Genomic DNA, 71206 nt, shown 5'->3' with positions numbered 1-71206 from the left:
TTTTTTGAGGCGCTTGTACTTTTTGTAAGCTGGTGGGGTAATGCGTTACATTTAATTCAATTTACCCCAGGAACCTGTTGTATTTTTGTACCGTATAATTATACGCAGCAATAGGTTTCGACATATAATTCATGTCTACATCATTTCGTACAAGTTATGCAGCAATATTCGGTGTCGATAATATTATATCAGTTTTATCACTGATGATTCATAAGTACATGTATAGAACTCATATTCAACAAAAACACCATATAATTAATTATCTTCCCGGTTGCACATTGGACCTTTATTTCCTAATCGCGGGAATTCCAAACCCGGTATTTCAAATGTAGGTATTTCCCAATTAACCCTGGATGCGTTGTAATCTCTCGGAAATGGACCCCATATCGTGCCAAACAAGACATCGATCAGTTGTGTCGAAATAATGGATGGAACTTTGCGCATAATAGGCTCTATATATAGCATCTTGTTATTTCTTTTATTCTGCCTGTAGTAATAAAACCACAAGGGAGGGGGGGGGGGGAGTGTGCAAACAGCATTTTCATTATCTCGCCTTTACACCTGCATTTCATAATGGCAGGTGAAGGTTACCCGGAAACACGTCGGTGAAAATTTAAAGATGTACTCTGTGCTCTTCAATAATTTCCGGTTTTTCCCCCTCAGTGGCATCCCTTTTCATTTCTTTGGTTCTCATTCCGACCGACCCTATTCGAGCTCCCGAACCGCCCCCCCCCCCCCCCCACTGTAACTGCCCATCCTGTTTGGATCCAAATAATAAATACGGGGGGGGGGCAATACCTCATTCAGGCAATCGGGACTTTGTTAGTTGGAAAACTATGGAAAATAATATCCGGTTTTACTCGAAGCACAGCGTATATAGCAACCAATGCCATCCCAGCAGATGCGAGGGTAATTCCTCTCGCATGTCAGGGGTCTATAGAGATTACGTAAGAGAACAAGGATTAAGAAAATAAATTTCTAAATGACGCGCACAAGAAAGGATTACCAGAAACAGTGGGCGAATGCATTTCCGGCAAAGTGAGGAAAACAAATAATTAAAAGTCGCATTAAAAACATTCGTTGAAACAAGTTCTCTGAAGATGTCAACTTTGAATTGCCTTTTAAAAAAGGAAATACTTAGATCTTAAATAACTGTCCATTTACCCATTCCTTAATTGGAAAACAAGTAAGATAATTGAATTTTTAAACCATATACAATTTGAATTATTGCAAAAAATGCAAGCAAGTAGTCGTATGTTTGAAAAATTTGAAAGATGCACTTGTCGGCAGCAAAGAGGAATATTGTCTTTTTTTCATAAACAAAACGGACAAATAAAGGACAAAATACAAATTAACAATCATTATGCAAATCACGTATGGTCTACTATTATACAAAACAGTGCTTTCTTTTCAAGTATCCGACAAAAGGTAATTCAATCCCAATTGAAATTAAAAGAACGTTTGAAAATATCCACTCGAAATGACTCTTGTCAGGGGTGACATTTCGGGGAAATAGAAAATCCAAAAATTATTTGACAGAGGGTTTAGGGGCCGCTGAGCGCCCTAGAGCAATATAAAATATTATGTTAAAGTCTGTATTTGTCTTAATGCATCTCTTTATTAAAGTACTATACAGGTACAAGTAGCAAGGCCTTAACAATCTCACAAATGCCATATTTCAAAAACTATTTTTGTATCCTGATTATAGGAAAATCTTTGCCATTTTCACCCCTATCTATAAGTCTATGATTGTGCAAACATTTCTTTTTTTATTTGCAGATAATATTAAACAAAGATTATACATGTTGTCCTTTCCTAAGAATGATCCCAGCTAGGCTATCCAAGGCAGGAAGCTCTGTCGTTTCGATTTCCTGGCCAATTCGAAGAAACCCTGGTTGGTTAGCGACACAATAAAATAATGGAAAAGATATCACTCGTATTCACCAAGAAATGCGAAAGAGGACTGATCCTTATGTCAATATTTACGACTGTTTGCATTTCCACTTACTAAACGGAAGCAGGAAAAAAATCATGCTAATTCAGAGTAATTTCTAAACATTTTCAGCTCCATTTCTTGCAATGCACAATACAAGGCCTGAAAGAAAGACCAAAAAACTCCCTATTATTAAACCCAAATCCATAATAATAATTGCACTTAAATTTGTTAAGAAAGAAGCAGATCCAAATTAATCTGCAGCTGACATACAATTGATATAACATTCAGGTCTTCACATCTTATTTTCTTTTTCCTTTGGAAACAAATTCGATGAAGTTTGTAAAGCTACTTTGCCAAAAAAAAAAAAAAAAATCGAACCACGCTTACTTAAGGAAAATTTCACAAGTTACGAATAGAGCCTGAAAGTTCATCCCTTCTAGAATTTGCAATTATTTTTGGTTCATTGAAGTCATAGTTTAATAAATAAATAATAAATTAAGAAGGACAAGTTGAACATTCATTGAGTAAATTAAAAAACAAGTTTGTTGAAAAGCATGAGCTATACAGTACATCTTTAAAACCTGATGAAATAACAGCAGAATGATGAAAGCAAGTTTTTCAAGTTCCTTAGGCATAAAATTAAGGGAAATTCCACTCGGACAATGAAATAACTTTTGGGGGGTTGAAATGCAAGTCAAAACTCCTGTCTCATTCATTCAATTTTTTCTCAGAGTTCCGCTTTCGCAAATATGTTAGACTTGCCAAATTAGGTCACAAATATTAACCCTGGGTAGTTGTTGGACAGTATTCAGCGTTGAGAATTGTAGAATATATGAAAATAGTTAGATCACGGATATATTTCTGAAAAATTCTGCCTGAAATATCAAATGAAAGATGAATGGATTGAGTGAGAACGAACGTTTTATAGCACCTACGTAATACTGTACAAAAAAAACCCCACAGAACTTTTATAATATTACAGCTGAAAAGTCGTTTATGAAGAGATGTTTAAAAGAAACACACAAAAACGGACGTGAAGTTTGTTTATTCCGGACAACAAATATTTTAAATGCGTAGGCTGTTTATGTCAAGTTTATATGTTTAGAAGGTTGGTCCTGAGGTTATCGCAAATAGCTTTGGTATGTCACCTCAAATTCCTGACATAGACACTAAACTAGTCAATGATTAAACAAAAGTAAATCTGGGTTATGGTGGGTTTTCCCAATTGACTTAAATTTCATGAATTTAGATGAAGGGTGGCCTAGCAAACGTCTTCTCAGAAATGTCGAAAAGTAATTTTAAAGTATGTTTTGTAAAAGGCTGATGTAAATTTGCATCGATTAGTTTTGACTTTGGGCGTTTTTCTTACAAACTTGATCACGTACATTTTCCTCACGTATCCAAACATTTTGGATACGAAAATGATCTAATACCAGGTTGATCGAGAGAAGGAAGTGGTGGGAGTCTACTTGCTTGACACCATGGGAACGAGGTTGAATGTGTTTATTATACATTACACCCGGCGCGGTTCTATAGAAAAATAGCTGGTTAAAATTTGGTTGGTTAAAATTGTAACCAACGTTGAGTAAAATTGTCAAATTTTGCCCAACGTTCGTCCAACGTTGGGCACATTTTGCCCAATGTTGGTAAAAAAAATTTAACCAACCGTTGGGCTGTTCACCTGTTAAGCAACATTTGGTTAAAAGTAGTCCTTTTACCCAACGATGGTCAAAATCGGGTAATTTAACCAGGATTGGGTAAAAAGACTACTTTTAACCAAATGTTGCTTAACATGTGAGCAGCCCAACGGTTGGTTAAAAAAAATAACCCTCGTTGGGCAAAATGTTCCCAACGTTGGGCAAACGTTGGGCAAAATTGGACAATTTCACACAACGTTGGTTAAAATTTTAACCAACCTTTTTAACCAACAAAGTTTTAACCAGCGTTTTGAGAGTATACAGCCTATATATTTTAGGGGGCTAGCAGGGGTTCATCCAGACATTTCTACGGGAGGCACAGTGCTGAATATCAATGGGGGTGGGGGCTCGTTCCATATTTCTATGGGGAGCGCTGATAAAATCCTACAATCATGCACACTATATTACCTGATAATGCACAAATGTCCAATTTCACGGCTATTCTTCGGGGGGGGGGGGGGGGGACGTTCACATGTTTCGTCAACTTCTAACATTTGCTTATTATTTTATGGATTTTTTTTGTCTGGGGGGCATGACAAAAGTTTGGGGGCTACCCCCCAGCCCCCTCCCTCTCTCTCTCTCTTAGAACCACGCCTGCATTACATCAGTGAAGAGAAAACCCAAATATTTAAGTTTGTTTTGTTACTGTCTGAGGCAATTCCTGCTTTTAAACCAAATAGGATATTAAATTGAGATTCAATCTCATTCTGAATTGTTATTGCTCTTTACAAAACCACTCCCTGTTATGAGAAGAATGCATGAGTCATTCACGGAAACCTCCAGGCATGGCGTAACTTGCACATGTATATAAGTAGAACATATTTAATTGCCAGACTGACTGGAAATGACGCACTGGGAATTTTTCAGATTAAATGTTTCACTGTTCAATTGTTTGAGCTGAAGCGTATGAAGTTGACAGATTAATTGGAAGTAGTTCGATGTTACCTAAAGAGTTCATAATTGAAGTGTGTATAATGGTGACTGTTTTTCTGTTTTGTAGTACACAGACTGTAGGGAATCCCCAACCACTTCATTTTTCTTCTCAGAAGGTTATTTTGCCCATTTGTAGTGAGCCAACTCAAGGCTAACTTAAATGAGCAGTGTCCAGCACATTTTTTCTTGCTAATTAAACAATAAATTTACAGTTCTATGCACAAATGCTATACCTTTGAATGACGGAGTTAATATATAATACGGGAAGTAACCCTAATGCCTGTAAATTGTGTTTTCAAAATGAAAAAAAATTGAGTGTTAGTTTGAAAGAGCTTCTTACTCCTAACATTGTGGAGAAAACTACACGAAGGCATTGCTTTTTCAAAATTTCATGCATTTTTCTTTCACTTTAATTCGGAGTATATTGGGTCAATTAGTTGTTCATTAATCCTCCTACTGGGAAGTCAATATTCAATACAATATATAAAACCCTGTTAAAACTATTCAGGTGAAGGATTATGAAGGATTATGAAGTGTTAAAGTATCTGTGCCATATTAAAAAAAATGACTGCACAAAGCACGTACAGCACTGTGGTACAGTAGGTATGACCGATTCCACCTGCTTGCACCTGGCTAATAACCACACAACAACGAGAATGGTATGTGGAGATTCTAAGTTATCCATGCGGTCAAAATGACCCCCCCCCCCCCAAAAAAAAAAATTATTGAGCTGTCACATGCAGATCGTCAAATCATTCACTTTATTGAAGTACATTATGTTACTGATCGTACATGTATATATTGTCATATGACCAAACATGGTAAATGGCTGCAGAATGTTTGATGTCCGACCATTTTGTTCCACCTTTAAAGCCATAAACAAAGGAACGGTGGTAAGGAGGTACACAGACTGAAACCCACGTTTTCGTGGACTGAGTACAATGGTCAGGGTTTTAATCAAAGTTGGTATGAGTTTGTCTTGGAGGCAGGGGACTCATCCTGGCTGGCTCTGACCTGAAGGGAGATATTTTGTCCTCCTTCAGGAGGCTGAACAACTGGGATCCCTTCTTTTGGATTCGATGAACAGCTTTTTGGAGTTTGTCCAGAGGTAGGGGAATTATCGGGGCAGGCTTCAAGTATAGGGCAAGGGATACTGTTCAGCTGCTGCAAGACGACAACCCCTCCGTGGGTGAAAAGGAATGATTTTTGCAGTTTGTCGAGGAGGTAAAGGGACTCACCAGGGCAAGACTTAAAGGTAAGGATGGGGGGAAGGTCATGTTGCAGGAAGCTGATCAACTGAGATTCCACTTAGAATTAAAAGGAAGGTATGTGGGAGTTCACCAGGATAATACATGAACAGGGACTCTGGGCAAGCTCTGAACCCAGAGGCGAGGAATGGACGAAGTTCCCTGTGGCAGGCGTTGTCGTTTGTTGTGCAGGAGTGTTTTCTTAGGGGACTCACCTGGGCAGCGTCAGGGCAAGGTCTTGGTATAGTCTTGGCAAAGACGTAAGGAAAAGAAATAGTTTTGTTGCAGGAATATTATCAACGGAAATCTCTCCTTGGGATTAAAAAAGGACAGTTTGCCAGAATTCGTTTATATTGGAGGTTGAGGATTCACACGGGCATACTCTAGGAGCGGATGTGAGGAAGACAAGGGTTAGGGTTAGGGTTAGTGCTGAAGGACGCTAAATATCTGAGTTTTCTCATTTAGATGTATTTTTGGGAGGTACATACAGGACTCACCTAAGCAAGCTGAGGGTTTAAATGTGAGTCCTGATGCTGGAAGCTGATCTACTTAGATCGGTTCCTTTCTTTGAATCAAAAGGACATTTTGTTGTTGTTTTTTGGGGAGGTTTGGGATTCGGTTTGCTAGGCTCTGGGCCAACCGTTGGAAATGGCAATATAGAGTTCTGTTGTTTTTCCAAGATCATCTAGGAGGTTGGGGACCCATCAATGCCCAGGCTCTGGCTTTTGGCTGTGCCGCAGGAAGCAGCTCAAATGAGAAGCCTCCTTCGATTTAAAGCTTGAGCTGGTTTAGAGGGGAACATGGGATCTCTGGGAATACAAGGTACATCTATTTTGCCAGAACGTTATATCTACTGAGATTCTTCTTTGAATCAAAAGGAAGATTGGGCAAGTTTAATTGGGAGGTAAGGTACTCACCCGAGCAGGCTATGCGCCACGACGTAATGAAACGAAGCAATCCAAATGCTGGAAGCTGATCAACTGAAATCCCCCCTCTGGGTAAAGGAGGGAAGAATCCTGCTTTAAAAAACCTTTCAACCAAAATCCTTTATTTGGGATATAAGGGAAAGTTTGTTGCAATATGGGTGGTACAGATCTCACCTAGGCAGTCTCTGGGTCTATAGTTACAGGAAAAGATAATAAATTCAGCTGTAGGCAATTTCGTTCAACTCGGATAGCTCCTAGGATTTAAGGGAAAGATTGTTGCAATTTGTGTGGTGCAGGATACACATGGGCAGGTAAAGGGCCTAGAGGTAAGGAAGGGAAGTAAATCTGCTGCAGGAAGCTGTTAAACTGAGATCCTTCGTTGGCTAAGGGTGGGTATTTGGGTATTACAGTACTGACCTTAGCAGGCTCAGGGCCTAGAGTGAAGGAAGGACAATAATCCTGCTGCGGGAACCTGATTAAAGGTAGAGTCCATCATTTGCAGCCATCCGAAAAGTAACTGGCGTAATTATTGTTGAAAAACTAACTTGGTTGAAAGATAGTAAGGAGACTAAACTCCCTGTGAAATTATTCTTTCTGGGAAGCTGTCATTTTGAAGTAATCAACGAAAGAAGGCATTTCCAACAGTGATTCTTAAGAAGCACCGTAGGAAAATTTAAATTAGTAGTTCGTTTTGTTATTCAGCGAAGCGCGCACGAGTATTCGAACGACGCACACGCGCGCGCGGTTGTTATAATTCGTCGGATCAGTGCGCGACGTCGCGTATAGTTGCAATTCAAAACAATTCAAAACATGATTCAGCAACTTTTGATTTGAAATTGAGATCTTAGAATGCTGTTTTTCTCGGAATGTACAGCTGAAGCTTAGCTGAAAGTTCATCAGGTTAGTTGCTCAGTATCCTTCATTAGATTTTGAACTCTTTCGTTGCTTCAAACGAACAAAATGCACAAATTACAAATGATGGACTCTACCTTTAATTAGGAGCCGTGCATATGGGATTAAAATGACAGTTTCTTTTACATGTAGTTTCAGACTGATCGGAGTAGATTTTGTACATGTCTTCAGACCTCTGTAGGCACAGGCCTGAATACTAGGCCTAAAATTAAGGAAGGGAATACAGGAGCTGATCGACTGGGAACCTTCCATGAGATTAAAAGGAAAGTTTGTTTGAGTTTGGTCCATAGTTACAGGACTAACCTGAGCAGGCTATGAGCATAACAGTAAGGAATGGAAGTAGTCCTATTACAGTTAAGCTATTCAACTGAGATGCCTCCTTTGGGAAGGGTTGTTGTAATTTGGTTGATAACGGACTGACTGAGCATGCTCTGGGCCTAGGGGTAAGGAAGGGAGGTAATCCTGCTATACACAAGGCTGATAAAATAGGAGCCTTTCATGGGATGAAAAGTTTGTCGGACTTCCGTACATATAGGTACAGGATTCACCTGAGAAGATGATGGGCCTAAAGGTAAAAATGAAAAGTAATACTGCAGCAGGAAGCTCTTTAACTGAGATCCTTTATTGAGAGGGAACGTTTGCTGTTATTTGCCCAGTAGAGGACTGACCTGAGCAGGCTTTAGGCCGAGAGGTATTAAGGAAGGAGAGTAATCCTGCTGCAGGAAGCTGATACACTGAGATCCCTCCTTTGCTAGTCTTGACTTCAGCCCTTCTCCATTTTCATTTAGTGCCTGTGGTTTTGGGGCATTGTTCATCTAAGCACTCTTTATCAGGGAAGTGTGACTGTGGCTTTTCAAGAGAAACAGGACTGCATTTTTACACATACAATAATCTTCATCACTGCCTTCACAATAACAATATGTCTCTCTGTATCCTTCAGGGTTATTATATCCTGAAATTGACATGTACTATGTGTGTATATCCTATATTTTTTATGTATGACAAATACACCCCAAAACAAACTTGTTTTTAAAGTAATTGCTAAATAACATTTTAACATAAGGTAGGTTTACGATCTTTCCAAATGACGCATCGCACACAAAAAACGAAATCTTCCTCCTAATTCATACAGGAAGGGTGTATCAAGCTTCACTGAAAAATAGCCAGCCGTCCACGGCACGCTCGGTCTAATGGTAAGACGTCTGCACTAGTAAGCAGAAGTCAAGTGATTTTTCTCTCACAATCGCTCGAGACAACATTGAGTATAAGTGTTTACAAAAAAAATAATACGTTTGGGAAGGGCAGTTGAAATTATGTGGAAATACACAGATAATAATGCACTTTTGTTTCCCTTTCGTTTGGAATGCAATTTCTCAACAGGGCAAAGCTAGAACTTAAAACCATTAACTCAGGGTAATTACCTGTCGTCAATAGCTCCCATGCCCACAACTGGGAGTCGACTATTCTTATTGCATCCCTGGATACACAGAATGAATCTATCGAAAATCCATACGGACGCAAAGAAACTAGAAACCAACACAATACATTACCTCAGAAAAATCCCCCTTGATATTGCGCAATACATGCTGGGAAAGCACCGACATTAATGAAAGCATGAGTCACTTTCACACAAATATCGGAACACTAGTGTACGCCTTTCAAATTGAAATAAGGTAACGTGGGAATCATGCATGTCAATTTCAAGGCTTTAAGGGGCATACATGTATAGTATGATCACAATCAAGTGAGAATAAATGCAAATTGCTATGTAGGTCGTGTTAGGGAAGGTTGGTGAAACATCCTTCTTCCTTTCTCATAAAGAAACCCTGCTAAACGCAGCAACAGGTAACATCCGTCAAAGTGACAAGCCTGCTCAGTGTAGCAAGATCCATCATGTCAAATACCAAATGCCTCAGAGTCTGTAGTCACCGAATGCAGCAGGATACAAACGTTTGGCAGGGCTATACGACTAGCAAGTGGCTGCACTGTTTTCAACTTCTCAAAGAACCAACATTTTTTAGTAGAAACAAGAAATAAAAGCAAAACAATACAAAATAAAATCAAAACAAAAAGTTAAAATGGCCAAGGAGCTTAGGATTATGCTTAATAGCCTTAAGAAGGGCTAAATGCTCAATGCCCATTGTTTATTAAACGCAGTCTGGAAATCAAATTCGAGGATTTTTCGGATGTTGAGAAGTTAAAATCCACGATTTTCAAAAGGGGTGTGGGGTTGGGGGCTTAGTTGTTTCAATCAACATCAAAGATGATGTGAGCAATGAATTGAGCTTTGCAATCATGTTTGAAGTTGCACAATTGGACATTGGGGATTTGTTTTCAGTTATGCATAAACAACACTGTTTCCCCATGTGTCCATAACAGATGGTTTGGTGAGCATGGCTTTGGATATTCCCACAGGAAACACTGAGCATTTCCTTATTGGCACACAGTCTCTATAGGCTAGCTGGCACACACAATTCCCATTTGGTTTTCATTTGTAGCAGCAAAAGTGCTCAGTTTCTCAATCAGGGTGCATAACATCTAACCTGCAGAACCTTTAGTTCAGTGGTTACTACATATTTTGAGAAAACAGAGAAAACAGTGACAACTTTTTTTGGCCTCGTATTGGATTCTGTTGCTAATGTATGTTATAAGGGCGAGCCCACATGCACCCTATTTGTAAAACAACAGTCAGTGTTTGTTTTGTTTACAAGGATCGCATTTCAGTGTATCTTGTGAAGAATTTCACAAGGTATTTGATACCAGTCTATCTACAGTTAATAATAATAATAATAATAATAATAATAATAATTTGGGAGGCTAATCATCCTTACTCGCAGCTGGGATGCTGAATTGCGAAGGACGAGGCTACAACGTGGTCTCGTTGCAGAAAGGTTTCTGTCATTAAATCAGCCAGTACCTTACATGAACTTGGAACGCTACGTGGCTTTAGTGCAAAGTGATCCGAAGACATGTAGGCTTATGTTAACAGCATCAGGCTACAACTGTGAGGTTGCACATCTGTGATATTCACTTTCAAAGCATGCATGTATGTTTACACATATAGATCTTTCAGATATCAGCAATTACAGTGAATGCACAAGTAAAACAAGACGAGCAATATTTCTGAGAAAAAAGTAATATTTTTCAGAACAAATTAAATGAAAATTTAGATTCATGCAGGAACAGGAAGTTTATTGCCAACCAGTATTAAAGGATCCAATATCATTTTGCTTTATCAATTCAAAAGCAAACTTTGGTCCAGTAATTTTCCACACATGATAAACTGTGAGAAACCTACAATGTTCACAAGAGCTAAAAAAAGACTTGGACAGCTCCCAGGTAAGCTTTTACCTCGGATACCCTTCCTTTCTAGTAACCTCTATGGAATTACAATACAGTACTTACTTGGTATTGCACAATACAGGGGAATCCCTGATGATGAAAATACTAGCAAACAATGAAGGTCATGTATACATTGATAACCCAGGGACTATACATAAATTAAATACAGGCAGCCAATGGGTATATTTTGACATGACTAGAACCCAGTGAGACATAAGGTGAACAAGTTTCCGATGCTCGCTGCATAACATTGGTTGTATTTTTTTGTGCAATTACTGGTACGCGATTTCTACATTATCCAAAATGGTTACACTGCAAAAAGTGAACCTTTCTACTGATGAAACACGTCTGTTTTTCATTGCAGGAATAATGTTTTTTTTTTTTTAGAGGGGTGGTGTACATTTTTGTAAGTTGAAGGAAACAAAAAATGTCAAGTACCATCTTGAGAAAACTGTAATTACTGTACTATAGTTGTGGTACATGTACAAAAAAATCTAAGAAACACTTGTACATGTAAGCAATGAGGCCACGGGTGTAGAATATGTGCGAAAGGGTATATATTCTCAAGAAAATCTTTGTAACGTTGAGCCATGTACAGGAGGGTAATTGGCAGGTGTTTCCTGCCAAAAAAAATGTCATGTGTGGTCTTTTGTAATAGCGCCCTCATGTAGTTACTGAATTGTAAATGATGTAGGCCTAATCGATTATCAATAAAAAAAAAATCTTTCCATCCATGAATCGAATGATATGAATTCTGGCTTGGGTGCAGGTAATGACCAGGAAGAGAACCTACACCCTGAGCAAAGTCAAACTATGCCTGAACCCACACATGTAACCACAAGAAGTTGAAGACAAGTTAAACCACCCACTAGGTACCTAGAAAACAGTTGAAAAACAAAAGAAAGACAAACAAGGCAGTTAATTTGAAATGCCACTTTATTGAACTAATCAAACATAACTAGCAGTTAAAAGTTAAACGTTTTAATTATTCCTTTATCGCACATTTGTTAAAGCAACATTGATTTAAACAAAACTACTTTGTTCAGTATAAATTATTTTATACTGAATGTAACCTCACTAGAAAAAAACTCTGTTCAATAGAGTCCTTGTGACAATCCCCCAAATTACTGAAAATTTAATTTCTCAAACGAAGAATTCCCTTTCAAGAGTAATACGATATTGAACACTGTAGTTGGGATCTCCAACAAGTCTTTGTAGACAACAATATAACAGGGGAAATCCAAGGTTGGGGAAACCCAAGGTTGATGACACATCTTTAAGATGTGATTTACAATTACTCATTTAATAAATAATCGTTTATTGAACCTTAACTAAACCTGAACCATGACAAAAGAAAGAAGAGTTAAATTGGTAAACAATGGTTGTACAATCTTGCAGGGTAGCATAGCAAGCAAAGCTGTGGTTTCTTATATGGTGTGAGGTTCAATGGTCACTGCCTATAATGTACCGGTGTAGCATGAATTTAGGTTTTATGAAATACGGACTCATTGTTTGTAATGCGCATGCTCATTCATAGATAATTAGGAGAGGGACTGGTCACGTGATAGGGTTTAACTAATCAAAGAGAAAAAGAGTCCGATTTTCATATGACACCGGCCCCACACATTCTTCTGAAAGTATCCCCGCATAAAATCACAACCAGCTGATATTTCAATTGATGGAACACCACATTGATTTGCATTTTATCTCGGACATGATCTAGAATCCAAGAAGTCATGTAGTCTTCTTTGCTGTTAAGTCTTCGTTGAAATGATAAGAGAATGAAGTAAGAAGCAATCAGGGTCGTCAAAAATTAAGCAGGGTGGTCAAACCTGAAAAAGTTTCAATTTGGAATGGTTTTCTAAGTAATTGATACGTTTCAGTTTTGATATTACAACAAAATATTAAAATTACGGTAGCAACATGTGACAAAGATTGCTTTTGAGTTTGTGAGGTTCTGAAAAGAGACCTGGGGAAACTCGACGTTTCGGACAGTATGCTCTGCCTGTAGAATCTGACTCTTTCAGATAGAGAGGGCGCCCTTCAATGTTTATGGTATTGTTCCAGAAAGTTCTTTCGCCACTTGATGGCGGCGCTCTTTATCCTGACCATCATGGCTGTTTCTGCCAGTTTTACGGAAAATTCTTCCCAGATTACATCAGATCTAATCATTTTCTATAATCAACGACTGGGAGAGTTTGATTATTATTGTTTTAGATGATAATGTAAAGATTCTTTTGAGATATGGTTTAAGTAATCTGTGCTGCCATGTAGTAGACATTTCGGGGATTTTTTTCAATGGCATATTTGTGTGACATTGGCAATTAATGTACTCTCTCTTCACATACCCATACAATTGGTAATGATTACATTTAGTGATTCATGTTATTGTTAATTACTTTTTGATTGTAAATGCATGTATAATGTATTGTATTCTTGCAGCATAAAGAAAAGATCGAAAGAAAAGACAGAGAGAAAAAAAATAAACGCCCGAATCACATGCAAGACAAACCAAGAACTCGGCCTGAGAGTAGAAATTCTTTTTCGGCAAGGATTGATGATTATTGATCAACGTTTACAAGAGGTTTCCCGCCAACCAGTAGCTCCACCACAGTCCCTACACTGCCCTTCAGGATTTGTTTGTTTCTTTAGTTGCATCATGCACACACACTGCACCTGACGGAATATTACCGCTTTCAAAAGTTCATAATCTGCTTTGCAAATCTGGTCATGATAATTGTTTCCCCAATTAATCGATTATGTTTAAGAACGTTGTTTGGCAATTTACATTGAGGTCTCTCGATCAAGTAAGATCCAGGCCAAAAAATTTCACAAGATATTTGAAACCAAAAATTCCCCTTTCAGGAAAATGACAGCACACGTGGTGCCACGATAGTTCACAGTGGTGCCTCGGATAGTTCACAGGATGCTTGAGACTATATGTAGGCCTATTAATCACCTACGGTCAAGTAAGTTATTTTATAATAATTTGGTAGTTTGGTTTTTTGATGTTTGCAAAGGTTGTATGTTACCTTTAAAGCCACGTAGCATTTCCCAGTAACTGGAATTAGTATAGCTGCTCAAATTAGGAAGAAGCGCCTTCCTACACTGTGGATACTCAGTATAGACGTCTAGGTTATCACCATTATGGCACACACGACCTGTTTTGGACGTGTAGGAGGGCTAATGAAGATCCTCCCTTTGAAATTCCCGATATGAAAACACATTATGTGAGTGATCGAAATGGCAAAATGTGCTCAGTAAACTGATGATTCGATGGAAGTCGTCTAGAACTTAGAAGTCACTCCATCAGTCGCATTCAGCATATGTTCCATAGGTCACCGGTAAATATTGAAAGCCATCCAAATCAGAAGAAGTTGCTCCAAAGTACACGTAGCCATGGTAGTTTATTCTCTCCCGGGGATGCCAAGGTGTGCCATGATCCGTCGATTTCAGACAAATCCACCAAATTTCGCAGCTGGCACTGATTTTGGTATTCGCTACCACACGAAATCAGCACAAGGGGAAGGTTACTTATCAATATTCAGAGTTGTGTTGTAGTTGGTATCCGTATCCGGGCTATCATTGTTGTAAATGGTGACGTTCGTCATGCGAGGGATTACATTGTTGTTCAGTCTGAAGAGCCTATTGGCAGCCCGACATAAACATTCCTCGATTCCTGATCGATGGTGTACAGTGGTTGAATATGGCGTTGGGGTTGGAGTGAGGATCCTCGTACGAGAAAGAAGCTATTTTGTACTTAGCTAATTCACCCTGCGACACAGCAACCGCGATCATGATGATGTAGCAGAGTGATGAGAACAACACTGAGGTTCAGCTCAACGATACAACCAAGCGAGCAGCCATATTTACATGCACCATTCGGAATACAATGTAGTCGGTTAAAGGTTCACGGTTTGTGTGTGGTTCATTACGGACGAACGAACATATACCAGCTAACACACCACGTACGTTGCACAACATTGTACGGTGGCCCTGGAACGACATTTTAATATTGACCTTTTTAATGTGAACCTTGTAACCTCTTAATATTGACGTTGTACCTTCGCAATATGCACGTTGCACGCGGCTTAATATCGCATTTTGGAAGTTGTTCCTTCTTAATGTGAATGTTCCAACTTGTTAATATTCACGTTCGATCTTTTCAATGTACACCATTGATCATGCTTGATGTCAACGTTGCACCTGGCTTCGCAATATGAACCATGTACCTTCGCATTGTGAACGTTTGACCTTGCATCTTGTTAATATCATTGTTGAACCATCCTCCTTCGCAATGTGAATCATGCATTCTAAAAAGTACGAAGTCTTTGCCAAGCCACTTAACCTGGGCTTCTACCTTTTAGTGATTTATCATGACTCAAGGCTCTCTGTTTTATTTCACTCATCTTTTATAATTCATGTTCAGGCTAACCATAACCCAAGGTTGGGCATACATGTAAAAACATGCATCCTGAAGCAAATATGTCATTGTTTCAAATAATTCAATTCTAATCATTTCAACTGTTTACTATACACAAATTTATACCGGTTTGCTTTCTGAATGTAATGATTTCTTTCTTCCTGTACTTTCATCTTTGCTATATCCCAATAATTGTTGACTCGCCAACAGGGCTCCTTACCAAATAGTATGCGGATCCCCGCTGTTTTGACGAGCATTTGGTTTTCGGACTACTGCTAAGTCGAACCCTACATACCCCCCCCCACATCTCTCGTAACTATGATTAAAAAAAACACAAAAAAAATCTGAATAGGGCTTGAAGGATGTAAAGTATTATGACTAAAGCCTTCTTAACGTGATCACAGAACACTGTTTAGCATTATTGTAATTGACGGAGAGTATACCGTCAAGAAATAATTCTTTTCTAGTGAAACAGCGCTCATTAGCCTGAACATGAATTATAAAAGATATGTGAAATAAATCACAGAGCCTTCATTCATGATAAAAATAACTACAAGCAGGCGCGGTTCTACGGGGGGGCTGGGGGGGGGGGGGCTGGGGGGGGGGGGCTAGGGGGGGGGGCTGTTGTCTAGCCCCCCTCCCAAAAAAATAAATGCCGTAAAAAAAATAATTGCATTAGCAAAAAGAAGGATTGTGATGTACATGCGAACTGTCTCCCCAAAAGAAGAAATAGCCGTGACAAGGGTGCATGAGTTAATATAGTGTGAATGATTTTAGCATTTTATTGGCGCTCCCCATTAAAAATATGGCATGAGCCCCCCCCCCCCCCCCCCCCCCAACCACCAACACCTATTGATTTTCGGAGGCCTAAGTGTCTGAAAAAAATAACCGGGCTACATTTCGGCACGCCTCCCTGAAAAAATTCTGGATCCACCGTGATAGCACCTCCCCCCCCAAAAAAAATATTGGTTCTAGAACCGCGCCTGACTACAAGGTAGACCCAGGTTAAGTGACATTAAACAGCTGTCAGATTGAAACGCCATCATAACTGGTTGTTTAACTATAGGGCTTGACAAGGACTTCGTACTTTTTAGAATGCATGATTCACATTGCGAAGGAGGACGGTTCAACAATGAACATTAACAAGTCGGAACATTCACATTTAAGAAGGAACAACTTCCACAATGCAATATTAAGCTACGTGCAACGTGCATATTGCGAAGGTACAACGTCAATATTAAGAAGTTACAAGCCTTTATTTTAAAAAGGTCAATATTAAAATGTCGTTCCAGGGCCACCGTAACATTGTGCAATGTTGTGAAAAGGTTGTCATTTGTCATATTGAAAGGACCATGGTTCAGTTGTTTGCACTATAGCAGCCAGATTCAACTTCTCGGTGTGCGAGTGCGACTGTATTTTTTTGAACTTGTTTCCGGGTGGAAAAGGTAAACTTATACCGCACACTTTTTAAATGTACAAAATTAAATGCTTTGAGGGTGGCTAGGCGTATTCGCGCTAGCTTCCTAAGATGCTGCGAGTTGGCAAATTAGTTCGTGATGCGACCATGCTCTCAATTGCACCTAACTCGGCAGTGGCTGGTTCGAAATACCGAGATTTCCCGACTACGTTTCCACAAACTAAGTTTTAGCTTTTGAATTTAATTTGGATCCTATTAGTTGATATCCAAAGGTACCTCAACTGAAGGTCAATTTTTAAACTTGCCGGCAGAAATACACCCGGCTCAAAGAATAATGTCACGATCAATCGCCGAAGCTTTGGAACTCAGTTCGTAATATTGTTCTCCTAAAGAAATTTGTTGGATACAATTTTGGATTGTGTTGTTTACTCGCAGACATTTGTGAATGTTCTAATTGAGGTTTATAAATTGATTTTGTGGACTTAAGTGCTGGAGCAGAATGTGTAGGCCTAACTCCTAAAAAGGATTCATTATGAGAAGTTTGATCTAAGATTCCGGAATATTTAATGCAATACCTAGTCGCACGTTATGAATGATAATTGATTGGTGAATTATTTCCTCGTTTCTCGTCATCAGTTTCTTTTACACCCGGGTCATCACTTTAAAAATTGGGTTTATAGGAGCGGTGACAATTTTGACGAATAAGTCTTAGTGAAATGGCGATTTGCTGCTATGCTCGATAAGTCAGATTTTCGTTCCTTAATATAGATCATGATACAAACAGAAATATGAGACAGAAAACAAAATCGGTTTTATTCCCGCTTTATTTATTACAACAAATCCACACTCTATCAAAATAAATAAAGACAAAACAAGCAGGTAATTAAATAAAAGACAATGAGATTTAAGACAAGATAACTTTGCGGTAGCACCATGTGATTAAATCTCTTTTGTGAGTATGTGGGGTTCTAAAAAAAGAACCACACATACTCACAAAAGAGATTTATTCACGTGGTGCTACCGCAAACTGATCTTGTCGTAGTATCCACCACGCAAACCTTCAAATCTCATCACAATTTCTATAAAATATTAAAATTCTTTTGTCTTGACGTTCTATACTGTTATTGTATTTACAATTTCTGCCATATATTGTGGTATCTTCGCTTCTATAATTGTGAGTCTGAGTATTGTGTTACATCTATAATGAGTTGTCCGATATGATTGTTTATTGTTTGAGTTTATTTTTTTATGTCTATATGTTTTGAAAATGTCTCTATCGAATTCAGTTCACTGTTTTGGTCAAATAGTCTTATCGCAATTGAATGTTGTGCCATACTGTTTTGTTTTTGTCATTCACATTCTTTCTTGTTCATAATTTAGTGATGCGTTGCGTCTAGTGTATTTTCTGCTAAACAAACAAGCCATTATTTCAGTAAAATTGACTTGCTACTTGATATTTTAGCTGTATATTTTCAGTTTCTATTGCAAACAAGTTACTTATACATTTCCGTGTGTACTTTTTTTACGTACTTGAACTATACTTGGCTGAATATAATAACTGTAGTCCATAGACTCATAGCTATTACATTAAGACACTAAACCAGCTACAAACATTGAGAACAGTCTTTGCACACCAGACAGATACGAGAGAGCGGAATTCTGAAAGGTAACAAAATAGCGTTTATCAATAGCGTTTACAAACTTTTACATTTTGAGCATTCCGACCGACGCACTAAATTGACGAAGAAATTACAAGAGGAGGACATTGATATGAAGTTTAGAAGTGAAAAAGTAGCTACTTTGCTCCTTGGTCCCAAATTTAAAATAAAAAAGTGATACATAATCGTAAGAAGCTATAATATATAACTAGGAAATCGAAAATATTACCGTTTTGTAAATTGTTTTTGCTTGATTACCCTACAAGTGTTATGGGCCTTTTTGGGTTTAAATTTCCATACATTTTGATGGCTGATTATTCTCATATTTGGCAGGAATGTTAGTTTGTTGGTTAATGACAATATGACGTCATTTGGTAAAAAAAAAAAAACAGTATTTTGGAATTTTTTTTTTGGGGGGGGGGTGGGCTTGAGTACCCATCAATTAAACAACTTTACCGCTAAAGAGCACTTTACCCACTTTTTGGGGGCACAATCATAATTTTAGTGAGTTTATCCCTGAACGTAAGAGGTTTCAATCATATAAATGCTAATACTGATAATAATTTATTAATTTCCAAAGCGATTTCCATAAACTTTGTTCAAAATAATGAGCTTCACAATTCTAAAAAAAAAACATGCATTGTATTTAAAGAAATACAGGAAATACAGGGGAAAAGTTGTATATTTATAAACCAAAACTAGGCACAAAAAGACGATTTATAAACCAAATTGAGCATACAAAGATCTAAAAGATCAAAAACGATTACCGATACCACAATACACTATCAATACGTAATATAATAAATATATATAACGGAATATCAGCAAAAGAAACGAGAACAAAATAGAAATAATAGATCAACAATAGTAAATGTGATAAAATATACAATTAACCTTGGAAGTAGCACCAACAAATGAACGACACACAACTTCAATACACTGAAAAACATGGACTAAAACCCAACACATTGATGAAGGATTTGCACACCCAATATTGACGTGTTTGACCCGTTCTTTTATCACGTTTTGCAAACCAAATAGAATGTAGTCACGTGTTTTATTGGTCCGTTTTTCATTACTTTTTGCACTAACAGAAACGTAGTTGTAGTTATTGTCCCTTTCATTTGTCATGATTTCAAGATCTCATAGACACGTTTGGCCCGTTCAATAGTGAATTGATGGTAACTGTACAACCAAAACTATTGGTGTTTTAAAAACGAAATATTAAGCTGATCTATACAACAAATAATCACCGTATGTGGACCAGTAGGTTGCCTATTGGTGACTGACCAGTGACAAGTGGTCTTCAGCAGTGCATTGATGGTAACTGTACAACCAAACAATTGGTGTTTTAACAAAATATTACCTGTTATATGCACCAAACAATCACGTTATGTAAAGCAGTTTTGCTTAGGTGAATGACCAGTGACTAAGTGATCTTCAATAGTGAATTGATGGTAACTGCACAACCAAAACTATTGGTGTTTCAAAAAACGAAATAATATCCTGTTTTATAACACTTATCTTGCTTGTTTTATTTTTATCCTGGTTAACTTTGTTTCATGTTCACTGGATAACACGTTTAGCATTTAAACGATTTTCGAATAACGTTGGTTGTACGTTACAAATTTCCAGAAAGTAGCTGCATATTTACAGAATCATTTTACAGAAGTGCATGGAACCAGACTGTAATGTATTTAACTCATTTCACACTACTTTAAATACAATGTACCAATGCTACAATAGGCCTAATCTACTATACACTACATACTAGAGCTTGTCGTGATTAAGCTTTAGGCCTATATCCAGCTATTCCCGCCATGACGAAGTCACGGTTTAGGGATAAATAATTGTAATATTTACATACGAAAAGAGATCTAAGGCGAGTTTTTACTTATGTTTGCAGAAATTAAAATTTTTATCAAGGATTCGTTTGAACAATAACACATTATTTTTGGTGAAAAAAACCCGCCACAATTCAACGTGAGTTTTGTGAACACACATTTTGTGAGATCGGATTGGTCAGTTGCTGCGTAATGAGATTCTTTGTAAATAAACATGTCTCCTAAAGTTAACCATGTTTGGCTTGTGGCGTTTTTAGTGGATACGCGTTTAGCATTTCAGCACTTTTCTAAACGCGATCAATGCAAATATGTTTAACATCGTGTCGAAAATGCTAAGCACGTTTAGTATCGTGAAGTTAAAAGGATAATGTTTAGCAATTTTTTTTACACTTTCCTAAACGCGTTCAATGGAAATATGTAAACATTGTGTCAAAAAGCTAAGCACATTTAGTATCTTGACGTTAAAAGATTAAGCGTTTAGCATACACTAGCTTTCCTAAACGCGTTCATTGCAAATATGTTTACATTGTGTCGAAAAACTAAGCACGTTTAATAACGTACGTGACGTTAAAAATGGATATGCGTTTAGCATTTTAAACTCATTGCTTAACGCCTTTAACTGTAAACTTGTTTTAAACGTGTTTAAAACCTATTAATTTCACGTTTACAGTGTAAACATAGTTTTTACACTGTAGGACTATAATATATACCAAATAATCACGTCATATACAGAGGTAATAGGTCTAGATAATAGTGACAGTAACTTAATCTACAGTGATTTCATGGTTATTTTGAAACCAGAAATATTGGTGTTTTAAAAACGAAATAATCTCCTAGTTTCAGTACCCCCTTTCGGTCAACTGAATAAGTGGTCATGATCACGTTGATTTACACGAGTTATTTTAACCTCGGAAATCACGTTATTTTATTCTCGTGATTAATAGGGGATTTTGAAGTATGACTAGAACGTGAAAACAAACGGAAATAACATTCACAAGCAATTCACCCCAAAATGGTTATTTTTTTATGTTTTGTTGACTGCGATCCACTGAGCTTAAATTGCAAAAGGTGAGTTGTTATTCACACTTCTCAAGATTGAGAAATTCCGTGCTATCAAAGTAGAAAAATCAAATGTTCCTGTGTAGCTTGGCAAGATTGGATAGATAAATACATATAGTATACATGTAGAGAGGCTCTGTTAAATGATAATGTGTTACCAATGTAACCTGTTCAACAACGATTTATTAATATGAATAGTTAAAAAAAAAAACCAGTTGTTTAACTGGATAATAAAGAAGTATGGACATATTAAAAAAATATAATTTTTAGTCAAAAAATTATGAAGTTCGTCAAAACTATACACAATTTACATGTACATGTATTTTCGAAAAAGGTACATTCATCTGTCCTTTCCGTGTAAATATGCACGTTCTATTCATCTGTGTAGATCCAGAAGATGTCTTGTTTTAGCCTGTTTATAGTTTGTTAAAATATATTTCAGATATGGCACTCATTTTGTTACTACTAGTTGATCCCACTTTACTTCCGACGGACAATGAGATAAAATATGAATTACAAATGGAATTGCAAAGTTATTGGCGTGGGAAACATTATAATTATAACGGAAACATTACGAAAAAAAAAAAAACTGTACGTAAAAAGACGCACTTAAAAACGACGGAAACATCAACAGTATAAACATTTAATGATACAAATATATTAAAACATTCAAATTATATCTGAACTAGGTAACATGTATAAGTTTCGAGTTAAATCAAGGTATTGGCACATGCAGTACAGTAGTATACGTTTCAGTTGATATTTGGAGTTGGACTATAGGTCTTTATAATTAATTTTATCGACTGAACGATCAAATAATTTACACGCAGTACGAATTGGTTTCCAGCTTAAGGGATGGCCCAGTTAGGGCTTATGAATATGTATTAATGAGTTTGATTGGCCAGTCCAGTAACGGGTTTGGACAGAGACAATGCGTGGGCTGTTGCCATGTGGCGAGGCCCACTTCGTTGCAGCGCCTGGTCAATATAGTGTCTGAGTGTAACTTCTATGATGTCATTATGCGCGTTGAAGCCTACTACAAAAATGCATTTTGAAAGAAATTACTGCTTCAATACACTGTAATTCATTTCTGGTAACCCATTAGTATTTATTAGCTTTCCACAACTAAATAACCAGTCATTGGAAAAGTCTGTTTGTAACTATTTTTTTTCAACACTAATACGTTTATCTCCTTTTTGGCTACACTCCTTAATTTTCATTTGAGTCGTTTCTTCACATTGAAACTTATTGATATTTAACGTGGTAACATCCAGTAAAGTTATATACTAAACCTCCTTTATTTTATCATTTTCACACCATTCCGTGGCACGAGTTTCACACTAGATTATGTTCTAGTCACCTGCATACATCAATCCAAAAAACAACCGATTTTTTCTGACTCTGTGTGACAGACTTAGTCTATGTCAAACCTCTCTATGCTGACTGAAAGAAAGCCATAAAGGCCTCTTTTGTGCCAGTATTTAGCAAGAGTATCTTTCCATTTTCTCCGTCGTGGCTACTTGCTCCTTCCAAATAGTTATTTCCACGGTAGTTACCATTTGGTATAAATAACTACTGTGTCATTAATCCCCGGTCTATGTGATAGTGTTTGTGTGGCTCTTTTTTCTCTATAAATTCCTACATTTCGTAAGTTTAATTGTCATCTCTTACTTATGCATTTAAGTCAGGCATGCCCCTTTAAGCCACAAAGGGACGTTTGAAGCGCGCTCTCAACCCAAAGTGTTGCTTTGAATTTAGTGTAATTTATTTTACTGTAGAAACTGCTTGTGAAGGGAATAAAACGCGACGGCTTTGTTGAGGTCCTATCCCCCCCGTTTCTTTGAATACTTGCAATGACCGGTCGGAAAATGCTGCATTCCAAAAATATCCCAAATCAGATTTGGGAACCCGGTTTCTATTTGAACTGGTAATTTTATTTTCTGGGTCAAAATGACACGCTTCTGGATCGATTGCTGGGTCATCAGGTTCAGCTTAGCTGATGGCAAAAGTGTCATTTGACACGCCTCTGGATCATTTGCTGGGCCGTCAGATTCAGCTAAAGCTGATGGCAAAAGTGTCATCTGACACGCTTCTGGATCAATTGCTGGGTCATCAGGTTCAGCTAAAGCTGATGGCAAAAGTGACACTTGACACGCTTCTGGATCAATTGGTGGGCAATCAGGTTTAGCTAAAGCTGATGGCAAGAGTGTCATTTTGACCCAGAAATATATTTGTTTGACCCTGAATAGTATCAGGTCAAATACGACCCAGATTCTGTGTTTAATTTGATTTGGGACTTGTTAGTATGTGGTCAACCCTCCCCTACGAAAAAAAAATGTTTGGTACGCCACTGTCCTGTGTTTAAGGTTTTGCCTTGGATGAACAATAAATGTTATCGGATTGAAATAGAAAGTATTCCGAAGGATTAAAAGGACGTGGAAGGAGACGAAGCCATGGTCCTCTCGGCCCGTGGGTCCTGTCTGTGTGTCGCCGCCGGGCCGGGCTGCAGCTCGGCAGGGCGTCCTTCCCAACTTTGCATGATCTTTATGCTCAGCAGCCGTACAAGTCGAGGCTAGGGTCGGAGAGGTCTAGCGATATATTCTGCATTTCCTCGGTCAGATCTTGACTCTTCTTCACTATGGCTTGGGTTTCCGGTCTCCGAATTTGCCAGTCCTGCAACCTGCACATTCAGATATAAACAATTGGACAGGAAAGATGTCAGCGAAATCATACTCTATTGTTGCAATATTCGTTAGCTTTAACACGAACACTTCCAGATCAGAGCCGTATTTCCATAGGAGGGGTACCTATTTTGGACGCCATTTCTGTTCCAAGAATGGGGGAACAATTCTTTCATGAGACTTCGATGGAATTGTCATGGTTTTGTTTATAGCATTGGTGACAGAATTATTAGAGAAACTAGTGACAGTTTACAACAGTCCCGTAGAGTTGGACATAAAAATGGTGTCCAAATTGATAGTTGTGGCAACTCTCTTCTGTTTCCGGCCCTTAGCGTTTCACAATCACTGAGCCACCAGGCGATTGTCTAGAAGATGCCGTGTTTTCACTTGCATTGAAATCTTGCATATTCAGCAGTTATTGATAAGAATAATGATATTTTGGAGGGCTAATCATCCATACTCGCCGCTGAGATGCTAAACTGCGAAGTACGCAGCTACAGCGTGGTCGGGCAGAAATCTCATTCTAAAAATACATTTGTCAGATTTTACTAGAAACCAGTTAAATTTGACTAGCCACTCAGGGTCAGCTGGGTGCAATTGAAAATCAGTCAATCTGACTAGAAATTTTTGGTCAGTATTTAATAGTTATGCAGATAACTAGGATTTGAGTCAAATCCAACTACTTTTGCTAGTCATAGTATGAAACTTTGCATGCTTATGTTTCACTAAATTCCTAGTCAATTTCAATAACTAGGAAAACCAGTCAATAAGGTTAATTGACCGACTGTTGTTTTTAGAGTTAAGGCATGTAAAGCGACCCATGTCTGACCACGGAGCACAGCCAGATCAAAAGTGTTGATTCTATCCTTTTTTTTTGGTCCCCTTCTTGTTTTTGTTTCCCAAAATAACTCTGTATTCATTATATATGGTCGGTGTCTTTTCTTAGTTGCAGAAAATATAACCGTGTTCGGAAAACTGCCTGTAATCAAACTTTTACCAAAACAGGCACCAACACAGACCGCTGTTGAGAACGGCCACAATGAAACGGTTTCTCGTGACTTACTCTCGTTTCAAGTCTCGAGGCATCGGCACCCGCAGGTCTGCAAATCCAGAGTCTGCCAGATGATGGACATGATTTTCCCCAGAAGCCAGTCTACCTCCCTCGCGTGGTCCGATGACGACGTAAACACTCCACGGTGTCTGGTTGTTTGCCTCACGGAATTGCTTTGGTTCCCCCTGCTGGACGACAGAGGTTTGCGTACTCGCTGAAGTGGACACCAGGCGAATAGTTTCATCCTGACAGACGAAAAAGGGTCGGAAAGGTATATCAAAAGCTATATGACACAAAGTAATGTAAGTATTAGCCTGGTAAACCTTCCCTGACTCGTGTCATGGATTCTTGTCTAGTCGATACTTTCACTACTAAAGTCACACCAAAGGAAGGTCGGTTCATTCTCGAATGAGGGAATTTTTGTGACGGCACCATACGACTTTGCAAAAGTTGAACTCATTTCTGAGACCCGGCGAATTTTGCTCTGAACGTCTCGTGACGTCAAATTCGCCAGGTATAGGAATTCACATATAAAAATGTGGTATTCTTCAACAAGACGGTTGCCCACTACACACGAACGCGAACTCGAAGCAAATTCTACGTCGCAAATAACGTTTGCTGGGAAATTCGCGGAAACTATACCGCTAAGTCAATTTCGTAACATGAACTCGGGGCGTACGTATAATGTCACAAATGTAAATTTTGTTACCAACGTCTTTTATTATCAATGCGAAGTACTTATCTGAGCGATATCAAATTGTTTTTCTACAAATTTTAGAACAACATGCTTTAAATTCCACGTGAATAAGTTAGGAGCTGGAGGCGCCACTCACCGTGAACGGGGCCTTGTAATGAAAACTGTTTGCAGCTTGTGGATGAGAAATATCACTTTCAATACTGTTTAGTTCCTCTTGACATCTTTCTCCCAACTGCAACAAAAAAATACTAACACATATTAATATCCTGTCTTTTGAAATTCTTTACCGTTGTCCTTTTCAGTATATATGTACAACTATCTAGATCTAGTTTCTGTTCTTCGGCACAGAAGTAAAATACTAGTTACAAGTATTGTAACCGCAAAATTTGTTGAACAGTATGTTGGTGTACTATAGGATTTTTGGTTACTTTAATACTTGTATATCATTCAAATCGCATGAAAAGATGCTTCAATTTCGTTCCAAGACGTCGTTGGGCTCCGATGTCAATTTCAATTTCAAATTTACACTAACAGAGTTCAAATGGGGTGCAGTTAAATTCACGAATGTAACATTGTAATTCTTCCTAATATAGTTTGTGAAAATTCATCTCATATGGAGATTTTTGGCGTTGAATTAAAAAAAACCAACTAAATCTTGTTTTGTCATTCATTTAGCGCTTCGGTCATTCAAATTCAAGGCATTTCCTGAATTGCAAGGGAGGAGAATGCAGGACGAAAATAATGACACCTTAAAATGATATCTGTGATGTTCAGTCGAGTTTGACTGCACCTTGTAATGAAATAAAAACCTACGTTACCTTAGTTATAGCTAGTTCTTCAGTAGAAAAGTCAGACACCAGTGGGGTCAGGCTTTGATCCACTTCGGCGATTCGCTGCCTGAAGGAATAGGCTGTGCTGTATTTTGATATAACGGTAATATTGCATTAGACGATATGGCACGGAGCATAATTGTGTCCAATAGTGTCAAATGGTTATCTCAAATAGTGCAAGTGTCATAATATAATTTCAACGAGGCATCACTCACCCAAACCATTTCATCATCTCGGAATGTGTCTCCAGCCAATTACTTTCACAGTGATCATAAACCAGCGAAAGCATCTTGTGTAACGTGTCGTTAAACCTGATTCTGTAACAGATCAGAAATAATGAATTTAAAGTACCTGACGGAAACATTTGTCTCATTTACCGATTCGAACTCTTTAGGCTAGTCTTTGTTTTCTTACTATCAAAAAAGAAGCGGTATTGAGGATAAAACGAAAAATGAAATCCACAAGCCCTACTCTTTTTAATTTTTTTTAAATCATAACACACGAACTAAAGTTCCAAGTCATCTCAACGCAAAATGTGGTGCAAATTTACGCCAAGCGTGCTTTCTGTAGTCTGTTACTTTATAAAGAGGGAAGTTTTACTCTTTTTTTTTTTACTATATCAATTAATTAATTTCCTTAATTTTAACGTTCGATTTTTGCATTCAAAGGACTGCCGCAGTGTCACTGCAGGTTATCAAGATATGTCCCAAAGTCCAAAACAAATATAAATAACATGATTTATGCAAAGGTATACCGTTAGGGGTTACGTTATCTTCAAGAGTAACACCTAAAAAGTTTGAATGTCCACTTCATGCTTAAATTCCAATTTACCGTCACTTATAGCCTAAATTGATTCTTTGTGGTGCAGGAGGAAAGGATAAGGTTAGATTAAGGTTAGGGGTCAATACGGTTATGACCTTTGTGCACAAGTGTATATGGAAATGTGTCACTAAGGTGCAGTGTCCCGTTAATATTATAGCTATGTTTGTGATCGAGTTGTGAAGACACTAGTCGATCTGTGACATTGCCAAGCTTACTTCTCCATCTTGTGTATTTGCTCCGCATTGAACGTGAGGGAGGTCTCCTTGCTGTCCCGGCAGAAATTTGAATAGATTTCCAGAAGCGAGATCAACATGACATCAAGACGGTCCACGCTGTATTACGGAGAAGATAATTACAATAAACCAGTTTTAACACAACATTTTCTGAACAATTTCTTAGATACAAAACGGCGTACATACATCTTTTTGTGTTTGTTTTGTTGGAAAATTGTCCAAAATATTGATTAGTGTGCATAACAACCAAACCACATCATACAATATAATGACTATATACAGGTACAGTGATTCCTGTCAATGAACCCTTCCTTATGGGCAAAGGAGATTTGTGTCGTCATAAGTTATACCTTAGGGAGACACCAGACATTAAGGAGACATTTCAATGTCTCCCTAATGGCACAACTAACGTCACAAATAAGCTAGATCGATGCTCATGGTCCAAAACCTAATTAGACCAGAATGCGTTGGGGTAGGACAAGGGAAATTGGGGTTAGGGGTCATTAAGATTGGGAAAATTTTGTGCACAACCCTATGGGAATCACATCCTAAGTTACCATTCCCCGTATAATGACAATGTATTAAAAATGTGACTGACGTATTGCCTTCGAACTCACTTTTAGTTTTTGAAATGGTGATTCGTCTTACCATTTGTCCCTTGGATGACAACGAAGCAGTTTATTCCATTCCTTCGTCAGAACATCTTGATCCACTATTTGATGGTGGAGCAACCTCAATGTCGCAGCCGTTTCTTCTAATCGTAACGAGAGCTGAACAGGTAAACAAAAAGTCAAGTCCCATGCAAGGTAACGGGGGCTTGACATTATAGTCTACGACTAAAGTTATGCCTTTTTCAAAAAAATTCTTTTTTAAAATTAATTAACAGTCCTTATTCTTCACTTCTCCGTCAACATGTTTGTCCATGACTCGTCTTTCATGATTCTCTTGGCATATCGTAAAAACACAAAACACATTTGAAAACCTCGAAAACGAACCTCGCTCTTCGTGAACCACACTTTCCACCTTCAGAAAACAGCACTTTGAAAATGGTTTTGCCTTTTATGCTAACAAATCAAATAGTGCGGCAACCGATTGCGGACCTCCCACTTTCAATTATCCATATACTGAGAAATTAGTATATTTGGTAAAACTCGTTCGGCACATGTACATAAATAGCCAAACTGGCCAACTCGACACAACTCTGCATCAGTTCAAACGTGGAAAACATCTGGATCAAAATGAAGATTTTTTGTTAAAAAAATTAGACCTTTCTTTGTCAAAAATGTATATGTCAATAGGACACATTTTTCAGTCAAATGCTCCCAAAAAATGAGGTATAACAATAAACAATACAAACAAGGATAGACAAGGAACAAGACTTTTAAGAGTGTATTATATGCTTAGAATGCAGAACATTACCTGCCGTATATTCCCAATTTCCAATGCAACCTCGTTGCCGGAGATTTCAAGGGCGGCTTGCTTTCTGCCAAGCTCGATCTTTTTCCCGTTGGCAATATCTCGGAAAGCGCCCACAAGCGTCTGAGTCGCATCGATTCTTGAGCGCATGCTCTGTAGTTCCGACGGCAACGTCTTGTTTTGGCTTTCCAGTTTATTCAAGTAGTATTCCAGGTGCTTCACTTCTTCTTTTATTACCAGGCTGTTAGGGGATGGTGAAAAGAAATGGTTATGACGGCAATAGATAAATTGTACATTTTTCCAAAAAAAAAACCTTCCGCTTCTCCACAAGATCGTAAGCGAACTATCAAATGTTTTGAAGTAGTGCTAATGTTACCAGATGAAAAACGCTCAATCAAAACTTAACGACTATGTTGCAACACTGATCCGGTAAAAACAATGTGTGAAACGTGGTAAAAATGTTGCTAAACAAGTTATGATGAAAGGAGCTTTAAGTTTAAAAGATACCAAAGAAACTCACGTGAAGGCCTTCACGGCTGCGTTCATTAATTTCTGTATCAGAAGTAGCAGTTCTTGTTTTCGTTTGAGACAAAACACGGCAGCGATGCTTTTCTGAAAGAAACCAATAAATATATATAACATATATAATAAATATATCTAAATTCCGTGGGTTTAGCCCAAATATTATTCTTCTGGGCTTTTCCTTCCACCTCTAAAACTGTAATTTCCTCTCATTGTCTTCTCTCTACAGCTTTCTTTAGGCTTCCGAGTTTACGTGCCCAGGGCACTATTTGGGAAATCCTTGGCTTGGTACCAGAAGTGTTAAAATAGAAAAGATGTAGAATAACTGTTTTGCAAGCACACGATACTGACGCGATAACAAGTTTCGATGCTCTACCGATCTAAATAAACTGAAAAAATGTGAAGAAATCCTGAAATTAGGAACTATCCAACGGCACCCTGTTAGCATCCTGTAAACAGTTTATCATAGTGATCACGACATTCATTTTTGAAACTCACCTTTGTCGCAGGTGCATCTGTGCTCAATGAATACCTAGATGGAACATCCGGTACGGTTGCTGTATAACGAAAAAAACACAAAAAATCACGGTTTAGGTTTTATTTAGAGCTAACGGAGCATCCTACCTTGATGGTTGACCATGTCTGTCGTCGTTCCAACAATCAAAGGAAAGTTGTAACTTTAACGGAAGTAACAAGTTGGGCTGGAATATCAATTTAAAAAGCCTTCCTGGTATAAAAGTACATGAGAGAATTTTACAAAAATGGCAGTTGTCGTTACTAGAGAACTATACTTGTCTAGGGCGATCACGTTTTAGTTACTCAAAAACAGTCTGGCAAATCAATGCGTCATAAAATGCCTCGAATAATGATGCCCTAAACATTCCAACAATGAGCGGGTGCACATTTTTGGTAAACAATGTAACAGATTTCAAACTATTAATCCAAAAATAGCTTCGCATTTGACAATATCGATTCCTTTATATCTGATATTCGTTTCAATATTGACCTATTGACACAAGTTGTACGAGAGATCTTCGAGCACCGAACTACTTATGAGTCAAGTATCTTGATTAAAAAACCCCAGATATTGATGGCCTTACGGATGACAGGGGCGACTGGCGAGACAGAGCCACCAAACGTCGATTTGAAGAGAAATATGGGATTGGCCGGCGTCGTCTCAGGGAAGTCTCGGCACGGCACGTTGGATTCTGGGTAAAATACGGCATCTCCGAAGACGTACATCTGATGGACAGATTGCAATGACGTCTGTATGGCAACGCTCTCCTGAAACTCAGCAAACCTGCAGAAACATTGAGCGGAAAATCACTATTTTGGATGTCATGTTTTTAGAGAAACAATGGTACGGATTGATTTAATGTTCAGAACATTAGGCTCCTTGCAAATAACCTTATAAACAAATGGCTACTCTATATCGTTGAAGCTGTAAACTTAAATTATACTTCCAATATCTAAAGAGGAAATTTATGTAGGTTTTTCTTCCAGAAGTATTGGGTGTCACAAATACATTAAAACTATTGCTGCAATATTTCTAATAATGAATATCCTCGGTAGTGTGTTATAAGATGCAAACATATTTCAATGTTAATGTTAAAGTTCTTTAAAAATATAGATATATATATTTCATAATTTGTACTGGCTGACGTGGCAGAGGAAACGAATCGGAGATGCGAATGAGTTAATGTAGGCCTACATATCCTCAGAGTTCAAGCGTTCACCTTTCTTATAACCAGGTCAAGTTTCATTGAAAAGCCTATTAAGTCGAATCGTGGCGGTATATCTGCCGAATCCGCCAAAGCAGTGCCACAAACTCCGGTTGCTCACAACATCATTTGTAAGTTCCAGCCTGGGTCGAATCAGGTGGGCAATCTTAACATTTCGTGATGGAAGATCGAAAAACGTTACACAGTTTGGTCAGAAAACGTCTGGTGGCTCTAAACAACTACGAAAGTTATGCAGGGCTGAAGGCCACCGTGAACAACAAGTCCAGCAAATTGTAAATGTGTGCTGTATTGTGCTATAAACCTAGATCACGTATACCGAAACGTTTCTGCTGCACGAGTTGTAACCAATCAATGTCTTGCTCTCAGTTTACTTTATTAAAGGACATATTGTTCTTACGAATGTCTTGGATCAATGTATATTTTGAGAGGCTGTGACGTCACGGTGTAGAACACATCCAGGACAGTCATATTAACGATGGCCTGACCGGTGTCAAAAAATGTCCTGAAGGACCATATTCTGGTCACGTCACTTTCGAGGAGACCAGCCAGCATTTCTTCCAAATGAAAGCGCAGACCTCTGAATAAAAAACAACAACAACGACAAAACAAGGTAAGCAACGAGAAAACGTCGTCTATAGGACAAACAACAGAGTCCTGGAAGTAGTAAAAACTTACCCAGCTCTTCAAGTACTCAAAACGAGTGCAGAGAAACTGGTCCCCGACCAATTTGGTCTGACGGGGTCTGGTATGTCATTTTTTTTTTGGGGGGGGGGCAAATGTGAGACTTAACATGTCTAATTCGCAGGTGGTATTGATAGTCATGATTTCAGTCAGTGTGGGATAGGCGAAGCACACGAAAATGAGGCTGAAGCAAGTCAAAATCACAAGTGAAAGTCAGTCAGTCAGTCAGTCAGTTACTATCGGGGAGTCAGTCAGTCAGTAAATCAGTCAAATACAAAGGCAGGACTACACTCTGACCCTGACTTGGTGACCTGCAAAAACTATCACAATAACCACATGTAACTGAAATAGGAATATACTCACTGTGAGAGTTGAGTCGTCTTGGGTAACTCTCTACTCCACTCGATCGGTGCATTTTCCGAGTTTCTTTGAACTCCCGAAATAATTCCTGACGCTTTCAGGGTCGTCATCTGGTGCCTACGAAAAATGTTGTACATTTAATGTTGAGTTGTGTCCTAAATCGAAACAATCACATCTTTACTACAAAGCCTGAAGTCGTGGGTTCATGTCCCAGCCGAGTAACTAAGCATGTGAGTGTTTTCTCGCGAGCCTTCGGCTTAGTGGACTACAGTGACATAAAATACATCGGTTAAGAGCAAAACGCAAGCATTCATTAATTAAAACACAAGGTGCAAATCAAAATTCCATAATAATGAACAAAATTCCGTTACATGAGTTCTTTAATTGATGTCCTTCGTTTCTCAAATTATGCCATTCAATGTATTGTAAAAATAACATAAATTCCAGGAACTATATGATTCTTTTACTTTCAGTAACTTGTAAATTTATATTTGTTTGGCTTTTTTGTTTTGGCAAATGACTTACATTGTGGACCGGTTCTTTCTGCCCCCGTATGGTCTGAAGGGGAGCACCCCCGTAGCGGCGTGATAAAGCGTTACACCTATGCTCCAAAGGTCTACGGAAGCCGTGAACGGCCTTACAAGTGGTTTCCGAAGAACGGCGCGCTCGTACACATCTGGGTGCTGCAAGAAACAAAAAAAGGGGAATGGGTTGATTATTGGGCATCGCACCAACCTCACATGATGTCGAGCACCTCTTAACTGCTCTCTCACCCTTGTATTGGATCATTTACATATCGATATTTTTGTATACCTATGCAACTAGAAATAACCTGGTGCCTGCCTGTGCTGTACCTCAGCAGGTTTTTTTTCCGTATGTATCTGGGGTAAAGACAGAATCAATTCGTCGTGGCTTGAGTTAGGAAAACACGATTTTTTGTTTCAAAGTTTAAATGTCGGCAATCTTATCCAACCAATATGAAGATCACATTCATATTAATACGAGCAAATAGAAAAGGAACTGATTAGTTTTGAGGTTTGGACGTGATAAAATTAACGTGAAAACACGTAAAACACGTTGGAAATAACAACACCAAATACACGATACAAATCCATTACGTGCTAATTGCGGTATCCAATCTAGCCTTTAGTCAAGTCCCACGCGCTTATCCGGACACGTGACGCACCCCGGATGCTGGCACGAAAAAAGACTAGCCCCTCGTGTCTTCGCCACTCGACTGGTCTTTTTTCGTGCCAGAATCTGGGGCGCCACGCGTCCGGGTCATAGACACGCGCGCCTTGACTAAAGGCTCACTACAGTACTGGATACAAGGGTTGAACATAAAGTATGTTATGGGGACGACGTTGGCGTCGTACGCTACCGGATTTCCTCTTGTAATCACCACCTCATTGCCGTATAGGATATCCTAACGACACGGATCCTGAGATCCTGGAGCCGGTGTACTATGAAATTTGGATTATATGAAATACGCACTCAATGGTTGCATGCCTATCTATATGTTAGGATAATAAGGACTGTGGCAGCCATAATGTGAGGGCTAAAAGGTGAAAGAGGACAGACTTCTTAGAAGTCAAAATTTCATATGACACCGGGATATGGCGGATCTGTTGACTGGTACCGACCGCTTTATTCCACCAAATGCACTGGATCCGGCTAAATTGATCTGAGCTCTCATTGGATAGAATTTTGTTCAACCGATGACCTTGGGGCCAACATGTGCACGTGTGCACAGAATGTTCACGGAACACATGGTTTTGAACTTGGCGAAAGCAGCCAAGAATTGAGTTTTCTTCGAACTAGGCCTTGACGGCGATTGGTGGTCACCAATTCCCTATATGGGCTAACGATTTGAGGAAACCGGATTTAAAACTGAGATGTGCACCCATTTTTTTTATCACGATTGCTGCATGATCCCGGAAAGCTCTGCCTAATGACTTCCATATTGTGTCTGTATGTGTCTATGAACTCTCAACTTCGGTGAAAAAAAATCATCAAACAAAGTAATCTCGGACCAAAGTATAACAAAGATTTACGAGGAGACAATAAAGGAAGCAATTAACAAGGTAACAATAAAGGAAGTATGTGTATGCGTTATTATTTAAACGTTATTTATTAGAATTTCAAGGAAACCGGGATAACATATATAGTAATCAGTAAAGGGAAGACAGGGATGATTACCTAACTCAAAATGGATTTTTTTTTATACTCACCAAGTATTCCTCAGTCCCATATATGCTGACAAAGTTCTCGCCCTCTGCGAGTTCACGAGCCGCTCCAAAGTCAGCCAATTTGTACACGGAACAGCCGTCGGGTTCGTAACAGCACATGATGTTGCCCGGCTTGAGGTCACGGTGCACTATTCCTTTGTCTTGAAGATGTTTCATGCCATGACCTATGTTAAAATGTAATTTTTTTTTTTCCAAAATGGTTTGTGGTTTATTATTCATGCTGACAATAATATATTATAATATAAGTAGTATAATTAATGAGCAAAGGAAAACAAAACTCATCAATTTAATTTGGATGAACTTAATGTAAGAAGTTATCCCTTAGAAGACTACAAAATGTACAAATGGCAGTGCTGGTGGTTTTCAAGCAAACCAAAATCCACGAAATACGTCTTCAGCTTTCAAATTTCTCAAATCACTCAATAATAATGGCCGGTTAAAGGCCTCATGCAATGCTACTTTTGTTTATGCAATCCTTGAAAATGTACCTTTGTATCCCATTTAATCTTATTTTCACATTTCGTTTTGCCATTTTCAAGGTTGTTTTTGTCCTTTTTTGGTTTTCATGCTAAAGCAAATATACATATTCATGGCTAAAGTGTTATGTCATTTCAGACAGAAACCTAAATGTTAGTTATTTCAGCACAAAACGTTGCCAGAATGGTGGATATTTTATCTGTCCTATATTCTCTTTTATTTGGTGATTCGTTGTTTTGTCAGGCCAATGAGCAATCATTTCTCACAAATGTCTTTAATAAGCATTTTGTTAGGTTCACAATTTGAACAGAAAACCCCTTAACAGAACAGTGTCTTCCTGAAATGACATCACAACAACATAATTAGAGAAGTGGACCTTCCAATAGAATTAACCAAAAAGGGATGTCAAATAGTTTTTGTACATTTTAAGAGGAGTAGAGAGTTGCAAACAAATATGTTCCTCAGAAAACTTCATTTCACAGACCCTTTAATACTTATGCGAATTGCTTTCACAATACATTTGCTGTGAAATGCGCCAGATTTAAAATGATTATGTTCAACTGCGATTTCGCAGGCAAAAACCGTGACAATGCTCACTCAGTGTTGTCCCAAGTGATTGTGAGACAAACATTGGGACTCGATCCCACGACCTCCCGTTTACTAGTACAGACGTCTTGCTGGGGTTGGCTGGCTGGTTCGAATCTGATATAACAGCGGGTATACCGCACACCAAACTAGTATTTTATTGAATGGAGTGGGGTTTGAAACCCGTATCATCTCTGAGTGGTCCCCGTTTGCTTTCCCCCAGATTTGCACATTACTATGCTGCTGGCTTTGGGCTTTACGGGTAGTGGCTTTTGACTAGCACCCTAGCTTGAACAAAGACATCTCACAAGCTCGGGAACCGTCAACAATAGCTCAGTCGGTACAGAGCACCGGTTCAGGAGGTCGTTTCTTTGTTCAACTTTTCAACGCTTACACTATAGTAACAGCGCAACTGATTTTTTTCACAAATCGTGTTAGAAGAAAATCCTTAGTTACTGTATTGGATAAATTAAATTGATAACCGTTGACACTGAAGGTTTCTGATAGGGGGATTTTTCGCTTGAAAGCTAACCCATATCACGCCATTTCGGCTGACTCTCTTATCACTCAGCAAAACTTCCTCTTTTCAGGTCAATGCACAACGGGCATTGTCATCATTGAGTCGTTCGACAAAAACCAGGCAGGAAACTAAAATTCCCTTCAAAACACCTGTATAGCCCGACCTCTCATGTGACAAGTCAGTTTTAAAAAGGGTGACAATCTATTTTAAAAAGATCATCCGACAGCCAGCATTGTTCAGTCATAGATCTCCATGGTCTGATGTTCGCTGATCCAAAATCTCGTGATGATGATCACAATCACCCACCAACAAAAACAAACTAACTGACAGGTCATTTCTATTTTGATTGGGATGTTTCAAACAGTGTTTGAGCTCAACAATTCCTGTTTGCTCTCCATCACAACTAAACATCTGATATTTACCCATGATAAGCATGACGTTTCAGTTGTTTCGAAATTAGGCCAGTAGGAAAAAAACATGTTTAGCGACCTGCCTTTTTGAAAAAAAAGGAGGAGGCCCCCCTTTTTCCCTCCAAAATAATGGCGCCCAAACGGGCTTTTTTTTTTCAAGATGGCCGCCAATTTTTTTTATTTTTTTTTTGGCCACCACCTTGACTCAGGAAATGACATACCGTGCATCTATATATGGGCTAGTTGCAACAGACAAAGAGGCCAAAATGATGTCACTGTTTAAACTCTATCATTTTGGGGCTTTTACACAAAATAGGAGGCGGCCACGCTCCATGAAACTTCCAGCCAATCAGGGATAAAGGGAGGGTCGAACAATCCAATCACAATTAAGTGGGTTGGGTTAAGGACAACTGATTGTAAAAGTGAGATAGTTAAAGTAAGAGTTGAATTCAATAGAAGGAGAAATGGCTTGGAATTGAAACATTACAGGCGGGTTGTACGTGTGTCTCTCTCATACTCTCTCTCCCTTGTATAATAAGTGTCAGGGATAATCTGCACCATTAAGAAGGGAGATTGGAATCAGCACTGTTGCCACGCTACCCAATGACAGACCGGTGCTGATTCCCAGGGGATATGACTACAACTACGTGTAAATGATAAACCGCTCGGAAGGTCTTTTACAGAATATACGACCTTCCCTGCAACTGATGAGGTCTACTTACTGACGTCCCGGAGAAGGATCTTGAACTCCGTCTCGGCCAAACCAAAGGAGTTCTCGGGTCTGTCCAAGACATTGAAGAGGCTACCGCCCTCACACAGCTCCATGATGATAACCCGGTCATGGGAACTAGACTGCAAAATCACAACAGGATAGATGGGTTTTTTTTCATATTAGATACAATCATGTCGCTGAAACATAATCGAAAACACTCATGCCTCATATAGCTCGGACATATACAATCGTGTATATCTGAATGAAACTATGAATCAAACAATTCATACCAAAAATTTTTTAAATGTAACTTTGTTTTTGAAAGTTAATAAGACTGCTGCAAAGTGCTTACTGCACTGACTGGATTGGCCTGAAAGATTAATGCGGCCTGACGCTGCGAACTTAACAAGTTCCTTTTTTCAGAGGCAAAATGACAGCGGTACAAGAAACAAAAATGTAGGGACTCACAAACATGCAGGGTTGCATGTTGTTATTAATTCAACATTCTTACTAAGATAAGGACATCATTCAGGTCCTATAACTGAATTTTTGGGAGTGGATTTCTCCCATGTCGCAAGTGGATTCCGTGCATAGTTTCTGCTTTTTTTGTGGCGAGTACGCACTTCGTGAATATCGATGCCTACAATGATTGAACATCAGAAGTTTATAGAGAAGTCTTTATCACAACTTCACAAGTCATATCAAAAGCAAATCACAAGCAAATCACATGTCAAATCGTGAGTTAGGTTTAGTGTTACACGAAATAGGGAGTACACAATTTAGTCACAGTTTATATATAGCGTACCGCTTGTAATTGTGGCTCAATTCGTCGCATATCTGACGAAGTGACGAATCGGTCATTTTGGAGTTTTTTTTATTAATTGAGTTTTATGGTTAAAAATATTCGAATTTTCAGATTTTTAGGTTTTTATTTCATGAAAACACTTCATTTTTGTTGTTCCGAAACCCACTAAGTGACGAATCGGCACATATCGGAAAAACTTTGTCTTGCGAACTGACGAATAAATTATTCGACGCTTGGTCATATCAGAACAGCGCGCATCCAGTATCTGACGAAGTGACGAATAACCAGTTATTCATTGGTTACGCACACACCCGTCTTAATAATTGAATGGCGTATGAGGGAACCAGGGATCTTCTGTTTCGCGCGCTTTCCGTCAGCTTTCAAAACAAACTAACGGCGCTGCAACATTATAATGATGACTAAAAAGAGATAACCGTTACTACTTCACCTTTATGTAATTTTGTGTATGTAGAGTTGTAATCCTAAAATGAACGGAGTACAAAATGTACTAGGCTAGGACTGCACGACGGACAGGCTTATACAGACTGAGATTCATTTAAAACGTGCGATATACTTTCCTTCAAAACCGGCGTTGTATAGGAATTCCACAAAAGGTCTACTGCATTTCAAGAAAATCTCGAAAACGGTCCCCTTTAAGTGGCTAATATGAGCTGAAAACCTCATTTTAATCAGCCCATACTGAAATGAAGTGCCTCCTAGGGGTTGAAAATTAGGATATTTTTTTTTTAAAACGTGCCGTCCACTTTCTTTCATAAACGGCGTTTCATAGGAAAGCATTATTACTGCATTTCGACGGAGTCCATTTAAGCGGCTACTTAAAGCAAAATACATTATTGGAATAAACCAATACTGAAATGAAGTGCACCCTAGAAGGTGAAAATAGGATTATTAAATAAAAATATTATTTATTCAAAACATATGCGGTACACTTTCTTTAAAAACTGCGTTCAATGGGAGACCCGAAATACTGCATTTCGAGATATTCTCGAAAATGGAACCCCTTTAAGTGGCTAATTTGAGCATAAGACCTCATGGGAAAAAGCCCACAATGAAAATAAAGAGTGCCCAGGAAGGTGATACTTAGGATGATGACATAAAACTATGTTTTATTTGTAGATTTTCTTTCAAAGACGGCATTTTTAAGGAAACCCAAAACACTGCATTTCGAGATATTCTCGAAAACGGAGCCTCTTTAAGTGGCTAATTAGAACAGAAAAACCTCATTGAATGAGCCTATACTGAAATAACGTGTGCCCTAGCTGGTGAGTGATGATTAGGATAATGAAATAAAAATATAAATTATTTCAACGTGTGCGGTACACTTTCTTTCAAAGACGACGTTTTATAGGATACCCAAAATTCATTTCGAGATACAGGTTTTGTATTCTCGAAAACGGAGCCCTTTAAGCGGCTAATGAAAGCAGAATGCCTAAGGATAACAAGCCGTTACTGAGATTATTGTACCCTAGAAGACAATAATTATGGGATTTTGAGACAAAACTGATTGTTTTTAAAACAATTGCTGTCTTATATGAATGAATGAATGAATGAATAAATAGTGTTGTTCGTTGTTAGTTCGCCTTCACAGTTTTGTGTTCCTACTATTTTGTTGCGTCCATTCGAGATATTTTCCTTTTGAATAACTTTTTTATTAGGCTACTGTATATTATTAAAACATTATAGCAAGTACTTGGATTTGAACGTGGGGTTTAAGTGTTACCATATTTTTTCCTAAAAAGAAAATAGAAAATGTTTGTAAAACAAACACATTTCTTTGAAAATGCGCGTAGTGTTGTAAAGAAGTGACGAATATGCAATGGATTTGTGATGCAAAAACGCGCGCACAGTCAAAATGTTATCCTACAAAGTGACGAATAAGATATTTTTACGTGGCGAATAAGCACAATGACGTTTAAATTTATCTCGCGAAGTGACGAATAAGTTTCACAGCAAAAATTAGACAAACCTTTAGTCTTACGAGTAAAAAACAAATGAATAGATATATTTTAACAATCAAATAACTACCTTGAATAAATTAAGAATGTACAAAAGGGGAAAGTAGCATCGAAAAGGGACACGTAAAATGTGTTCAACTTTAAACGCGTTTTTCTCAGAATTGCGTTTACGCGTAATCGCGCGTATTCGTCGGTTCGTCAGATATGCGACGAATTGACTCATACATGAGAACCTGTAAGGACTTGACTAAACAGAGTGATACTTTTATGAACTTACATCCTCCTCGATGGCCAGCAGTTTCACTATGTTCGGGTGTTTGAGCTTAAGCAGAACGTCGAACTCCCTGTGCTGCACGCTGCCGGGTCTCCGAAAACTCACATTGTTGAAAACCTTCACAGCTACCCTCTCGCCAGATTTCTAGAGAAAACAAGAAAACCCAGACAAACGGTTCACATTATTGCTCGGCACTATTATAGGTAATATACAACATTTTGCAAACACCAAAAATACCAAAATACTATGAAATACCTTACTTGACTGTATAAGAGAATAATGGGTGCAATCAAGTAAATAGGCCAATACTCAGTGCGCTGAGCTAATGAATTAAAAGAATTACACTCAATTCTTCTATATTACAGGGTTCTGAGAGCCATGGAATTGGGGAATTGAAGAGATATGGCAATGAACCTCTGGCCTGGACGACTTGGGACTTCCAATCCTGAGCATTTTGGATGCAACTGGGTCCAAAAGTGGCGCTATCTAGCCATGTTGTGAAGGAATCTGTTTTTTCAAAATGGCAACTTTCCAGTTTGGGAAATATCGTTCGATTTACTAGGGGTGGTCTTCTTTGGGTGAGAATTTCTCCAAAATGTCATCAACTCACCAAAAATTGAAAAGAAAATGAAAGATGACATATTGATCATCATTTTTCTGTGCAGCCTGAATACCCGTGAGAGTTTTGAGTATTTTAAATAGTATGGGGATGTATAACTGCATTGTGTCTATGGGAATTTATTTGCTTGGTTGCATCCTAATAGTCTCTAGCATCCTGTGAAATCATGGCACCTGCTGTGCTGTCATTTTCAAGAACAAGTGGAATTTTTGTTTCTATTTCCAACGAGGTCGGACTTTTGTCCAAATACTGCATGCCCCTAATTCGCCAAATTTAGTAGTCCACATTTTGTTTACAACATCCGTGAACGGGTGCCTGACCTGACAAATCCCCGACGTATATCGTTTATATTTTGATTTATATTTTGATTTGCGAATAAACGACAATGCCAGTACACGTTTCAAGAATTTGGAGGGACAAATTGAAAGCTTTCCCCGCGCTAATTTTGTCCTTCACTCCGAATAATAGATTTATTTTTACAATGCTATTTTTTTCTAGGAATAAAAAGGTATTCACTTTTGAATGCAACATCCCAAAAAAAAAACCAACCCGTCAATGTTTAAAGAAATTATTACTTTACAAATTGCAAATTCTTTCGGCCCGGTAATATAATTCACGCATGATCCTTTGTGCGTTATAGGATGCAGATTTTGACAAACTCCCAAAACAATATAAATATACAGGACGGGACAAATGTCGCGCTCCTTCCCCTCTTGGTACAGTTGTTGTAGAATCATCACAAGTCGGATCCCAAGTCAATTCAAAAGTCCGGGAAAAAAATTGAGAACGAGGAAGAAATTTTTCGTAGCTTCTGGCGACTTATGACGGACTCAGTTAGCCTACATTGCAACTCTGCTTCCTGAATACTTCCTGAATTATGGCTTATCGTTTACTTTTAAAAGTTCAGAATGGTTTGTGTTTACTATTGTCGATGGTACGATTGTACAATAATGACAAATTCATACTGCAGAACAACTCGACAGAACCCTGATAGTTCAAGGACGAATGAATTGACAGAAGACAGGATACACAACAACTATATTAATAAAGATAATGTTTTGATGGTTGATGTCATACCGACCTTTTCTCTGCCACCAAATACACTGCCTGTAGCGCCTTCCCCCTTCTTATCGTCCGTGTAGTAGATGTAAGACTGCGTGCTTCGTAGCTGTCGAGGTTCTTTGCGTGCATGTACTTGAAATCGGGAAAACATAGTATCCTGGAGTGAAGAAGAAATAAAGTTGCGTTCTTGAAACTTTTAGTAGCCCAGTGTCAGTGGACGACGAACTTTCCAGATGACTGCTTTTTAATCTAAACTTAAATTGAACGACTATATATACGCTGGGTCCGCCCTCATTTTTTTAGTATTAAATGTTTCGATCATATTTATATCAATGAAAGTTAATTAATCTCAAATCATTTTATATTTTGCTGCACGTGCGCGCAGCCGGTAAGTTCGGTACAAAATGCATTTCCATGCTGCATGCACAACAATATATAGCTTGAAAAGTTGAAGGGACTTCCTTGTATGCTGCATGGTTTAATGCACAATGTAAGAAAGGACATTCCGATGTGATGACGTCAATCTTGTTCCGGCGGCGGGGTTATGGCGGTTTCCCAGGCCATAGAAAAGCGGACAAGTGCATATTTGGGCACACGCGATGATACACAACAGGTCGCGGTGGCAACGCAAAAAGTGTTAGAACAACAACTCTGTTTTCAATTTCTATACGTATTGCTTTGGTTTTTAAATCATGGTTTTTCTCAAGACATGCACCCTCACAGAAGATTTGCAAGCATTGTGCCATCGAAAATTTCCGGCGTTCCCTTACAAAACCAATTACATAACCAAACGGGCTTCCTTATCGTAGGCTAATCCTTTCATACAGCCAAAAAAAGTGTGTAATAAGGGAATTTGTTACTTTCCGGATAGCTGTCACCTTGAAACAATTGACATCACTCACTCAAAAATGTAGCACCATTGCGAAAAAAAGAGAACAAGTCATACTCCAACCAGTAAGACAAGAACGAAAACGGGTTTAAAACTCACAGGTATAATAATTGAGGGTGCACACAAACATGCAGGGCTGAAAGAAGAAACACAAAAGGAGGATTAAGTGGGAAAGGTGTAGAAAGATGCAGGGGAGGGTGGATGAGAGAACAAAGAAACAAAGGGAGATGGCAAACCACAAGGGGTCTGGTGTGAACAGGGGAGGGACCAGAAAGGGGAAGGATCAAAGGTCACAGGGAGTGGGAACGGACAAAAGAGTGTGAGAGTGAAGGGATGATGCGGGGGGGGGGGGGGGGAACAGTATGGAGGTGGAAAGGGATGAAAGATGGGGGAAGATGGGTAAACACAAACAAGGAAGACCAGATGGATTAGCTGTAACAGAAGACAATGGAGGAAAAAAAGGATTAATCATTTCCAAGTTGGATGTTGAGACCATGTGGTTGAATAGTTCGAAGACGATTCATCCACACTTTCTCTCTGCTGAGGCGAACTGAGTCCTTGCGATGGCCAAGAGATTCAATGCCCTGCAAAATCATATCAGAAATGGAGTGGTTAGGCAGGTTGAAGTGATGACCAACAGGGGTGTCCAGTTTCTTGGTGTTGACCGTTGACCGGTGGGCATAGAAACGCTTCTTGAGCGTATTCTTAGTCTCACCTACATACTGCACTCCACAGACCCTGCAAGAAATGAGATATATGACATTAGGGGTGTTACAAGTGATGTTACCAATGGTTCTGTGGGTAGTGACAGAAGAGTGGCCAGAAAAGGAGTCAGACTCCTGGATATGAATCTGGCAGACAACACATCTGGAACTGCACTTGAAAGTACCATGCTGGGTGGGAGGGGATGCATCTAAGGATGGGACTTCAGCTCGAACAATCAAGTCCCGTAGATTTCGAGGACGCCTGTAAGCCAATGTGGGGCCGTTGGGGATGGCGCGGGCAAGGCGATCTGAAGTATGGAGGATATGATGATTGTCATTAGTGATTTTGCGAAGGGGAGGGAGATTGGGGTGAAACGTGGTAACCAAGGGAATCATGGGTTTGGCCATGGCATCAGGGGCCTTTCCCGTGAGAGCTAGATTTCTGGGGATAGCTTTAGCTCTGGCAATGGCACGATGAACTTGGCGAGAGCTGTGACCCCTGGCCACCAAGTTGTTCCTCAGTATCTGTGTATGGCGGGAGACTGTTACAGCTAATCCATCTGGTCTTCCTTGTTTGTGTTTACCCATCTTCCCCCATCTTTCATCCCTTTCCACCTCCATACTGTTCCCCCCCCCCCGCATCATCCCTTCACTCTCACACTCTTTTGTCCGTTCCCACTCCCTGTGACCTTTGATCCTTCCCCTTTCTGGTCCCTCCCCTGTTCACACCAGACCCCTTGTGGTTTGCCATCTCCCTTTGTTTCTTTGTTCTCTCATCCACCCTCCCCTGCATCTTTCTACACCTTTCCCACTTAATCCTCCTTTTGTGTTTCTTCTTTCAGCCCTGCATGTTTGTGTGCACCCCCATGTTAATGTATGTACCTCTGTCATTTCTGTTTTAGCCTCTGAAGAAGAACTTGCTAAGTTCGCAACGTCAGGCCACATTAATTTTAAGATTTATATATTTCAGGTCCATCCAGTCAGTAAGCAGTTTGCAGCAGTTTTACTTTTTTACAGGTATAATAATTGAAATAAATTGGATGGCAAGTTGAACATAAAAAACATGCACAGTCAAACGGACGGTTCTCAAGTTTTGCGCGTTTTATAGCTTTGCGCGAATTCTGATTAATTGTTTACTTTTCACGTCCACCGTGGATGGACCCATTTTGCAGCACCTCCCTAAATACAATGTACAAACAAATAAACCTAACAAAACGACGTAAAAACACACCGCGGCAAAATGGAACGAATGGACCGTTACTATGATAAACGTGATCAACATCATTGGGTTATTTTTTAGCTGCGCATGGCTGTACAACGTCATTTCAATCAGCTTAAGTCATCATCAATTTGTCGTGACCTGAATGTTGTGCTCCCGTTTGATTTATATGTCATCTGTCACGAACCGAGTGGTATTTTAAGCTTGGTCACCGTGACTTTTAAATATCATCATTGTTTGTTGTTGAATTTAATTATGTAAAATGCACACACAAACAGGAAACCACAAACAAGTTACAATTAGATTCTAAAAACAAGGTGTTAAAATGCACACAGCAAAAACTGTCAAGCAATTAAACACTTTTCAAAAGTCAATCTTGCTACAAGCCTATCACTTTGTAAACATGATTTAATACTAAACGCGTTCAGAGTATTGATGGCTGATGTTCAGCTATTGATCATGTATGTTTTAGGAGCTGGACACTTAGTTTTTTAGCTTCTAAGTTTACAAACTTTTAACAAGATTGTGTTTAATTGCTAAACACAATTTTTGGACTGTAACAAAAACGAGGGGTTGTCGAGGATAATATAGTTGATGGATAATGCTGATATGCACAAATCCGTAAGCCTATCACTTTGTAAAAATGTTTTAATACTAACACGTTCAGAGTATTGATGGATAATGTTCAGCAATTGATGATGTATGTTTAAGAGCTGGACATGTATGTTTAGGAGCTGGACACTTAATATTTTAGCTTCCAAGTAGACAACTGATAGAAAGATTGTGTTTAATTGCTTAACACAAAATTCTTGGAGTGTGTACCAAAAACGAGGGGTTGTCGATGATAATAAAAAGCCATACAGTTACTTAATGGGAAGAAACAACATTTGCAAACATCACAAAACGAAATGATCAAATAATCACGAAATACCTCACTTTAGTTATTAGTCTAAAACATCCTGTAAAATTGTGGCTCCTGGTGTGCTGTCATTTTCAAGAAAAATGGTATTTTTCCAACGCTGGTCGGCCGACCAGCGTTGGAGAAAACTGGCTGTTTTCAAAAACTGCTTCTAATTTTTCATAATTAGTTATTCCGCGTTTTCTTTGCAATTGATTACACACCTATGAAGGGGTAAGTACAAGCCTGCTAGACTAATTCTCTGACCTTACAATTTCCCAAAGTCTTGATTGCTTTGTTTCATCTAAAGTGGGGTCAGGGAACCAGACTTCAAGAACATGATTGGTTTTCATGGTTTTTCCAGCATCTACAAGCCCAAACATGAAACAGGTGATTTCAACAATATTTGCTATCACATACTAATCCTCCAAATCCATTTATTTCTGAAAATTGCAGCATAAGCAAATGTTGTACATTCCCTTAAATTTGCATTGTGATCCTCTTATTTCCACTGTACGTGGTCTATTTCTCTACAATACGAGCATATTTTTTATTCAATAATTATTGTTCCCTTTTTCCAGAAAAGAACACCATGCAGCGTGTAGTAATGTATGTAATAGAAAATAGCACGTAACGCACGCTAAACACGGAAGTCACGGAATCTTTTTTTACAAAGCGGATACAGTAATCATTGTCACATCTAGGCATGGTACGTGTGGGGAAGACCCTCACTCACCCCCAAAATTTCCCCAAAAAATAACCCCTTCTCTAAATTCCCATTTTATAGGAATAAAAACGTTACTAACGTTTGAGTGAGGCATCCACCTAAACAAATTGGCCCACGTTTAGACATTGAATTGTTACGTTACACATTTCGAATTTACTTAGCCCGACAATAATTCCCTTCTTGTGAGTTAATCTGGTTCCCAGCTTAACTAGTCCGGTTCCCAGACCTGACAATTATTCCCGACGCTTACGTCTAAATTGTAGGTCAGGCCAACCTCGTCCCCAGTGCTTACTTTATTTCCAACGTTGTTTCCAATAGTAAACCCTGGATAGGAAACTTCCTTCCTGCATCCTGATTCGATACTGCAATTGGCTAGAAATGGATTTATATCGTGTACTTGGTGTTGTTATTCACAACGTGCAGTACGTGTTTTCGCAATCATTAATCGTCCACGCCTTCTCAAAAATACTAATTTTCTTTCCAATTTGTTCATATTAATATGACATGTGATACTGCATGTTGTCTCGTTAAGATCGTAACAGTTTAATTAAAATAAAATCATGTTTTCGTAACTCACGCCATGCTCGCGCTGCGACGAATTGATTCTGTTTTTACCCCAGACACCGCATACAAAAACAAACGCAAATGTAACGCACAGGCAGGTACCAGACTACTCCTAATTTGCATACGTGTTCAAAAATCTTGCACATGCAAATGATCCAATACCAGGGTGAAAGAGCAGGTAGTGGTGGGCGCGTACTGCTCGACACCCTGGGGACGAGGTTGAGGTCAGGCAGCCTCTGTGACTAAAAATAAATATGACGACATTGATGGCCCTTTTTCAAAGCTCGGCTTCGTTTACGATTTCGCTTTATCACTTTTAGCTTTTAAAGTTCTGATCAGATTTTTAAATAAATCACTTGCTTCGTAATATCATACAGTTATGATAATAGAGTTTGATGATTCTGTAAGATAACATTGACTAATGTTGATCTGGAATCTTCAAAATTAGAGACCCAAATAGCACTGTTAGCAGGCGGAGCCGAATGAAGACTGAGTTTTGGAAAATCTCGGTAACGGTCGTCAAATTCAAAATTGTACATGACGCAGCAAAAAGTTCGCCCATACGATCCGAGTATATTTGATGCACCAAATCGTCTTTGAATTTCAAGTTTCTAAATGAAAGCAAAGAATAGTAATTATCAACTCATTAAAAAAATTAATAAGCAATTAGCAGTTAAGTAAACCTATATTATACTCGGAAATACTCGGGCGCTTTCCGATTGTGGACGAAACGAATTCGGCAAACTTCGGAAATTTTCGGAAAAAGAAGGATTTCCTCCCGTTTTAGTCACGTGACGTAAATTGTAATACAATGTAAAACCGGAGGCTACCTGACCTAAGATTCATCAGGAATAGTCAGAATCTTTTGTTCTGGGAACCAGACCACAGCTTAACATACCGTCAATATCATATTGCACGGTCTAGGAACCAGTCTGCTCTCGAGGCGGAGCTCTTTGTTCAAAAAAGTGAAAACCTTTATTACGAGGGTTTGAAGACGAACAAAAAAAAAGACTTTCTTTTTTGAGGGGAGGGGGTTGAAAAGTTATTAAGAGAAAACAAAATCGGAAAATGTTGAACAGTACGCATGGCGAACAACCCTACGAAAACCCAGATGTAAACAAAGCGTGACTCATTTTGTCTGAGGGATACTCGATAAATCACACGTGGCTTCCCGTTCCAGAGTTTTCCCCTGTTCCATTTACACGGATATGCCTTGAAACTTAAATTGGACAACTCCTTAAATAAATTTACCAGTACATTTTACGGTAAAACGAGAGTGTATACATTTTGTCACAGGTGAATCACAGTGAGACAAAAATTCTTGCAGATCGAGTCACACAAAGGAAAATCTCAGTCATCGATATGAGATCGATAATATGAAATTCATTGACAAGGCATGTAAATTTGCCCATGAACTTAGTCAATAATTACACAATATCTATATATCGGACACAAAACCAATAGCATAGGCTAATGATGCTTAATACATCGTGTACGTACCGTATACATGTAAATCTTTCCATGAATTTCGTTCCGTCTTTGTAGGTATCTAGCACGGAACGGTACCTAAGCGAACGTTATTACCTATAATATGACGTATCCTCCAAACAAAAGGCTCCCATTGTGACATGCTGAACAATACCCGTGTCACGCATATAATAGGCCTTCTTTCGGTGAGTGTCTTGCGATACAAAGTTATCCGCGATAAGTACGGATTAAGGATCGGATTAAGGCGCTGAGTGACGGCCGGACTGCCCGGCGCACATTGTCCGCTTGGCAATCGCGAGAGGGCCCCGGAATGCGGGAGTTTTAAAAGCGTATACATGTATTGAACATGTGAAATAGGAAATAACATTAACAATTAATTCTGCGCTGGCGTCGATAAGAACCTCGTTTACATAATTATAATAGGATTAGGTGTGGTTGGGAGTAGACTGCCTTACGTACCCTAACTTGGCATCTGATTGGCTGTCCCGTAGATTGTGTACATTGCCGATAACAAAGGAAAAACGCAATGGGAGGGACTTGGTGGGCCTAGGACGCTGATGCGTGAAAATGAATGTACATTTGTACATGTACATGTAGCTATGTACATGTATATGTCCGGGATCAGGGGTTCGAACAACATTTTCCAACAACACTACTTCGAATTCAGGTTGATTGTAAAAATGGATATGCGAAGGGTCAGGGGTGTGTTGGCTGCTTGTGCGAGTAGCCTTCCTCCGCCACTTGATTCAGGTTCTAAGACAGGAATTGTCGATATATTATCGACACTAGATGTTAGTATGCCAATGCCGAATGTGCCTCCACCTACGTTCTATGAACTCGTTTTTACGGGGCCTTTGAACAGTTTCAACGGACGGGATGTCTACACGACTCCGATTCGCCAACCGAAGTCCTTTTGGATGGAGACAGGGGAAACGGTGGAGTCATTTGGCAACCTTTTAGCGTTTGTCGGGCCAGCATTGCAAGAGGAGGAAAGGGAAAATATTGAAGGGAGGAGGAGGAGGAAAAGACTCCTCGATGCCAACAACCGACTGTTACTTACACTGATATGGCAACGAAAGTACCAGGACTTTAACTCTTTATCCGTACTCTTTGATGTCAGCGAATCGACCGCCCAAAGGATAACGAAGACAGTGACGGGAGTGCTATGGGATGCTCTAACGGGGGAAATACGGTGGCCGAACGAAGCCGTTTGGAACTCAATGCGGAACGTGTGGGCCACATTTCCGAATGGAGTTGGAACCATAGATGGGACGTCGCATGAAATATTCACACCTGAAGATGACCAACACCTGTACTACAGTGGTCATCGTCATCGACACTGCCTTCAAACACAGATAATAGCTGATTCGAAGGGAAATATAAGATACCTGCATGTAAGTAACATTTATTGCCGTTATCATAGCGCAAAATAAATGAAGAACACATTATTGGTTCACAACATAATTATTGACTTTTTTTTAAACATGAATACCAATATAACAATGACTTTGGGAATACACACTGGATTGTATGACAATCACTATATTGTATAACAATTAGCATCGTTAAAAAATACTAGCACATCAGTTGTGCACTGTAACTATATAAACGCCAAATAAAGGCAAATTATTCATCAGCTGTAGATTAATCACCACAAGTTAGGCGCGCAGGAATCATAAACATACATTAATTACACCTTATTATAAATGAGGTTTTCTTTTTCTTCTTAGTCCGGTTTCCTTGGACACACGAACGATGCGGCACAGTATCGCCTCCTCCCTGAGATAGGCCACCAGCGTCGTCTTCATCTTCCGGAGGGAACATACTTGCTGGCTGACATGATTTATCCCAACGAGGAGCCGCTCTTAACACCTTGGAAGGCAAATCAACTTCGTGGTGAGGAACGATACAGGAGGAAAATGTTTAACAAAGAACATGCATCTGCTCGAGTGGCTATTGAACACGCCATCCGACATTTAAAGACATACCGCATAATGCAGGGGCGATATAGAAATAACAGGGACTTGTTTTCGCAAATTGCTGATGTCTGCGTCTGCCTTGCGCAGCGCCATGTCAAATTCTATGGACAACTCCGTTAACCCTTCAAGTCAACCTAGCCATACACACTGGGATTTAGTACAGAAAGAAAATTGTGAGGCTATTGTTTTACACTTGTACATGTGATAGGAGTACGTACAATGATTTTTACTTTAGTAATGATTCCTTTATTTTTGTTAAATCTGAGTTAACCTGTATCATTTTTTGTGTGGAAATTGCAAATAAATGAAATGAATACAGACAAGCATCAGTTTAAAGGTGGAATAACGCCCACCCTATATTGTTAGGCCTATGTCATAATATAAACGCCAGTCACACTCTTGACATGAAAAAGGTAAAAACAAAGAAAGCAGTTAGATTCTACCATTATGGTTGTCGCCTCATTTTTGTTGTTGAATGACAATGCTGTTTCTAAATGTGCCATGTCCTCCTTTATTGGCCTAAAATTAGGATTTTGATTTTATCAAACAATATTGACAATTTAACTCCTCATGCAGCTTTACTTAAAAGCGAGGTTGCCATGAAGTGGTAAGCGACGTCTTTGTTCCTTACCTCTACAAATTCTCTTCGATAGCATCCAAAATCCTATCCACCCTTTCCACTCGCACCTGATGGGCATCTAGCATGTCCGAGAAACTTTCCTGGTTCCTCCTTGCAAGTGCCCAGAGAGGCTCTCTCCGCCGAGGGGGTACAATCGGTGGGGGTGGGGGTACAATCGGTGGGGGTGGGGGTACTTCCGCGACGGCGTTTAGCCGGTCCATTTCCTCTTGTCTGGCCCTCCATGGAGCAACAGGCCCAGCATGCCGCATCTCTTGTTCTCGTTCTTCCACTGCACTGGAAATCAATGGTGTACATGATGTACATAAGTTACATGGGCTTAACGCATGTACATGGATTTTGTAGCCTGAATTACTGGACTTTGGAATCATTTACGCTTAATTTAAGTTCACCTTGGTGGTAAGAAAATTCCCATAAAAATAATGGAGAAACATCCTAAATTTGTTTTTTTAAAAGATACCTTCAGATTCCCTAGATACTTTGTTAATGGCAAATTCCTTGATTTTGTTTCTTACTTACCCTTGTAATTCCCTTTGGACGTAATCCCGGATCCTCCTTCGTAGGGCTGCATGAGTCCTGCCTCCTTCGTACACCTCCCGTAAATTGGCGGGAATGTGGCGCCGCACGTACGCTAAAATTCTCACGTAGTTGTTGCGGTGTATATTCCACCCATCTCTAATCACAGCTTTCTCCTCCTCAGTCATGACACGACGCCCGCGATGTTCTCTCAGCCATTTTCTGATTGCCTCCTACCACGTACAACATCCACTGAAATAATCCGCCCCAACCTATTCTTATTGCATTGAACGGAGGTTGTTATCGACGCCAGCACAGAATTAATTGTTAATGTTATTTCCTATTTCACATGTTCAATATACGCTTTTAAAACTCCCGCATTCAGGGGCCCTCTCGTGATTGTCAAGCGGACAATGTGCGCTGGGCAGTTCGGCCGTCACTCAGCGCCTTAATCCGATCCTTAATCCGTACTTATCGCGGGCAACTTTGTATCGCAAGACACTCACCGAAAGAAGGCCTATTATATGCGTGACACGGGTATTGTTCAGCATGTCACAATGGGAGCCTTTTGTTTGGAGGATACGTCATATTATAGGTAATAACGTTCGCTTAGGTACCGTTCCTTGCTAGATACCTTATACCACGTAGTGTGCCCAGTCTGTGTATTCGGTCTTTTGTACCGGGAACCCGCCAAATGTAACGTGATAGGTTCGCGCCGGCGGGAAAAACAAAACCAGTCAATGGTTGATATGATGGAATTGAAGTTCCGCGTATAGACCATTACACATGAAACCATGAGTGCATAGTGTTCAATATAATAACAGTGGGCGTATTCGTCATGCGTGATACTACATTAGCTGTAGTTCACGAACCTGACCTTCAGGTGCAAAGAGCAAGTGTTATCAAAATGCACGTTTTAAAACCATTTGTTTTGGGGGGCGGGGCCGGGCGGACTATTTAGGAAGGGAGGAACATGACTAAGGCCTTGTACGTGATAAAAACAATTCTTACGAGTTAAGCGATTCACAAAATAGTCTTTTGCAATCATCATGATGGACAGCAAACATTGATACCCGATCACCACTATCATCCCTACCTCACCATCAGCACCATCGATCCTCACCACCCTGGTGATCACCACACACCGTAAGGACCACCATCAACCTCAATCGGTGTTACAATCGTCACCCTCTTCACTATCACTCGTACGTCATCCTCACTACCCCTCCGGGAATATTCTCACAATCATCACCATCCTAGCAGCGAGGCATTTTCAACCACGTCACCACTCTCATTCACCACCATGTTTATATTTCTCGGTATCACCATCAACATCGTTGTTATTTAGTTTGCATTCCTGTTGAAACCCCAGACGGGCGCAAGAATAAATCAAAACAAGATGTACATGGCCGAACGGAAACGGTTGCTGGTAAACTCCCGAGGAATTTTGGAAAAATCCGCCTTTTAAGTTAAATAAAGTTTCCAGCCTCAGGTTAGTGGTAGGAGATACACTATATAGGGCTAAAGAATCATCCTGAACCTAACACACGTTCTGTGAAATAAAAAAAAATAATTTGGAAAACTAATTCACCTTTTTTCTTCTAAATCAAAAACAATGCAGTAATTTTTAGTATTCCGTCTCTGCTCTATGCCACCTTGAGAAATGTTACAAGCCCGCAAACACGTCCATTGTTTATGGAAACGAGTATCTATGCAACGAACGTCCATGGTTACCACCCTCACGGTCACAATGAATGCCAGTACATGTATATGCCGACGGTGAAGCACTAGTCGTGACCCTTTTAATTAGTGTGACTTATGAACTGAATCCAAGTGAAAGGCATTTAAATCAACAATTGGAACATCCAGTATTTTTCTTGATAAATATTGAACTCGTCTCCATGAAAACGAAAACATAAATTGAGCAACAAGAGTATTTTTTCCATGAAAACAATTATCAGATCAATATAGTACTCTATGGCAATATTATACCATGTCGACAATGCATGGACTTAGCTTTAAGCGCACCAATGACGTCACGCATTGAGTGACGTGCGTGGATTCACTGGGGCGGAAAAACCCACAAAGACCATGCCATTAGTACAAGTCATGTACACGTATGACATACAATAACCTTGTTGAACTCTTTTCATAGTGCGCCAACGCAACGAAAACACAAATAAACACGGAAGTTTCATAGCCCTAGTGACAACACGTAAAGGATCAAGGGCCGAGAGAGAGATAGTTGTGAAAATCGTAATGGAATATCCTAAAAACAGACGAAGACGTGACCTAGCAAAGTGACCTAGCTAGAACATAATAAAACTTTTTTTTGACGTTTTGTGTTTGCAGGGACATACCTGTAAATTCAACGTGTCATGGGCAGAGATCCCGGAGGGGATGAGGGGATATCCCCCCCCCACACACAGACACACATTTTGGGCAGGGCGGGGGGGGGGGGGACGGTGTATACAATCATCCCCAGAATTTCCCTTTATTACATAGCGCCCTCAATCTGCGAATAGCAGGCCTAAAAAAAATTCAGGGTCACTTTTTGGGGGATTTAACTAAACAAAAAAATTGTGATCATCCTCCCCCGCCCCCACTTTGTGACACAAATCTCCGCAAATTGCCTACCTACTTTAGGCGACGCCCCACCCTTATGACCATGGTTGTAGGTCAACATCTGCATGGTTTCCATGTCGATGTTACGCTTACGCAGTACAGTATAGGGAACGGTCGGCATAGTTGAACGTGTTCGCCGATCGTCTGCAAGGTAGTTTACGTCTGTCTGAGTTGTCTGCGACACTTCCGAATGAAATGTTTCCATTATGTCTGCGTTGCAGTTTGAGTCATGTTTGCGTTTGTCTTTGCGTTTCCTTCGTCGATGTGTACACTATTATAGGCTTTACTCTAAAGATTAGGACTAGGCCTATCCCCGGTTACTAATCTTGAATCATTCAAATTCTATGAACATTCGTTGGGCTTCATTGTTAATTCCGATTCCAACACCAATCTCCCCATGAGACTATAATAATTTCCCGAAACTGGGAAGACACAAAATGCTATTGCAAGTACGGGGTCGTTTATAATAGGATGACATTTTAGGTTCTACATATAGTAGCGGTTCTCCCGGGGGGGGGGGGGGGGGGCTTAGCAACCACTTGCACTAGCAAAATGTAAGAATGTGACGTACATGCGAACGGTCTCCCCCCTAAAATAAATAGTCGTGATAAGGGTGCATTTGTACACTTCTAGTTAATAATTATAGTGTGCCTGATTGTAGGATTTTATCAGCGCTCCACATTGAAAATATGGCCCCCCCCCCACCACCACCACCACCACCACCACACCTATTGATTTTCGGAGGCAAGTGTCTGGAGAAAATACCTGGTCTATTATAGGACTATTTCAGTACGCATCCCTGAAAAAAATATGGATCCACCCTGCGACCCCCCCCCCCCAAAAAAATATACATATATATTGGCTCTAGAACCGCGCCTGTCCTACATGCATTTGCGTCCAAGTTCAGACGGTCCATATAATATACCGTACCGAGTACTGACATCCTTCCAAGCTTACAGCGTCTATAGTATACTGATAACGTAAAGTCCTGCGGCGCGGTTCGGTTGTATAGTCGCTACAAACCATAAACCCATCAGTAAATGAAAGTGGGAAGGTGCGACGCATAAATTCATACACGAGACTCTCAGGCTTCTGCCAGTGGAGTTTCTGTCCTCTTCTTCACAAGCGATGACCGTCCACACACAGCGTACTTCGAATAACCATGTCTAGTTACAAGATCTTACCCTTTTTATAGCAAATATCCTCCATAGAACCACGTACAAAGTCAATATAGTCCGGTTGTGCAATCATATACAATCTAATGATGCAATAACCAAAGTTTACATAAAAAATAGAGCTGACTCTGCAAAAACAACAGTTCGCGCTTTTTCATAAACAAAGTAAAGGAGACTAAGTGATAAAACACTGTAATACACTTGAGCGGTACACTATAGTCGTGATTTTTAATACTCCACCAAAAGTTGAAATCTATTGGAGTGTGTAAATTTTAAATTCGAAATTAACAATGGAGCCCAACAACGTTCTTGAACGCAATTAAAAGACATGTCCGTGGAATTTAAATGATCATACATGTGTTATGGCTCCATGGTTGAAGTAACCGAGAAAACTATATATTAGACATATTTGAAAACAATGTTGAAAACAACTTTTGGTTCATCGTTTTAAGGTCAACGTGAGTTTTAAGGCCCTACTGATCCGTATCATGGAGGATCCGGAGTGCGCTTAATGATTCCCTTTCGAGGAAAGGGATTTTCTCGATCTTGAGCCCCTCGTCGTAGTCTGAGGATCAGACGTTTACGTGCGAGTGCAGAGCCACACAACAAACGTCTGATCTAGTGCATGTGTACATTTCATTCGAACCCGCGCGCCAGCCAATCGCAACCGCCTTTAGAGCTTGTGACGTCATTTAGAGCAGTAATTGGGCAAAGCTGCTGAGTGGTCGATATCTGCTATGTTTTTTTTTCGTACAACATCGAATTACGGAAGACACGATAGAACGCGCCCGATGAATATAGTTAGAATGTGGGGGTAAAGACTAACCCTACCCGCGGTTTGCCCTCAGACAGTAACACACTTAGTTTACATACCCAACGCCGTCATTCGGTACACTATAAAATTATGAAGTCGGCATGTCATGATCATACCAAGCTGATCCCAAGTTTTATTGAAAAGTAGCCTACACGATCAACGTCGCCACTGCTAAAAATCTCAACATGCCGTCAATTTCAAGGGATCATGGAATATGCGCCAGTTGACAATTTCATATCATTTCAGTCAATGAAATTGAAATGCCAAGCTAAAAAGCGGACCCAAATGTAACATACTGTATGCGTATATCTCGGTCCGTCCGGGACGTGGTTTTATTATGTTAATATGGATAGAGCAAAACATTCAAGCCAGATTTTTTTATCGCATCAATTATAAGTTTTTATAATATATAATACGTCAGTGATGGCAAAACCGTATTGATTTACATCACTGGCACCCCGACGCAAATATTTCATCTTATGAAAAGTATTAACCTATTTTCTACTTTTACATTCATAGTTTACTTAAACCAAACTTACGGATATATCTGTTGTCTTCCGCCACCGCCGAATCAAATGCGTTCCAGAATTTGAAGTGAGAAATAAGTGCGCGACTCGATGTTTTTATTTGTCGATGATTCGAATGCAGACACGTAGGCCTAATTCTGTAGAACAATTCCATGTCGACCATCAATTTTGTCGAGTCATCCATTCTTCGAATCATGCAAATTGAGCGAAAAGGTGATTTTGTTTTGATTTTTTTTTTTATATTAGGTAACAAAAGCATTAAGACATGACGAAAGGTCTGTCAAGTGTTAGGCAACAGTCCGCACATGATCGTGACTCATGTCATCATGACACATCATTCATGGCGCAAACTGGCAAAAACCGGTCATTGCCTCAAGTGTAGCGCCCTCTCTTGACGGATGACTAGTCTGGTTCCGCAGGGTGACCGTTTTAGCTGATTTTCGGGTAACTTTGACAGAATTTTTGTTAAAAAGCGAGTTTGACAGAAAATTTGACAGAATTGATTTTTTTGGCAGATTTCTGGCAGAATCCTGCAAAAATGGATATTTGACAGAAAAACAGTAAATTTGAAAATTAAAGGTACAGTTGTTTAAAAAAGCTTCAATCTTTTTGAACAAACCCTTGCACAACGGAGCAGGCTGGCTAGTCTATCTTTCATATCTTTATGTGAGTAAATTGTTTATAATGTAATTTGAACCTTAATTAAGGCAATACTACAACATCTGCATGTGATTTTAAGTGTATATAGTGTATTTTGAGTGATTTGGGGGAATTTGGCAGATTTTTGACGAATCTGACAAATTGCATTTAGCAGAATTTGGCAATGACCTTACGGTCACCCTGTGGTTCCGCTACCTGACAATTCCGCCTATAACTTGTAGGTCAGGCAGCCGCGGCCGCGCCGCCAGGGCGTTTTTTTTCCTTTGGGGCCGGCTGAAGGCGATGGGGTTATAGGCCGTCCGCTCACTCGATAGGCCTAGACTGCATGGGCGTCGCGAGGAGGGGGGGGGGGGGGGCAAGGGGGCGCTCCCCCCCCCCTGCCAAGCCCAAAAAAAGAGGAAAAAACAAACAAAACGAGGCGCGAAGTCATTTTATTGTTAATTTAATGGGTTGGTAAATCCGGAAAATGCTGGGAAATTATAGGGATTGTTTTGGGGAAAATGTGCTTAATTGCCCCCCTCTAGAAAAAAAAATCATCAGCTGGCGGCGCCCATGGCCTAAAGACGGCTGCTGCGTGATGAAACTCTTTCAGGACCGGCGGTTTTTGGGCCTTTTTTCCAGCTTCTGTTGTAGAGTAGATTTCTCCTCGGCCTCTGGCGCTACATGGTGTTCATCCAGCGCGCACGGTGACCGAAAGGTCAGAGCCAAATTCTGCTAAATGCGCATCAAAAATCTGTCAGATTTATCAAAAATCTGCCAAATTCCCCAGAATTACTCGAAATACACTATAAACACTTAAAATCACATGCAGATCGGTAGTATTACCTTAATTAATATTCAAATTACATAATAAACGATCTAGTCATATAAAGATGTTGTGAAATTATTGGTAAATTTTGGGCAAAACGCGGATTTTCCCAGTGAACCTCAGCACCTAGACCAGCCAACTTGTCCCATTATCCAAGGGTTTGTTTGAAAGGATTGAAGCTTTTTCAAACAATATGTACACTTTTTTGTTCAAATTTGATGTTTTTCTGTCAAATAATCATTTTTGCAGAATTCTGCCAGAAATCTGCCCAAAAAAATCCATTCTGTCAATTTTTTTGTCAAACTCGTTTTTTAACAAAAGTTCTGTCAAAGTTAGCCGAAAATCGGCTAAAACGGTCACCCTGCCAGCGCGTGGGTGATCGTCGGCGAGTTCAATTCACAGCATCGTTTCAATTTATACATGATTATTATACATAACTCTATTATGAACGGCATCATTGAAATAAATATGTTACTTCTACAGTGCGGCTTTTTTTCCCAGGATGATCTAGTTAGGGTATCTGAATTTGGCATCCTTTCGATATGCGCCCAAAATAAAATAGCCTTTTCATTTTGATGGTCTGAACTATGTCTAGCTTAATGCCAGCCTGTTGGGGGAAATGCCATGCATAATTCAATTTTTCCTTTGAATCAAGACACTTAGGTTCTCGTTCTTTTTTTTCTCTCCTTACAGGGAATGTACAACATTTGCTTTTGCTGCAATTTAAATTGGAGGATTAGTTTGTCATAACAAATATTGTTAAACTAATTGTTTCACTTTTTGGGCTTGTAGATGCTGGAAAACCAAGAAAACCATCATGTTCTTGTAGTCTGGTTCCCTGACCCCACTTAAGATGAAACGGACCAATTTATAGACTTTAGGGAATTGTACGGTCAGCGAATCAGTTTAGCAGGCTTGTAATCCTTTACAGGTGTCGCAAAGCAAATGTGGAATAACAAAATATGAAAAATTAGGAGCTCTGGAAAAATACAAATTTTCTTGAAAATGTATATAAAAAAAGCACAAGGAGCCACGATTTTACACTGTGCTTCAGACTGTCATCCCCTAACCATCCAGTAAGGTATGCATTTCGTGATAATTTGATCATTTCGGTTTTTGATGTTTGCAAATGGTGTATCTTCCCTTTAAATTAAAATTATCCTAATGATAAATTTAGAGAAGAATAAGTCGATGAAAATGAACAGCGACGAAGGGGATTCATCACGCTAGCCACTAAAAATTAAGTTGACTAAATAACAACAAAGCTATTGATATCATTGTTCTGTTCTCATGAATAAATATACTGACCCGATCGAAACTACTGAATTATTCATGACTTGGGCCTAACCATCCTAGGAATAAAAATTACGCCAGCCGCCACTAGTCTGAGTACAGTATCACCCGTTATCCACGGAGCAAGTTTCCTGTATAACGTCTGATATGTCTAGACATGCAGATTATGCAAGTCGCGCGCCATGCCAATAGGAGTCGACTTTACTAACGTGGCGTCATTTTATTCCATTTTATAGGGGCCATTCAGAATTTTCAATGTTTTAAAATTTCGACTTTTTTTCCAAATTATTTTGACCCACCCACCCACCCCTAATTTCGATTAATAAAAAACTGAACATGACTGTACATGTACATGCACTTGCATGTACATGTACTTGAACACCATGTACATGTGTGTCTAGTTCAGTGACGGCGTGAAGTTGTTGGTCATCCTCTTTTATGTGATAAAATATGTGATACCTCACCAACAAGTATCTTTTAACGAAATTCAATCAGAATATTACGGAGCTTTTAAAGGGACAAAGGTGAAAAAAAAAATTGAAAAAAATCATCGTAAGAATGAAAAAAAATCTGCGTTCGAACGAAAAAAATCTGCGTTCGAACGAAAAAAAATCTGCGTTCGAACGAAAAAAATCTGCGTTCGAACGAAAAAAATCTGCGTTCGAACGAAAAAAATCTGCGTTCGAACGAAAAAAATCTGCGTTCGAACGAAAAAAATCTGCGTTCGAACGAAATCAAATTTTGTTTCATCTATTTACTTTTAACCAATGACTTTTTAAAGCGAATGAGATGTAAGTTTTCTTCTGTTTCTGAGAATGGAATGGTACTGTATTTGACATATCGTATTTGAAATATATCGTACATATGCAAGATTGCTACACTTATCAAATCCATTTCCTTACTCGCTTTATTTCGACGGAAAGTGTACGGGTCGTCAAATTATTATTTTTATATCAACTTTTTGTCTTCTATATGTCCTATTGAATATTCCTATTTGTTTGGATAGTAGAAAGTTGTACCATTACCCTTGCCCAGTTAGTTAAAAACAAACAAACAAACAAACTTGCACACTTGTCTACATGCAAAGAACTAAAACTTTGGATGTGTAGATGAAATTATCACATTTGTTTTTTGGGGGTTTGTTTCTTTTTTCTTTTTCCATTTTTTTTTTTGAGCGATGCATTATCGCACGTTTGCTACCTTCCTTTTTTCAGTCATCAATTTCAATTTTACCACCGCACGAAGTTAAATAGTTTAAGGACGTACTGATTTTTGTCAATATGTATCGGTATGATAAGGAACCAACTTGCTGTAAGAAGATTTTTTTTTTCTTCTTCTTGTAGGATTTTACATGTCATGGTTGTGTTTAAAATTTCTTCGCCGCATTTTTCCAGTCAGGGAACATCTGACATTTTACTATTCCGTTTGAATACTGATAAAATTGTCTTTGAAACATCGTTACAATAACTTTATCCAACTTTACTGCGGACTGACTTGCAGGTAGTAATTTTTTTTGTTCATTTTGTTAATGTCTTGACAGGACCGGGGATTTGTTTACAATCCTGAAGATTTTCCCGCTCTCAATCGACATGATGCAGTTTCTGCACCAGAACATGCAAAAGATGAGGTAAAAACAACAAATGTATTTGCAGTTTTCAAGTTGAGAGTTGCCCAACATTGCCCATGACGTCACGAACTATTTTGAATGGGTGGAAAAATGTGTATACATGTACACTGTACAGGTCTGGACTTGCCCACACTCTTTTGTCGACGACACATTGTGTATTTGTTAATGCTATTACCGACACACAATAGAAATCACGGAAACTTTCACAATTTCGTCGCGCCGACGAGTACCAGATATAAGACTCCTCCAACTTTTTTGTATCATTACAGTTTTGGTCAAAGTCACAACAACAACTGCTGTTCCTACCCTACTTCATTAGAAATTAGTTCTGACTAATTTGTATTATTCATCATTTTATTTGTTGCATCAGGAACCCCTGGAGGTACCCTCAAAAAAGCGGAAGATGAAGAAAACACCCGGCCTTCACGAATGTTTGATTTGTTCTAAAACATTCGCCCGCAGAGATGCTCTACGCCGGCACAAGGTCGTACACACTGGCAACAAGAGTGTGTCCTGCCCCAAGTGCGATGCTACATTCCGGCGTGCAGATAATATGAAACGTCATCTGCGCACACAGCACCGGGGTCCTTCAAATCCACCCGCTGCCAGCACCAACCAACCGACTGCATCCACCACCCCACCGCAGGACCAACCCGGCTGTAGCCACGGGCCGACACCATCAGCACCCGTTAACCCAACCGCTGCCAGCACCAACCCACCCACCTCGTTCTCAATCCCGTCGCAGGACCAACAACCCGGCTGTAGCCACTGGTCGTCACCAGTACCCTCTGCTGGGCCTACCGTCTCAACATCGCCAACTCTCCCGACACCCGCAGCTCCCCCAACACAACCTGCCTCCGGTCCACCCAATGATCCACGTAAATGTCCCGAATGTAGAAAGACATTTACTCGCGTGGATTCCTTGAATCGTCATTTCACCAAATTTCACAGCAGGCGAAGGGAATCTTCAGCATCACCTCAGCCAGGTGACGAACTTTTTCAAGAAGATCCTTTCCTATTTACAGAGGATGACGATGACGAACAATCGCGCGTTATTCGAGACAACTGGGACAGTATCAGAACTCATCAGCTCACGGAACAACCCGTCGAAGATGTGTTCAACATCCGAATCGCCCGATCAAAGAAAAATTACAAAAACACTGTTAAGTCAATCCTCTCCAAACTGACCAATGGGGAGAGAATTAACATCTCGTTCGGAGCAGTTGTCCGACATGTGGAGACAGGAGAACTGCGATACTTTGATCCCGACACTGCCAGGTATTTTCCCGATTCAGTGAATTTTAATTCCCAGCAAGTCGCGGAACAGTTCATCGAGCAGTTTCAGAATTCGGATATAACTGAATTTGTCCGACAACACCTGCCAAACTGGTTTGTTGTTTCCGTCACAAATGTGAGACTTTTCATCCGTCAGCCCGCGGATCCCTTAGAAGAAGATCCTGAAGATTTTCCCGAGGCGTTGAGAAATGATGAAAATGAACATTCGCGTGTGTATAGAGAAAACTGGGCGGCCATCAGAACGCATCACCTTGTCGGTCGCGTGGTGCAAGACATTTATAACGTGCGTATGGACCTGCCGTTATGTTCATTGGCTAGAATCATGAATAGCGTGTTCAAAAAACTCACCTGCCGGGGGAAAATTAATATTTCCTTTGGATTCATCCTCCGACATGCGGAAACTGGAGAATTAAGGTATTTTCATCCTTCGTACAACAATGCCAAATTATTCTCTACCGCAATCACCATCGGCTCTCGGGACGACATGGACAATTTAATCTTGCGGTTGGAACAAATGGATATTTTGGAACATTTAAGACAGCAGCGTCCGGACACAAAATGGACCGTGGTGTCACTGACCAATGTTGCTATCTATGTCAACAAGATGGAGCAATTTTACATAGGTACTCCTAGTCGCGACTTACCCGACTTCATCAAGAACAACAGGGGTGTAGACAGTCTGACACACAACGCGCATAGTGGGCAGAGGTACGCCGACAACCTCTGCTTTTTCAGGTGTCTAGCTCTTCACCGTGGAGCAACGATGGAGGCGCTCGAGAGACCAACGCGACATCTGGTGGAAACCTTTCAAAGGGCTACTGGAAGGCAAGTCTCCAAAGGAGTTACCATGGAGGATGTAACTACAGCCGAGCAAGAATTCCAGGTGAATATACAAGTCTACAGCTTGACACAGCACGACGGCGGTGGTGATGGATTGCCACAAACCAAGGTCCAGCTCATCCGCCGTTCTGCCCGCCGACATCCGTCCACCCTCTACCTCAATCTTTTTGAGGACCACTTTTCTTATATTGCGGACTTGAAGAAATATAGTCAGCACTATGAGTGCACAAAATGCAGAACGGTATTCGACAGATCCTTCAACCTCCAGCGCCACGAACCGATTTGCAACGTTAACGTGAAGCATAAGTTCCCCGGTGGCGTGTACAGTTTACCACAGACAATTTTTGACAAGCTGGAAGATGTGGGGATTAACGTCGACGATGACTTAAAATACTTTCCCTATCGAGCCACATATGACTATGAGTGTTATTTCGACGAAGTAGCAGATCGAAATGCCGGCCAAGGTGGAAAACTGAAATGGTGCAATCGTCACGAACTGCTTAGTGTCAGCGTCGCGAGCAACGTTCCGAACTTTGAATCCTTAAGGTGTTTTGTGTCAGAAGGTGACCCTGGTGATCTCGTCGAAAAAAATGGTACATTATCTGCACCAGATAAGCGAGGCCGCATTTCACAACATGGTTGAAAATTTTGACGATGTTTTCAACCGCATCCAAGAGATAATCGATGATCAGAAACAACGAGCCGGGCAACAGCATCAGGAACACAGTGAAACACCTGCCAAAAAAGTGCCAGGGGAGAAGTTGAAGGATGCATTGGAGCAGTACTTGAAGGAACTACCCGTGATCGGTTTCAATTCAGCAAAGTACGACATCAACGTAATAAAAAAGTACTTGTACAAGAAATTACAGGAGGCAGGCGATCCGGTGGAGATGGTCATCAAGAGAACTGGTTCGTATATGTCCCTCAAAACTCAAAAATTGAAGTTCCTCGATATCACTAATTATCTTGCCCCTGGATATTCTTACGCAAAATTTTTAAAGGCGTACGAGTGTCCGAGCGCCAAGGGTTTCTTCCCGTACGAGTATATGACAGACCTGGACAAACTGCACGAAACAGAACTGCCACCCCACGCTGCTTTCTATAGCACGCTAAAAGACGAAAACATCTCTGAGGACGACTACCACTACTGTCAGCAAATTTGGCGGGACAAAAGCATGACGACGCTTCGTGATTTTTTAATGTGGTACAACAATCTAGACGTTGTTCCATTTCTGGACGCCATTCACAAAATGTTTGAATTCTACAAAGAGCGTCAAATGGATATGTTTAAGTCCGCTATCTCTGTCCCCGGCTTGTCGCTACAGTATCTCTTCCTCACCCTGCCTCAGCCAGACGTCCACTTCAGCCTCATAGACGAAGCGAACAAAGACGTATACTACGCCATTAAGGCTAACATCGTGGGTGGTCCTTCCATCGTTTTTCATCGATATCATGAGAAGGAGAAGACATTCATTCGTGGAGGTAAACTGTGTCAGAATATTGTGGGCTTTGACGCCAACGCGTTGTATTTATGGTCGCTCATGCAGGACATGCCCGTTGGGACTTTTGTCCGTAGAAAGGCTGATCAAAACTTCAAGCCGTTTCAAAGCCAAAAGTGGGGTGTTATGGCAGCCGAATGGATGGACTGGGTGGCTTATACAGATGGTGTTTACATACAGCATAAACTCAATGCCAAAGAAAAACAAGTTGGTGACAGACAAATCCCTGTGGACGGTTTTTGTAAACAAAATAATACAGTGTACCAGTTTCAAGGGTGCTTCTGGCACGGTCACCGGTGCCATCTCAATAAGAGCGAGTTTAACCATGTTAGGAAAACCAGTATGGATGAGTTGAGGCAACAGACAGAGCAGACTTCCGCCTATATTCGACAACACGGCTTTCAACTAAAAGAGATGTGGGAGTGTGAGTGGCGGCAAATCCTATCCACCGAGCCAGGCGCAAAGCAGTTTGTAGAGTCACACAGACTACCCCACCACAACCGTAAGACGATGAACCAACGGGAAATCATCAACGCAGTGATGGACGGGTCCATTTTTGGTCTTATCGAGTGTGACATCGAAGTCCCGGAAGCTTTGAGAGATGACTTCGCAGAAATGCCGCCTATTTTTAAGAATGTGGACATTGACAGAGCGGATATCGGTGAGCATATGCGGAGTTACGCCGAACGAGAAGGAGTGATGAAAACACCGCGGCGCAGTCTGATCGGCAGCATGTTCGCTAAGAAAATCCTTTTAGCCACGCCACTCCTCCAATGGTACCTCAATCATGGTCTGGAGGTCCTGCACATCCATGAAGTCATCCAGTATAGACCATCAGCATGTTTCAAGCCCTTTGGAGAGGCGGTTAGCGACGCAAGAAGGGATGGTGATTCGGATCCAACAAAAGCCATCATCGCCGACACGATGAAGCTGTTAGGCAATTCAGCGTACGGAAAAACGGTTACAAATCAAGAAAAACATCTACAGGTGAAAGTCTGCAGCAGCAACGAAGAAGCCACCCGTCTCATAAACAATCCCAACTTCAGATCCCTGCACACTCTCGATGATGAACTCTTTGAAGTCGAACTTAACAAAAAATCAATACGCCTTGGCCTCCCTCTCCAAATAGGGTTTTGCGTATATCAGTATGCAAAACTGCGCATGTTGGAGTTTTATTATGACTTTCTCCTGACATTCATAGATCCGTCCGACTTTCAGCTCTGCGAAATGGACACCGACTCAGCGTACCTGGCGATATCTGGGGAGAGCTTAGACACCATCGTGAAACCTGAGTTGCAAGAGGAATTCCAGCGAGAGAAGGGATCCTGGTTCCCACGTGAAGACAGCGCAGCTCACCGTGCCTATGACAAGCGGACGCCCGGGCTTTTCAAGGTCGAATGGGAAGGGGACGGCATCGTGGCTTTGTGTAGCAAGACCTACTACTGTTTCGGCACAAAAGACAAGGTGAGTTGTAAAGGACTTTACATTTTTCCAGTCAGGAAACATCTGTCGTTTTACTATTGCGTTTGATTATTGATACAATTGTTTTTTGAAACATCGTTACAATAACTTCATCCAACCTACTGTGGATTGACTTGCCAATAGTAATTTTTTCTTTCTTTCTTTCTTTTTCCGTTCATTTTGTTAAAGGTGAGCTGTAAAGGACTTAACAAAAGATCAAACGAGATTACAAAGAGAACCTACCTTGACACGTTGGAGACGCAGCAAGCTGGTGGGGGCGTCAACAGAGGAATCCGAATGCGGCAGGATGGTATGTACACCTACGAGCAGGAGAAGACGGCCTTCAGCTATCTCTACCCAAAGCGGAAGGTGGCAGAAGACGGGGTGTCAACCACTTACCTAGACTTATAAGTTATTTATTAGGGCCATCGATCAGCATCAACACCGTGACGTTAAATAAGATGTAAAGTGGTGGTGGTTAATTTATTTATATATTTAAGATTATTTGGTTCTTTTTTTTTTATGGTGGAGGAATTTCTTTGCAAAATAAGAACTATCAAAATTTTCTAATTTTGACTTTTGAAACCAAACTTATTAAACGACAAGTACAAGCTGATAATACACCTTAATACAAAGTACAAGCTGATAATATACCTTAATATTGCAAAAGTAAATTTAATTCCACTGGTTAAATCTATCGCACATTTGACTTGACATAATGAAAAAAGGTTTTATAATTGATTTATTTTGATTATTTATTCACATTTAAATGTGTATTTGTTGAAATGAAAAAAAAAAAAAAAAAAAAAAAAAAAAAAGGAAAGTCAAAAATATAATATGTGTACAAAGAAAAAAAAGAGAAACGACAAAAAAAAACAGTCTCTGTCACTTTTATTTGTAAACACTTAATTGATATAAAAACAATAATCGTAGCGTTTACTTTTAATTTCTTCTCAATGGGTGGGATGGGGGGGGGGTTTAACTCAATAAAGATTGCAATCCTTATCCTTTATAAATCAAGTACAGAACAAAATAGGTTCATTTGGTCAAATGGATTCGAGACTGAAACATCCTTTTACTGGTGTAATCGCTGGTCCGACTGGGAGCGGGAAAACTCAGTTTGTAAAGCGCCTTATTTTAGCTGAGGGAAATACACTGATTGAACCCGCTATTGATAATATCATTTGGTGTTACGGGGAATATCAAGATGCTTACGACCATCTGGCTAGTCTGGTCCCTCAGATACGATTTGTGGAGGGGTACCCCGATGATTTACTACAGTCCCTGGACCGAAGTCAAAGAAACCTGGTTGTGATAGACGACCTCATGTCCGAAAGCGGCAACAATGTAAAGGTCACTGAACTATTTACCAAGGGTAGTCATCACAGAAACCTATCGGTTATTCTCATACTACAGAATTTATTTTACAAGGGGAAGGAAATGCGAACCATTAGTTTGAACGCTCATTACATGGTTCTGTTTAAAAACCCGAGAGACGCTTCGCAAATTACACATTTAGCGCGCCAAATGTACCCCACTAAGTCCAAGTATATGATGGAGGCCTACCGCGATGCGACATCCGCCCCCTACGGCTATCTCTTCGTAGATTTAAAGCCCGAAACCCCCGAAATTGTACGTCTCAGGACCAGAATTTTTCCCGGCGAATATCCCATCGTTTACACTCAAAAGGTATAAAGGATTGTGTTTAGAACGGACGGCAATCATTTGAAGATGTCGAGGCGTGTGCATCACAACGCTCCCTACCTGCATGTGCTGGCTAAGGGAAGCGACAAGCAACGACAGGGTGTGATACAAGGAGCCAACAAGGAACTGATACATTGTTTGTGCGAGTGCGCCCTCAACGTCCTCAACGGTAACATTTCCCTGAAACCAGCCGAAAAGAAGAAATTACTGAAATATAAACGTCAATTGAGAGTTCTCAGTAATAAGAAAATCGGCATTCAGAAGAAAAAGAAAGTGTTACGTCAGAAAGGAGGTTTTCTCGGTGCTTTACTCACTCCAATATTGGGCGCTCTTGGTGGATTATTGTTTAAATAAACATGGAGCACACCAAGAAAATGGTTCTGGTACCTCAGGAAACGTTGACAAAACTTCAATCGACCAGACGATTGGAACAAACACCGACCACGCGAGTGGTACACAGTTTGGATGGTGAGATGAGAGAGCTACTGGAAAGGAAAAATCTTTCAGACGAGGATAAAATTAAACTGTACCACCAGACGCTGAACAGATACATTAATTTAAATAAACAGAGAATGGCACCGCTGACTATGACTTTAGAAACCAAGAAGACGGACGATCAACCGCCCAACCTGGAGCCGATACCGCATGGTCCACCGAAGTTGGAGCGTGAACTTAGCTTTGGTGATTCCTCTAAACTAAAATTACACTTGAAGGAAGAACCAGAGGAAGAAGAGTCTTTCCACCTGCCCCGATTGTTTGCCGAAGCGTCCCATCTGAAAACTACGCCGAAAGCGAAGAAAAAGAAAACAATGGCGAGTACAAGCACACCGCGTTCGAAACCCAAATGGACTCCCTATTAATACGCACGCACTACCCCGCATTGGTTAAAAGTAAATAGATGAAACAAAATTTGATTTCAAACATGGTTGGAAGAGTCCATAGAGAAATAATTGTGCAACAATCACTGTTCAAATGTTTAATATAAAGTAGCGCCTCGGTTATATATATATATATATATATATATATATATATATATATATATATATATATATATATATATATATATATATATATATATATATATATATATATATATATATATATATATATATATATATATATATGTATCTATACATAAAAAAGAAAAAAAAAACCAAGAGAGAAGAATAAACACTTACATTTTCGTACATCTCGTCGGCGATTCGTTGAATCTCATCCAGTTGACTGTCCGTGAAGTCAGGGCTTTCCCATGGTTGAGACATGATGAAACGGCGCTAAAATGTTGATCGTTGAAGACGGAATAAAGTTGCTTGTCGACTCTCTGAGGATCTACCAGAATTGAACCTCCGGCCGTGAGCTCCTTGCTTATATCTCTCCAGAAAAAAATATCCATATTCACAAAGACACCATGGTAACCTGATCAACAATCTTTTGGATGGACAAGCTTGTCTTAAACATTTCTAAGATCCCCGTGAATGAAGTGATATTTGTTGTCAAAGTTTCTCCAGCAACCACGGGTCTTTCCCACGGACCACTGGCACCAGTCTTAGAATTAGAACAGAGGCCAATGTGACGGACAGCTCATCTTAGTAATTACGAAAGCCCATCTTTAGAAATTAGGAAAGCCCATGTGATTGTTGTGGAAATTTCTCCGGCAACCACGGGTCTTTCCCACGGACCACTGGCACCAGTCTTAGAATTAGAACAGAGACCCATGTGACGGACCGCTCATCTTAGAAGTTGAGAAAGCTCATCTGTATAAATTAGGAAAGCCCATGTGATTGTTGTGGAAATTTCTCCGGCAACCACGGGTCTTTTCCACGGACCACTGGCACCAGTCTTAGAATTAGAACAGAGACCCATGTGACGTACCGCTCATCTTAGAAGATGAGAAAGCTCATCTTTAGAATTTAAGAAAGCCCATGTGATGATTGTTGTAGAAGTTTCTCCGACAACCACGGGTCTTTCCCACGGACCACTGGCACCAGTCTTAGAATTAGAACAGAGGCCCATGTGACGGACCGCTCATCTTAGAAGTTGAGAAAGCTCATCTGTATAAATTAGGAAAGCCCATATAGGAAGTGTATTTAGCCTGCATAACGTTTTAACTTCGTTTTAATCAAGGTGATTGGCAGCCCGTCTTTAGAAATTGAGAAAGCCCGTCTTTAGAAATTGAAAAAGCCCGTTGGGGCTCTGGACTTCACACTGTACAAACGTTTTAACTTCGTGTTCACGACAAACTTTCTTAGATTAGTTCAATAGTCTATTTTTGAAGACAAAAATAAAAATAAAAAAAAAGAAGTAAATATATAAATAAATAAATACATAAATAAATAAAATAAAACAGCACTAGAGCCGTGCTCGCGACTTCATCGCTCACACACTAGCCTCGAGACAAGTCTCGAGACTTACGCTACAGTTCCACTCCGTTCGGGTTACTAGCGTAAGGCCAATGTCGCCACTACCGTGGCTCCGTAGGTTTGGCGAAACCCAGAGCACTAGAGCCGTGCTCGCGACTTCATCGCTCACACGCTAGCCTCGAGACAAGTCTCGAGACTTACGCTACAGTTCCACTCCGTTCGGGTTACTAGCGTAAGGCCAATGTCGCCACTTACGTGGCTCCGTTAATGGAAAAAAAATAATAATAAACTAAAACGACATAAAAAAAAAAATAAATAAATAAATAAATAAATAAATAAATAAAAAAAAAAATAAATAAATAAATAAAAAAATAAATAAATAAAAAAAAAAAAAAAAAAAAATACATTTTAAAATTAAAAAAAAAAAAAAAAAAAATTAACTTTTACCTTATTCCACCTCCACCTCATACCACCTCCACCTCATACCACCTCCACCTCATCCCACCTCCACCTCATTCCACCTCCACCTCATCCCACCTCATGCCACCTCATGCCACCTCATGCCACCTCAATCCCACCTCAATCCCACCTCAATCCCACCTCAATCCCACCTCAATCCCACCTCAACGGGGGTCGAGCTGCTCCGCCTATACTACTCATAATCTATCACCTCAAGATGTTACTAAACACAGTCATAGCTAATCAGTTTTGTCAAAACATTAATTAACATTAATGAACGTTTGCAACTTAATTGGTCAAAACCGGGAAATGTGTTTCC

The 71206-nt window shown here is 39.8% G+C and overlaps 4 protein-coding genes across 4 annotated transcripts; 2 read left to right on the top strand and 2 right to left on the bottom strand.

Moving 5' to 3' along the window:
• Positions 1-22460: 22460 nt before the first annotated feature.
• On the bottom strand, positions 22461-42372 carry LOC119726484 (serine/threonine-protein kinase TBK1-like). The gene is made up of 18 exons (XM_038198192.1): positions 42138-42372; positions 40441-40581; positions 37393-37522; positions 34661-34842; positions 32955-33112; positions 32433-32546; positions 31786-31965; positions 30747-30946; positions 30145-30203; positions 29645-29736; positions 29128-29365; positions 28357-28478; positions 27691-27807; positions 26869-26970; positions 26642-26738; positions 25960-26055; positions 25139-25371; positions 22461-24074 (listed from the first exon to the last, which is right to left on the bottom strand). The coding sequence occupies exons 1-18, from the start codon at positions 42267-42269 to the stop codon at positions 23945-23947; spliced, it is 2523 nt and encodes an 840-aa protein (XP_038054120.1). The 5' UTR covers positions 42270-42372; the 3' UTR covers positions 22461-23944.
• An 8847-nt stretch (positions 42373-51219) lies between these two features.
• LOC119726343 lies at positions 51220-52052 on the bottom strand. The gene is made up of 2 exons (XM_038197998.1): positions 51743-52052; positions 51220-51499 (listed from the first exon to the last, which is right to left on the bottom strand). Exons 1-2 carry the CDS (start codon positions 51925-51927, stop codon positions 51220-51222), a joined length of 465 nt encoding a protein of 154 aa, XP_038053926.1. The 5' UTR covers positions 51928-52052.
• Positions 52053-61034: 8982 nt separating this feature from the next.
• Positions 61035-64060, top strand: LOC119726482. Its single transcript, XM_038198190.1, has 2 exons — positions 61035-61268; positions 61639-64060. Exon 2 carries the CDS (start codon positions 61672-61674, stop codon positions 64045-64047), a length of 2376 nt encoding a protein of 791 aa, XP_038054118.1. The 5' UTR covers positions 61035-61268; positions 61639-61671; the 3' UTR covers positions 64048-64060.
• On the top strand, positions 64041-67146 carry LOC119726483. The gene is made up of 2 exons (XM_038198191.1): positions 64041-66367; positions 66554-67146. Exons 1-2 carry the CDS (start codon positions 64295-64297, stop codon positions 66773-66775), a joined length of 2295 nt encoding a protein of 764 aa, XP_038054119.1. The 5' UTR covers positions 64041-64294; the 3' UTR covers positions 66776-67146.
• Positions 67147-71206: the final 4060 nt, after the last annotated feature.

This window comes from Patiria miniata, unplaced genomic scaffold (assembly GCF_015706575.1).
Source record: "Patiria miniata isolate m_02_andy unplaced genomic scaffold, ASM1570657v1 HiC_scaffold_2, whole genome shotgun sequence".
Lineage (NCBI taxonomy): Eukaryota > Metazoa > Echinodermata > Asteroidea > Valvatida > Asterinidae > Patiria > Patiria miniata.
The sequence above is the reverse complement of the archived record's forward strand: the minus strand, read 5'-3'. Positions and strand labels throughout refer to the sequence as shown.

Bases quoted from the DNA above. Each gene is read 5' to 3' on its own strand.
- LOC119726483 (XM_038198191.1), top strand. From the start codon at position 64,295: ATGGTCATCAAGAGAACTGGTTCGTATATGTCCCTCAAAACTCAAAAA. The intron at 66,368-66,553 runs GTGAGTTGTAAA...ATTTTGTTAAAG, and splicing joins GTTTCGGCACAAAAGACAAG to GTGAGCTGTAAAGGACTTAA.
- LOC119726484 (XM_038198192.1), bottom strand. From the start codon at position 42,269: ATGTTTTCCCGATTTCAAGTACATGCACGCAAAGAACCTCGACAGCTA. The intron at 33,113-34,660 runs GTGAGTATAAAA...TGTTTCTTGCAG, and splicing joins ATGGGACTGAGGAATACTTG to CACCCAGATGTGTACGAGCG. The intron at 29,366-29,644 runs GTGAGTTTCTTT...ATCCCCTAACAG, and splicing joins GCAGCCGTGAAGGCCTTCAC to CCTGGTAATAAAAGAAGAAG.
- LOC119726343 (XM_038197998.1), bottom strand. From the start codon at position 51,927: ATGACTGAGGAGGAGAAAGCTGTGATTAGAGATGGGTGGAATATACAC. The intron at 51,500-51,742 runs GTAAGTAAGAAA...ATTGATTTCCAG, and splicing joins GTCCAAAGGGAATTACAAGG to TGCAGTGGAAGAACGAGAAC.
- LOC119726482 (XM_038198190.1), top strand. From the start codon at position 61,672: ATGAAGAAAACACCCGGCCTTCACGAATGTTTGATTTGTTCTAAAACA.